Source organism: Scyliorhinus torazame, chromosome 16 (assembly GCF_047496885.1).
Source record: "Scyliorhinus torazame isolate Kashiwa2021f chromosome 16, sScyTor2.1, whole genome shotgun sequence".
Classification (NCBI taxonomy): domain Eukaryota; kingdom Metazoa; phylum Chordata; class Chondrichthyes; order Carcharhiniformes; family Scyliorhinidae; genus Scyliorhinus; species Scyliorhinus torazame.
This window is the reverse complement of record NC_092722.1, coordinates 72,929,277-73,000,841: the sequence shown is the minus strand read 5'-3', so window position 1 is coordinate 73,000,841 and position 71,565 is coordinate 72,929,277. Positions and strand designations below refer to the sequence as shown.

At 51.5% G+C, this 71,565-nt stretch overlaps 1 protein-coding gene across 4 annotated transcripts; it reads right to left on the bottom strand.

Moving 5' to 3' along the window:
* Positions 1-22,114: 22,114 nt before the first annotated feature.
* On the bottom strand, positions 22,115-38,282 carry LOC140392875 (transmembrane protein 52B-like). 4 transcript variants are annotated; one of them, XM_072478620.1, is made up of 5 exons: positions 37,990-38,281; positions 29,852-29,898; positions 28,469-28,513; positions 23,408-23,586; positions 22,115-22,460 (listed from the first exon to the last, which is right to left on the bottom strand). In XM_072478620.1, the coding sequence occupies exons 1-5, from the start codon at positions 38,044-38,046 to the stop codon at positions 22,282-22,284; spliced, it is 507 nt and encodes a 168-aa protein (XP_072334721.1). In that variant the 5' UTR covers positions 38,047-38,281; the 3' UTR covers positions 22,115-22,281. The 4 variants fall into 4 exon arrangements, with proteins under 4 accessions (XP_072334721.1, XP_072334720.1, XP_072334723.1 ...); XM_072478619.1 differs by lacking the exon at positions 37,990-38,281 and adding an exon at positions 36,475-36,569; XM_072478622.1 differs by lacking the exon at positions 28,469-28,513 and having other exon boundaries at positions 37,990-38,282.
* Between the last annotated feature and the right edge of the window lie 33,283 nt (positions 38,283-71,565).

The window sequence follows — 71,565 nt, the reverse complement described above, 5'->3', positions numbered from 1 at the left end:
ACACACACGGACTGTACAGGCGCTGACACTGAGACACACATAGACAGACCGTACAGGAGCTGACACTGAGACACACGCAGACAGACCGTACAGGAGCTGACACTGAGACACACATAGACAGACCGTACAGGAGCTGACACTGAGACACACACACACGGACTGTACAGGAGCTGACACTGAGACACACACTGACCTTGCAGGAGCTGACACTGAGACACACACAGACGGACTGTACAGGTGCTGACACTGAGACACACACACACGGACTGTACAGGAGCTGACACTGAGACACACACACACGGACTGTGCAGGAGCTGACACTGAGACACACACTGACCTTGCAGGAGCTGACACTAAGACACACACACAGACCGTACAGATCCAGACATTAGTAAATCTGTTTTTCCCTATTATCAAAGTCATGTCCTTGAGGGACAGGCTCCCTCACCTGGAACGACGTAACATTCAGTAGGTCATGAAATAATCTCTGCAACCTGCTGTTTAACCCCAGAGGGCATGTTGCTCCACCTGTCTGGTCGACGTGAGGGGTAATGACTTTCTGCAAACTCATTCATGATCCCTCACCCATTCCCGAGAACGCATTTAGTTTAATTCCTCAGCAGGACGTGTTAAGTGTTGTTTTACGAGTGGTGTTTTATGCCTGACCCTGCGTTCCATACATGTTCAAGGCTGTGCTAATGGAGTTAATGATCCTAAGACCTGATTTCCTCTCACTGTTAACCCCTCCCTACCCATCCAGCTGACCACTTTGCTCCTGTTGGCTCATGGTGATAAGGAAGAATACCAACAAGCAGGAAGCCCCTCCGGCCCACCCCACCATTAAATAAAATTGTGTCTGACTCAGCTGTTCCCTCAATCGCACGCTCCCACCTCACCCCGAGATACTTTCACCCCCTCGTTAACGACGAACCTCATCAGCTCTGCCTGGAAAATATTCAAAAATTATTCTTTGTTACCCCATCCTGGGCGAATGCGCGGTCAATTCCATCCCCACAGGCCACGGAGTCACAGCGCTAGTGAATTGACCCGTAATTCTCATGAAAAGTCCCGAACTCCTTGGCCCTTGGCTGTCTCCTGGTTTGTCACCGTGTTTATAAATGTAAACACAATTACTGTTTATTGATGACAAGAATACTGATGAAATATGCAGTAAATGCAGTTGGTTACATGTCCTTTAACACCTGACCCCCCCCCCCCCCACTTAACTGCCCCACCTTCTACCCACACACAAAGGCAGACAAACAAAGAGGGGAAGGAAAAGGGTGAAAAATAATAAGGATAAAAGTCAAAAGATAAAGGTTTTTGCCTCAAATGGTAGGTTCTTTAGTTTGCTTCAATCCCGGCCTTCATTTCAAGGCTTTTCACGTGAATTCATTCAGGTACCTGTGGTGTCAGAGATAAACACTCAGTCTGTCAGGAGCTGACACTGGAAAAAGTAAAACGTTGTTTTTGCCTACGGCCGGTGACGACATTCTTATAAATCAATTTAGTCAGATTACCTCCTGTTGCAGGAGAGCGGTAATCACTGCTCTTCGTGGCCTTCTGGAGGAAATCTGAGTGGGGAAAGGACAGAAATGCTTTGTCAGGGATGCCAGTTCAACTGAAACCAAAATCAAGCCTGGTGGCTCTGACAAACATCTTGGTGGGATCGGATCCAATCACCACCAGCCCCGGGCAGATGACAGCCTTCTGGGCCAATTCATTGGCCTTCAATCTCATCAATCAAACCAAGAATCAGCCAATCCCTGTCATTAGTGCCAGTCAATCCAAACCAGCACAGGCTTCTGCTCGAATAAAAGACACAGGCCACTTTCCTTAAAGCCACATGTTCATGAATCATTCATGATTCCAAAATGTAACGGCAAAATAAAAGAAAGAGGAAATAAGAGGATAAACAGGAACAAACAGGACATAAGATGAGAACATAATATTATCTTAGTGGGCAGCACGGTAGCACATGTGGATAGCACTGTGGCTTCACAGCGTCAGGGTCCCAGGTTTGATTCCCTGCTGGGTCACTGTCTGTGCGGAGTCTGCACGTTCGCCCCGTATCTGCGTGGGTTTCATCCGGGTGCTCCAGTTTCCTCCCACAGTCCAAAGACGTGCAGGTTAGGTGGATTGGCCATGCTAAATTGCCCTGAGTGACCATAAATGGTTAGGGGGGGTTATTGGGTTACGGGGATAGGGTGGAAGTGAGGGCTTAAGTGGGTCGGTGCAGACTCGATGGGCCGAATGGCCTCCTTCTGCACTGTATGTTCTATGTCTATGTATAAGAACTAGGAGCAGGATTAGGCCATCTGGCCGCTGGAGCCTGCTCCACCATTCAACAAGATCATCGCTGATCTTTTTGTGGACTGAGCTCCACTTACCCATCTGTTCACCTTTAACCCTTAATTCTTTTACTGTTCAATAACCAACTATCTTTGCCTAAATAACATTTAACAAGGTAGCCTCAACTGCTTCACTGGGCAGGGAATTCCACAGACTCACAACCCTTTGGTGAAGAAGTTCCTCCTCAACTCCGTCTTAAATCTGCTCCTACTTATTTCTAGTTTCATCCGCCAGTGGAAACAACCTCCCTGCTTCTATCCCATCTTGTCCCTTTCGTCATGTGAGAGTACCTTTAAGAAATGGGTGTTTGTAAATGGGTGTGTATATAAATATCTGTAGTGAGAGTACCTTTAAGAAATGGGTGTTTATCACTGCAGTGATGTCAGAGAGTGGGTGGAGCTGGGCTGTCTTTCAGCTTTTAACTTTCGTTTTAGGCTGTTTGCTGCAGGGTGTTTTTAGTTTCGTTTTCAGAGCTGGATAGCTGCAGTCACAGCTAGAAGGTGTACGAATCTCTCTCTATAACCTAAAGACTGTAAATCGATCCTGGTGATTTAAAACTGATAACAGTAGTGACTTTAACCTGATGTGCTTCTGGTAAAAGGTGTTTTAAGTCTTATGGATGTTAAAAGGAAAGCTTAAAGGATTACTTAGTGTTGTATTCTTTGAGGGTTGTATTTGAATTAATGGTTGCTAAGATGTTCACTGTATGTTTTAAAAAGGTTAACTTGAGTTCATAGAATAAACATTGTGTTGCTTTAAAAAATACTTTTCCATTTCTGCTGTACCGCACCTGTAGAGTGGGCCGTGTGCTCCCCATACCACAATCTAGTAAAAGTTGTGGGTCAGGTGAACTCCATGATACACTTTGGGGTTCTCTAAACCCTGGCCCATAACACTTCATAATTTTATATGTTTCTATAAGATCCCCCCTCATTCTTCTAAATTTCAATGAGTATAGTCCCAGTCTACTCAGTATCTCCTCATAGGCCAATCCTCTCAACTCTGGAATCAACCTAGTAAATCTCCTCTGCACCCTCTCCAGTGCCAGCACATCCTTTCTCAAGTAAGGAGACCAAAACTGTACACAGTACTCCAGGTGTGGCCTCACCAGCACCCTATGCAGCTGCAACATAACCTCCCTGCTTTTAAATTCCATCCCTCTAGCAATGAAGGACAAAATTCCATTTCCTTCTTAATTACCTGCTGCACCTGCAAACCAATTTTTTGCGATTCATGCACAAGGACACCCAGGTCCCTCTACACAGCAGGATGCTGCAATTTTTTACCATTTAAATAATAATCCATTTTGCTGTTATTCCTACCAAAATGGATGACCTCACATTTACCAACATTGTACTCCATCTGCCAGACCCTTGCCCACTCACTTAAATTATCTATATCTCTCTGCAGACTTTCAGTGTCCTCTGCACACTTTACTCCACCACTCATCTGGGTATTATCTGTGAACTTTGACATATTACACTTGATCCCCAACTCCAAACCATTTGTGTAACTTATGAACAATTGTGGAACCAACACTGATCCCTGAGGCACACCGCTAGCCACTGATCGCCAACTAGACCATTTATCTCCACTCTTTACTTTCTGTTGGTTAACCAATTCCCTATTCATGCTAATACATTACCCCTGATGCCGTGCATCCTTATCTTATGCAACAGCCTTTTCTGTGGCACCTTGTCAAATGCCTCATGGAAATCCAAATATACCATGTCCACCATTTCCCCATTGTCCACTATGCTCGTAATGTCCTCAAAGAATTCGAGCAAATTAGTTAAACATGACCTGCCTTTCATGAATCCATGCTGCATCTGCCCAATGAGACAATTTCTATCCAGGTGGTTCTTTATTTCTTACTTGATGATAGAATCAAGCATTTTCGGCACAACAGAAGTTAAGCTAACCGGCCTATAGTTACCTGTCTTTTCTCTACCTCCTTTTGTAAACAGTGGCATCACATTTGCTGTTTTCCAATCTGCCGGGAGCGCCCCATAGTCCAGTGAATTTTGATAAATTACCACAAGTGCATTTGCTTTTTCAGCTGCCTTTTGGGATGCATTCCATCAGGGCCAGGAGACTTGTCTACCTTTAGCCCCATTAGCTTGCCCAACGCTACCTCCTTCTAGGTCCTCACCTGCAATAGCTTCCTTGCCATCAATTATTGGCATGTAATTTGTGTCTTCCATTGTGAAGACCGACACAAATATTTGTTCACTGCTTCGACCATTTCCTCATTTGCCATTATTAAATCCCCATTCTCATCCTCAAAAGAACCAATGTTTGCCTTAGCCACTCTTTTATGTTAATGTATTTGTAGAAACTTTTGCCATCTGTTTTTATATTCCATCTTACTTTTCTTCACAGCTTTTTTCGTGGCTTTTTGATGACCTTTCAAGATTTTCCAATCCTCTAGTTCCCATTAATTTTTGCCACTGTGTATGCATTTGCACAGAAAGAGTCTTATATCTTCCATCGCCTCTTCAAGAATAGAGTTCCTGAGACTCACGACACTCTGAGTGAAATAATATCTGCTCACCTCTGTCTTAAATGAACGACCCCTTAGTTTAAAATTGTGACCCTCCAGTTCAAGATTCTCCCACAAGAGGAATCGTCTTCTTCACATCCACCCCGCTAACACCTCTCAGGATTCCACATCCACTCTGTCAACATCCCTCAGGATTCCACATCCACTCTGTCAACATCCCTCAGGATTCCACATCCACTCTGTCAACATCCCTCAGGATTCCACATCCACCCTGTCAACATCCCTCAGGATTCCACATCCACTCTGTCAACATCCCTCAGGATTCCACATCCACTTTGTCAATATCCCTCAGGATTCCACATCCACTCTGTCAACATCCCTCAGGATTCCACATCCACTCTGTCAATATACCTCAGGATTCCACATCCACCCTGTCAATACCCCTCAGGATTCCACATCCACTCTGTCAATATCCCTCAGGATTCCACATCCAGTCTGTCAATACCCCTCAGGATTCCACATCCACCCTGTCAATACCCCTCAGGATTCCACATCCACACTGTCAATATCCCTCGGGATTCCACATCCACCCTGTCAATATCCCTCAGGATTCCACATCCACCCTGTCAATACCCCTCAGGATTTTACATCCACTCTGTCAATATCCCTCAGGATTCCACATCCACCCTGTCAATATCCCTCAGGGTTCCACATCCACTCTGTCAATATCCCTCAGGATTCCACATCCACCCTGTCAATATCCCTCAGGGTTCCACATCCACTCTGTCAACATCCCTCAGGATTCCACATCCACCCTGTCAATATCCCTCAGGATTCCACATCCACCCTGTCAATATCCCTCAGGATTCCACATCCACTCTGTCAATATCCCTCAGGATTCCACATCCACTCTGTCAATACCCCTCAGGATTCCACATCCACCCTGTCAATATCCCTCAGGATTCCACATCCACCCTGTCAACATCCCTCAGGATTCCACATCCACCCTGTCAACACCCCTCAGGATTCCACATCCACTCTTGTCAATGTCCCTCAGGATTCCACATCCACTCTGTCAATACCCCTCAGGATTCCTCATCCACCCTGTGAATATCCCTCAGGATTCCACATCCACTCTGTCAATACCCCTCAGGATTCCACATCCACCCTGTCAATATCCCTCAGGATTCCACATCCACTCTGTCAATATCCCTCAGGATTCCACATCCACCCTGTCAATATCCCACAGGATTCCACATCCCCTCTGTCAATATCCCTCAGGATTCCACATCCACCGTGTCAATATCCTTCAGGATTCCACATCCACCCTGTCAATATCCCTCAGGATTCCACAACCACTCTGTCAATATCCCTCAGGATTCCACATCCAGTCTGTCAATATCCCTCAGGATTCCACATCCACCCTGTCAATATCCCTCAGGATTCCACATCCATCTGTCAATATCCCTCAGGATTCCACATCCACCCTGTCAATATCCCTCAGGATTCCACATCCATCCTGTCAATATCCCTCAGGATTCCACATCCACCCTGTCAATATCCCTCAGGATTCCACATCCACCCTGTCAATATCCCTCAGGATTCCACATCCACCCTGTCAATACCCCTCAGGATTCCACATCCACCCTGTCAATACCCCTCAGGATTCCACATCCACCCTGTCAATATCCCTCAGGATTCCACATCCACCCTGTCAATAACCCTCATGATTCCACATCCACTCTGTCAATATCCCTCAGGATTCCACATCCTCTCTATCAATATCCCTCAGGATTCCACATCCACCCTGTCAATATCCCTCAGGAGTCCACATCCACCCTGTCAATATCCCTCAGGATTCCACATCCACCCTGTCAATGCCCCTCAGGATTCCACATCCACCCTGTCAATACCCCTCAGGATTCCACATCCACTCTGTCAATATCCCTCAGGATTCCACATCCACCCTGTCAATAACCCTCAGGATTCCACATCCACCGTGTCAATATCCCTCAGGATTCCACATCCACTCTGTCAATATCCCTCAGGATTCCACATCCACTCTGTCAATACCCCTCAGGATTCCACATCCACCCTGTCAATATCCCTCAGGATTCCACATCCACACAGTCAATATCCCTCATGATTCCACATCCACTCTATCAATATCCCTCAGGATTCCACATCCACCCTGTCAATATCCTTCAGGATTCCACATCCACCCTGTCAATATCCCTCAGCATTCCACATCCACTCTGTCAATATCCCTCAGGATTCCACATCCACTCTGTCAATATCCCTCAGGATTCCACATCAACTCTGTCAATATCCCTCAGGATTCCAGATCCACTCTGTCAATATCCCTCAGGTTTTGATCGAGTTGCCTCTCACTCTTCTAAACTCCACTGGATACAAACCCAACCTTTCCTCATAAAACAACCTGTCCATTCCTGATATTAGTCCAGTGTACCTGCTCTGATCTGATTCTAACATGTTGATATATTTCCTTCAATAAGGAGACCAATGCTGTACACAGTACTGTAGATGTGGTCTCACCAATGCCCTGTGGAACTTGAACATAAGCTCCCTACTTTTGCAATCAATTCCCCTCACAATAAACAATAAACAAGGACTCGCTGTACTTGCAGGCTAACCTTTTGCGACTCCTGCACTTGGACATACAGTTCCCTCTTCACCTGGGAGCATTGCAATCTCTCACCATTTACACAATAAGCTTCTTTTTCTATTCTTACTGCCAAAATGAACAATTCCACATTTGCCAACATGGTGATCCATTTTCCAGACCTTTGCCCCCTCACTTCACATGCTCCCTCTTCCCCCCTCCTCCCCCTGTTGATAGGCAGTCTCCATTCTGGTCCCTCTTCCACCTGCGGGTTGTACTATATTCGTTCCTTCATGTTGTGATTTTTGCTGTTCCCCAATGGCTTCTCTGTGGGGCGGGGGTTCTCTTTTCCCATGTCCCTTCCTGATACTTCCCTGCGTTCCTTCTTTGCCTCCCCACACCCTGTTCCTATCTTGTTCTGTGCGATCCTGCCTTCCCTCATTGATCCCCGCTCCCCCTCTCTTCCTAATGACTATTGGCTTTGAACAGCTCTTGGAACAGGCTGACGAATGGCCCCCACACTTTGTGAAAGCCCTCATCGACCCCTCAGATGGTGGATTGAACTTCTCCAGGTGCAGAAATTCCAAGAGGTCTGCCAGCCAGTCTGCTGATCAGCAGCTGAGCAGGATTCTCCGGCGGGCAATTAAGGACGCAAAAGCAATGGCATCTACCCTGTATGTAGTTCTGGCTGGTCCGACACTCCGAAGACTGCCACTCTCAAGCACAGCTCCACCCTCACCCCCACACCTTGTACATCGACTCGAAGAAGGCTGTCCAGAACCCGACAAGTCTGGGGCAGGCCCAGAACATGTGGGTGTAGTTGGCCGGGCCAACCTGGCATCGTTCACGTTCACCTCCAGGAAGAACCTATTAATTTTGGTTAGGTGCGCTCTGTGCACCACTTTCAACTGCATGAGGCTTAGCCTTGTGCATGTGGAGGTGAAGCTGGCCCGACCGAGTGCTTCGCTCCAGAGTCCCCACCCTACTTCCGTCCCAAGTTCGTCCTTGCATTTCTGTCTTGCTCTGTCTGGTGATGTTCTTGCCCTTTCTAAAAGTTGTCCATACATGTTCCCAGAGCTTCCCTTCTCCCTACTGTCCGTGTCCAGTGGTTCCTCCAGTAATGTGTCTCTCGGGGCGCTAGGATATCTCATTGCCTCCTTGCAGAGAAGTGCCAGAGCTCCTGTTGGTTCGGTAGTCCCATCCTTCCATTAGCTCGCCGAGGGTTGCGGGTCTGTCCCCCATGTAGAGGTCCCTGAACCCCAAGCATCTCCCTATCCTGACTCCACTTCTTAAAAGTGGCGTCTAGCATGGCTGGCGGGAATTTGTGGTTACCACAGATGGGGACATGGTGGACATCTTGGTTAAGCCGAAGTGTTGTCTCATCTGGCTCCATGTTTTCAATGTGACTACCACCGCTGGGCTAGATGTGTATTTTTCCGTGGGGGGAGGGAGTGGAAGCGCTGCCATGGCAAATGCTCGGAGGGTCGTTCCCCAACAGCAGGACTCCTCCAGCCTCACCCATTCCGTATTTGGTTCCCTTACCCGTTCCCTCAATCTCCCAGCTGTGGCTGCCCAGTGATAATATTGCAAGTTTGGAAGGGCCAGGCTGCCCATGTTTCTTCTCCTCTGCAGTGTAGTCTTGGGATTTTTGGAATCTTTCCTCCACCACACAAATCCCATAATCATTTTGTCGATTCCTTGGGAGAAGGCCTTAGGGATGAAAATCAGTATGGACCTAAATAGGAAGCGGAACCTTGGCAGCATGTTCATCTTGATCGTCTGCGCTCTCCCCGCCATGGAGAGTGGGAGTACGTCCCACCTCTGTAGGTCTTTTTAAACTTCTTCCACCAGACTGGTCAGGTTCCACTTTAGGAACAGATGCCCTGTTAGGCCTCCCTGAAACTAAGGCCTTGCCAACCAAGAAAGAGACTGTTCTTTGTCTCATAGAACATAGAACATAGAACAATACAGCGCAGTACAGGCCCTTCGGCCCACGATGTTGCACCGAAACAAAAGCCATCTCGAAATAACTGTGGGGAGTTAACTTGTTTTTCAGAAGCAGGGGCTGTGCTAAAACTCCCCTCCAACTCCCTAGCTCTCCCTGAGTGTAAAAACAATATAAATATTCAAACAAAAGCTGCGAAGGTTAGAGTTTCGCGTGGAGAGCTGTTGAGGAGATTACTGGGTGTTTATTGGAGTAAGCTGCTATCTCGACTCATAGAATTCTGCTCTTGATTGAGTATCGAATTCCGAGACTACTAGCTGTTGTAAGTATAAAATGTTTGTGGCTTAAGCAATTATGTAGTTAAGGAGTTCACAGGCTAACTCATCACATATCCTGTATCTGTCAAACTGTATCATTTATCGAAACACTTGTAATTACCCTTTTGTCTTTAAATAAATTGCGTATATAATTTACCATACCGATCCATGTCTATTTTAATAAATAAGAGTGACATTTATCTAAGACTCATCATATTCTCACTCTTTGAGGCTATCTGGAGGGTCACTTGCCCATGCCCAAGCTCTCAAGAATTAGAAATATTTAGTTGAAGTTAAGGAAAAGATAGTCAAATAAGTCATAGTCTAACCTGTACACTGAAGGTAGTGAACTCAAGGCACATTGTGTGTACTATAATTAGAACTCCCATACAGCGGGTCTTACTTTAGATATTGACAAGACCTTGTCTGGTAGCTTGCAACCTCGACTAATCAGGAAGATCTTAGATAACTTCTCCTCAACTGTCACAGTACACAGTTAAAGTTCCCCCGCCCCATGATCAGCCGGTGTGTGTTGATGTCGAGGATTTCTGCCATGGTCTTCCTTATGAAATCCATGTCATCCCAGTTGGGCGCGTACACGTTTACCAGAACTACTGGTGCCCCATCTAGGACACCGCTGACCATGACGTACAATCCCCTGGGTCCAAAACCATCTTTGGCACCGTAAACACTGTTCTCTTGCTAATCCAGATAGCTACCCCTAGTCCTCGGCCCATAACGTAAGAAGTACGTCTGTCCCACCGAGACCTTCATTAGCCGCAGTCGGTCCTTCTCCCTCAGGTGCGTCTCTTGGAGGAAGACTATGTCAGCTTTCAAACTTCTCAAATGGGCGAAGATTCTGGATCTTGTCATTGGTCCAGTAAGTCCCCTGATGTTCCAGGTGATAATCCTTGTCGGGAGTTTCTGTCCCCCCTGATCAACCATATTGAACTGGTGGACACGCCCCTGCATTCCGGGGTTTCCCTTTGTCAGGGGGCCATTCAACATGGCCATGGCATTGTTCTCACCTCGAGTTTGTGTCCCTGAGCTCCGGAGTTTCCCTTTGTCCAGGGGCACCCAACATGGCCACCAACTGCATGCACTCTACGTGGGATGCACCCCTGCACTCCAGGGTTTCCCTTTGTTTAGCGATCCTCCAAAGTAGCTGTCTGGGGTGCCATCTTGTTCCCTCAACCTGCACCTTGCCTGCCGGTGCCAATCTGAAAACTAACCCTTTTTTATCCTTGTATTTCCCTTGTGTTCCCCCTTCCTCCCTCTGTCTCCCCTGCTGCCTACTCCCCACTTCCCTGTGTCCTCCCCTTCCCTATCTCCCCCATTGCACTCCCCATCCTTTTCCTGTGGTTCCCCGCCTCCCTCCCCCCGCCAGATGCTCCCTCCCTACCGGGAGGTGCACTGCGGCCCCCCCTTGTTCTCATACTTCCTGCGCTAGCTTTTCCCGCTAGTGTGGTGGCCCCACCTCCCGGGGCTGATCTTTCCCCTTTCCTTAGCCCACTAGTTTGCTGTTCCCTCTCCTGCACTCCGCTGCCGTCGCCGTTTCCTGTGTTTAACATTTCTGCTCAGAGCGAGGCAGTACTGTCCCGTGGTAAAGGTCCGCCATCGTCCTTCTTCTTTCTCTCTTTCTCCTTCCTCTGGTTCGCCCTCAGCGCAGTTTCACCTGCCCCTTGTCCAGGCTGTTCATTCGCACAAACTCAGCCGCATCCGCTGGGGTGTTGAAATAATGTTTTTTATTTTGGAATGTGGCCCAGAGCACGGCTGGGAACAGCATTCCAAACTTCTCCTGGCTCTTGTTCACGACCGATTTCGCTTGGTTGAATTCGGCCCAGCGCTTTGTAAGGTGTGCCCCAATGTCCTGGTAGAGCCCGATTCTGTGCCTTCCCAGTTGCTCGCCTTTGTCTGCCTTGGCCACCGCAGGATCTTCTCCCGGTCCTGATACCAATGCAGTTTGACAATTATTGTCCTCAGCTGCTCCCCCACTTTGGTTTTCGGTCGGATCGATCTGTGTGCCCTGTCGATCTCCGGGGGAGTGGTTTTCGGTCGGGTCGATCTGTGTGCCCTGTCGGTCTCCGGGGGATTGGTTTTCGGTCGGATCGCTCTGTGTGCCCTGTCGATCTCCGGGGGAGTGGTTTTCGGTCGGGTCGATCTGTGTGCCCTGTCGATCTCTGGGGGAGTGGTTTTCGGTCGGATCGATCTGTGTGCCCTGTCGATCTCCGGGCGGTTGGTTTTCGGTGGGATCGATCTGTGTGCCCTGTCGATCTCCGGGGGAGTGGTTTTCGGTCGGATCGATCTGTCTGCCCTGTCGATCTCCGGGGGATTGGTTTTCGGTCGGATCGATCTGTGTGTCCTGTCGATCTCTGGGGGAGTGGTTTTCGGTCGGATCGATCTGTGTGCCCTGTCGATCTCCGGGGGAGTGGTTTTCGGTCGGATCGATCTGTGTGCCCTGTCGATCTCCGGGGGAGTGGTTTTCGGTCGGATCGATCTGTGTGCCCTGTCGATCTCCGGGGGATTGGTTTTCGGTCGGATCGATCTGGGAGCCCTGTCGATCTCTGGGGGAGTGGTTTTCGGTCGGATCGATCTGTGTGCCCTGTCGATCTCCGGGGGAGTGGTTTTCGGTCGGATCGATCTGTGTGCCCTGTCGATCTCCGGGGGAGTGGTTTTCGGTCGGATCGATCTGTGTGTCCTGTCGATCTCCGGGGGATTGGTTTTCGGTCGGATCGATCTGTGTGCCCTGTCGATCTCCGGGGGATTGGTTTTCGGTCGGATCGATCTGTGTGCCCTGTCGATCTCCGGGGGGTTGGTTTTCGGTCGGATCGATCTGTGTGCCCTGTCGATCTCCGGGGGGTTGGTTTTCGGTCGGATCGATCTGTGTGCCCTGTCGATCTCCGGGGGATTGGTTTTCGGTCGGATCGATCTGTGTGCCCTGTCGATCTCCGGGGGAGTGGTTTTCGGTCGGATCGATCTGTGTGCCCTGTCGATCTCCGGGGGGTTGGTTTTCGGTCGGATCGATCTGTGTGCCCTGTCGATCTCCGGGGGTTTGGTTTTCGGTCGGATCGATCTGTGTGCCCTGTCGATCTCCGGGGGTTTGGTTTTCGGTCGGATCGATCTGTGTGTCCTGTCGATCTCCGGGGGATTGGTTTTCGGTCGGATCGATCTGTGTACCCTGTCGATCTCCGGGCGAGTGGTTTTCGGTCGGATCGATCTGTGTGCCCTGTCGATCTCCGGGGGATTGGTTTTCGGTCGGATCGATCTGTGTGCCCTGTCGATCTCCGGGGGAGTGGTTTTCGGTCGGATCGATCTGTGTGCCCTGTCGATCTCCGGGGGAGTGGTTTTCGGTCGGATCGATCTGTGTGCCCTGTCGATCTCCGGGGGAGTGGTTTTCGGTCGGATCGATCTGTGTGCCCTGTCGATCTCCGGGGGGTTGGTTTTCGGTCGGATCGATCTGGGTGCCCTGTCGATCTCCGGGGGAGTGGTTTTCGGTCGGATCGATCTGTGTGTCCTGTCGATCTCCGGGGGATTGGTTTTCGGTCGGATCGATCTGTGTGCCCTGTCGATCTCCGGGGGATTGGTTTTCGGTCGGATCGATCTGTGTGCCCTGTCGATCTCCGGGGGGTTGGTTTTCGGTCGGATCGATCTGTGTGCCCTGTCGATCTCCGGGGGAGTGGTTTTCGGTCGGATCGATCTGTGTGCCCTGTCGATCTCCGGGGGAGTGGTTTTCGGTCGGATCGATCTGTGTGCCCTGTTGATCTCCGGGGGATTGGTTTTCGGTCGGATCGATCTGTGTGCCCTGTCGATCTCCGGGGGAGTGGTTTTCGGTCGGATCGATCAGTCTGCCCTGTCGATCTCTGGGGGAGTGGTTTTCGGTCGGATCGATCTGTGTGCCCTGTCGATCTCCGGGGGATTGGTTTTCGGTCGGATCGATCTGTGTGCCCTGTCGATCTCCGGGGGGTTGGTTTTCGGTCGGATCGATCAGTCTGCCCTGTCGATCTCCGGGGGAGTGGTTTTCGGTCGGATCGATCAGTCTGCCCTGTCGATCTCCGGGGGAGTGGTTTTCGGTCGGATCGATCTGCGTGCCCTGTCGATCTCCGGGGGATTGGTTTTCGGTCGGATCGATCAGTCTGCCCTGTCGATCTCCGGGGGAGTGGTTTTCGGTCGGATCGATCTGTGTGCCCTGTCGATCTCTGGGGGAGTGGTTTTCGGTCGGATCGATCTGTGTGCCCTGTCGATCTCCGGGGGATTGGTTTTCGGTCGGATCGATCTGTGTGCCCTGTCGATCTCCGGGGGATTGGTTTTCGGTCGGATCGATCTGTGTGCCCTGTCGATCTCCGGGGGGGGGTTGGTTTTCGGTCGGATCGATCTGTGTGCCCTGTCGGTCTCCGGGGGAGTGGTTTTCGGTCGGATCGATCTGTGTGTCCTGTCGGTCTCCGGGGGATTGGTTTTCGGTCGGATCGATCTGTGTGTCCTGTCGATCTCCGGGGGAGTGGTTTTCGGTCGGATCGATCTGTGTGCCCTGTCGATCTCCGGGGGGTTGGTTTTCGGTCGGATCGATCTGTGTGCCCTGTCGATCTCCGGGGGAGTGGTTTTCGGTCGGATCGATCTGTGTGCCCTGTCGATCTCCGGGCGGTTGGTTTTCGGTCGGATCGATCTGTGTGCCCTGTCGATCTCCGGGGGTGTGGTTTTCGGTCGGATCGATCTGTGTGCCCTGTCGATCTCCGGGGGATTGGTTTTCGGTCGGATCGATCTGTGTGCCCTGTCGATCTCCGGGGGATTGGTTTTCGGTCGGATCGATCTGTGTGCCCTGTCGATCTCCGGGGGGTTGGTTTTCGGTCGGATCGATCTGTGTGCCCTGTCGATCTCCGGGGGAGTGGTTTTCGGTCGGATCGATCTGTGTGCCCTGTCGATCTCCGGGGGGGGTTGGTTTTCAGTCGGATCGATCTGTGTGCCCTGTCGATCTCTGGGGGAGTGGTTTTCGGTCGGATCGATCTGTGTGCCCTGTCGATCTCCGGGGGATTGGTTTTCGGTCGGATCGATCTGTGTGCCCTGTCGATCTCCGGGGGGGGTTGGTTTTCGGTCGGATCGATCTGTGTGCCCTGTCGATCTCTGGGGGAGTGGTTTTCGGTCGGATCGATCTGTGTGCCCTGTCGATCTCCGGGGGATTGGTTTTCGGTCGGATCGATCAGTCTGCCCTGTCGATCTCCGGGGGATTGGTTTTCGGTCGGATCGATCTGTGTGCCCTGTCGATCTCCGGGGGGGGTTGGTTTTCGGTCGGATCGATCTGTGTGCCCTGTCGATCTCCGGGGGATTGGTTTTCGGTCGGATCGATCTGTGTGCCCTGTCGATCTCCGGGGGATTGGTTTTCGGTCGGATCGATCTGTGTGCCCTGTCGATCTCCGGGGGGGGTTGGTTTTCGGTCGGATCGATCTGTGTGCCCTGTCGATCTCCGGGGGATTGGTTTTCGGTCGGATCGATCTGTCTGCCCTGTCGATCTCCGGGGGATTGGTTTTCGGTCGGATCGATCTGTGTGCCCTGTCGATCTCCGGGGGATTGGTTTTCGGTCGGATCGATCTGTGTGCCCTGTCGATCTCCGGGGGATTGGTTTTCGGTCGGATCGATCTGTGTGCCCTGTCGATCTCCGGGGGGTTGGTTTTCGGTCGGATCGATCTGTGTGCCCTGTCGATCTCCGGGGGATTGGTTTTCGGTCGGATCGATCTGTGTGCCCTGTCGATCTCCGGGGGAGTGGTTTTCGGTCGGATCGATCTGGGAGCCCTGTCGATCTCCGGGGGAGTGGTTTTCGGTCGGATCGATCTGTGTGCCCTGTCGATCTCCGGGGGAGTGGTTTTCGGTCGGATCGATCTGTGTGCCCTGTCGATCTCCGGGGGATTGGTTTTCGGTCGGATCGATCTGTGTGCCCTGTCGATCTCCGGGGGAGTGGTTTTCGGTCGGATCGATCTGTGTGCCCTGTCGATCTCCGGGGGATTGGTTTTCGGTCGGATCGATCTGTGTGCCCTGTCGATCTCCGGGGGATTGGTTTTCGGTGGGATCGATCTGTGTGCCCTGTCGATCTCCGGGGGAGTGGTTTTCGGTCGGATCGATCTGTGTGTCCTGTCGATCTCCGGGGGATTGGTTTTCGGTCGGATCGATCTGTGTGCCCTGTCGATCTCCGGGGGATTGGTTTTCGGTCGGATCGATCTGTGTGCCCTGTCGGTCTCCGGGGGGTTGGTTTTCGGTCGGATCGATCTGTGTGCCCTGTCGATCTCCGGGGGAGTGGTTTTCGGTCGGATCGATCTGTCTGCCCTGTCGATCTCCGGGGGAGTGGTTTTCGGTCGGATCGATCTGTGTGCCCTGTCGATCTCCGGGGGAGTGGTTTTCGGTCGGATCGATCTGTGAGCCCTGTCGATCTCCGGGGGATTGGTTTTCGGTCGGATCGATCTGTGTGCCCTGTCGATCTCCGGGGGAGTGGTTTTCGGTCGGATCGATCTGTGTGCCCTGTCGATCTCCGGGGGGTTGGTTTTCGGTCGGATCGATCTGTGTGCCCTGTCGATCTCTGGGGGAGTGGTTTTCGGTCGGATCGATCTGTGTGCCCTGTCGATCTCCGGGGGAGTGGTTTTCGGTCGGATCGATCAGTCTGCCCTGTCGATCTCCGGGGGAGTGGTTTTCGGTCGGATCAATCTGTGTGCCCTGTTGATCTCCGGGGGATTGGTTTTCGGTCGGATCGATCAGTCTGCCCTGTCGATCTCCGGGGGAGTGGTTTTCGGTCGGATCGATCTGTGTGCCCTGTCGATCTCCGGGGGAGTGGTTTTCGGTCGGATCGATCTGTGTGCCCTGTCGATCTCCGGGGGAGTGGTTTTCGGTCGGATCGATCTGGGAGCCCTGTCGGTCTCCGGGGGATTGGTTTTCGGTCGGATCGATCTGTGTGCCCTGTCGATCTCCGGGGGATTGGTTTTCGGTCGGATCGATCTGTGTGCCCTGTCGATCTCCGGGGGGTTGGTTTTCGGTCGGATCGATCTGTGTGCCCTGTCGGTCTCCGGGGGGTTGGTTTTCGGTCGGATCGATCTGTGTGTCCTGTCGATCTCCGGGGGATTGGTTTTCGGTCGGGTTGATCTGGGAGCCCTGTCGATCTCCAGAGGTTTGAGGAAGCTGCCTCTCCCACCAGGTTGCCCAATATCTGGGCCACATAGTCCATCGGGTCCCTGCCCTCGATCCTTTCTGACAGGCCCACGACCCTTATATTCTGGCGCCAGGACCGGTTCTCCTGGCTCTTGACCTTCCCCTTGCGGCTCCCCTCGGTTGTCACCAACCCTTTAATTTCAGCCTTCTGAGCAACAAGCCTGTCGCTCTGGTCCATCGACACCTTCTCAAGTTCCTAGATCGTCTTGCCTTGAGCATCCACCTTCTTCCCCAGACCGTCGATCCCCGACTGCACGGCGACCAACGCCTCCATCACAGCCACCTTGACTGCCACCTGGATCTCCACCTTTATCGCCTCTTTCCTCGCCAACTGCTCCTTGGTCAGGAACGTCTCCAGCCGAGGGGAGGGAGGCCGTTGTTTGAATCGTTGGTGTCCCTCTCTCTGAAGTGGCCGGGACCCCTCACCTTGTGGGTCCGGCGTCTCATCCACCCGCTGCTCTTGACATTTCCCTCCATTCCTGCCATCTCTGCAGCTTCTCGAGCTCCTGTTTGCTGGCATATTGTTGTTTTATTTCTCTCCCTTTCTTATTGATGGGTGAAATGAATATTTGGGCTAAATTTGACTAAAATTGCCTGTGGTAGTGTTCTGGTGCAGAGCCACCTGAGGTCCGACTGCTTAGCTTCTGGATCTTAACTGACATTCAATGCTGATTGGTGCTGGCCATTTCCGAATGTTCTGCAAAGGCAGACTTGTTTTCAGGAGTGTTAGTTGAATTTTGAACCCAGAGCTGAATAAAGCTCTTTTGGAATCTCTCTGTCAGAGGTTAAAACTCTCTCAAACACCACAGTTTGAGGCTGTTTGCTCTTCAGCGAGATGGTAGACGTCCTAGAGAAACTGGACACCAAGTAAGAAAATCCTTCTTGCAATCTCGTGTGGAGAACTCTAGCCTTATCTCAGTGAGGCTGCTAGTTATCCTGGGGGAGATGGAAGCAAGTCAGAATTAAACCGACCTGAGGCAGATCTTCCGAGTGGAGGCCCATGTTAATACAAGTTCAAGAGGCTCCCCAGTGGGGATCCCACAGCCTGAGATTTCTGCCTGAAGGTCCCAGCCAGAAGGCCCTCGTCAGGCATCCAACCAACGGTTCTCAATCACTCCGCACCCTGGAAGGGCAGTTAGCTGGAAAACTATTTCAACATCTGAAGCAGGAGCACTCATCTTCCATGTCACTTTAATCCTCAATTATTTCCCCCTCCACTCCCTCTGTGTGTGTCTGTCCCGTGTGTGTTTGGGTAGAGGGTGGGGCGGTAAAAAGGTCGAGTAGTTGATTAGCTGATCGTTATTCTATTATAATTATTGCATGCCTTCTCTCTATTGTTGTTAGAAATAAACAGTTGTTGCGTTTTACTTAAAAATCTGGGGCAAAATTCTGGCGCCCAAAACGGCGCAAATCAGACGGGCATCGCGCCGCCCCAATGGAACGGAATGATCCGCATCTTTGGGGGCCGAGCCCCAATCTTGAGGGGCTAGGTCGGCGCCGGACGAATTTCCGCCCCGCCAGCTGGCGGAAAAGGCCTTTGGTGCCCCGCCAGCTGGCGCGGAAATGACATCTCCGGGCGGCGAATGCGCGGGAGCGTTAGCAGCCGCTGACGGCATTCCCGCGCATGCGCAGTGGAGGGAGTCTCTTCCGCCTCCGCCATGGTGGAGACCGTGGCGGAGACGGAAGGGAAAGAGTGCCCCCACGGCACAGGCCCGCCCGCGGATCGGTGGGCCCCGATCGCGGGCCAGGCCACCGTGGGGGCACCCCCCCCCCCCCCGGTGCCAGATCGCCCCGCGCCCCCCCCAGGACCCTGGAGCCCGCCCACGCTGCCTTGTCCCGCCGGTAAGGTAGGTGGTTTAATTTACGCAGGCGGTACAGGCATTTTAGCGGCGGGACTTCGGCCCATCCGGGCCGGAGAATCGCGCGGGGGGACCCGCCAACCGGCGCGGCGCAATTTCGGCAACCGGCGGGGGCGGGATTCACGCCAGCCCCCGGCGATTCTCCGACCCGGCGGGGGGTCGGAGAATCTCGCCCCTGGTGTCTGTAATTCTTTGGAGCAGTCAAGGGTCAAAGAACTTCGAAACTTTATACAGATTATTGGCTAATTCACTTGTGTTGGAACTCCGGGGCCTTTGGGTCTGGAACTGACTGCGCATTCGCCCAAGGTGTCGTAACACATGTTTATTCCCTTGTTTACCCCTTTTTTTTGTTTCTGCTGTTGCATTTTTGATTCACAGATGTTTAATGGACCTGTGACTTTAAGGCAGAGCAGCAGCCTGCACCATTGATTCGAGCATGATGATTCGGGAGGCTGTGCTGTTTTAGATTGATGTCAGTGATGACTCAGATTTATTGGTGTGGCTGGTGGCCAAAGAATGGGCCTAAAAGACAGTGCTATGTCTGGTAATGGGCAGTGATTGGTTCTGTTCCCACCTAAACGGTTCAAAGATCTAAGGAGCTTATAGTTTCATTTTGGGCAGCTGAGGGAGAAAAGCTCTCTTTTTCCCACTCTCCTTTCTCCAGAAATAACCAGCCAATGGTCATCAAAAGGCCACTCTGGGAACCAACTCTCCCTCTGCACAAATGGATGCAAGTAGAGACCAGAATAGGATAATTCTCTCTGCAGAGCAGGTTGGTCTGAAGCTCTCCTGGAAAAGCTGTGAGTAAGATATTGGTAACTGGAAGGAAGATCATTATGGGCCGTAGGCCCAAGAGCTTAAACCACAATCATGCTGAAAAAAGTGTACCGAATAACTCATCCTCCAAAAGAATTCTTATATTTTGACCTAAATCTTTATTATTTTTACCCCTTTTGTCTGTCTTATGTGTGTGGACAGAGGGTGGGGCATGCAAAGGGGGAGTCAGGTATTGTCTTATCATTAAACAGCTGTAGTTACTGCATATTTCATATCTGTTCTTGCATAACTAATCAGTAATTGTGTTTAAACTTACAAACCTGATGATTGCAATTATTGGACAGCCAAGTGCCCAAGATTTCAGGTATTTTTATTTGAATTATTGGTTAATTCACTTGTGTTGTTACTCCCGGGCCTGAGGGGTTGGAATTGACTGTGTACTGGCCCAGGGAGTCATCTCACTTCTCTAACCACCACAGAGAGGGAGGTGGTGCATCACCTTCTCGAATACAGTGTCGCTCAGGACATTGTTGTCTTAAGTGATTTCTGAAGAGTTCTTTGAATAAGGCAGGATGGATAAAGGGGAACCAGTGGGATTTTCAGATGGCATTCAATAAGGTGCCACATGAAAGGCTGCTTCGCAAGGTATGAGGTGTTGCAGGTGATTTATTGGCGAGGATGGAAGATTGTCGAGCTTGCAGGAAACAGAGAGTCAGGATAACTGGTCATGTTCAGGTTAGCAAACTGCAACTGAAGGAGCATGGCAGGAATCAATGCTGTGGCCCTCAACTAATCCCAATTTAAATCAATGACGTGGATTAAGGGATGGAGAGAATTGTCGCCAGGTTTGCTGATAATGTAAAGTTCAGGAGAAAGGTAATCTGCGGGGAGGATACAGAGATATATAGATGGGTGAAGGGACTGGGCAGAAAATTGGCAGTCAGGAAAATATTAGTGTCATGAAAATATCAGGGAAATTTGGTAGCAAAAGCAGGAAGGCAGACTGTAATCTAGATTGAGAGAGGGGAATGTGTAATGAAAACCTGGGCACCCTTGTACATCAGTCGCTGAAGATATGCATGCAGGTGCAGCAGGTGGTGAATAAGGCAAAATGATATGTTGGTGTTCATAGAAAGAGTATTCAAGTGCAGGAGCAAAGATATGGTTAGCACTGCTGCCTCACAGTGCTAGGGACCCGGACTTGATCCTAGCCTCGGGTGATTGTCTGTGTTGAGTTTGCATTTTCTACCTGTATCTGTGTGGGTTTCCTCCCACGGTCCAAAGATGTGCAGGTCAGGTGGATTGGCCAAGCTGAAATGTCACCTTAGTGTCCAAAGATGTGGAGGTTAGGTGGATTGGCTATGTTGAAATTGCCCCTGAGTGTCGAAAGATGTGCAGGTTAGGTAGGGTAACGAAGATAGGGCTGTCGGCCTCGACAGCGTGCTCTTCCAGAGGGTCAGTGCAGACTCACTGAGCCAAAAGACCTACTTTTGCACTGCATTCTATGGTATGCAGGCCAGACCAGGTAAGGGTGCAAATTTCCTTCCCTGACGGAGATTACTGAACCAGGTGGGTTTTAATGATAATTGGCAGTGGGTTCGTGGTCATCGGTAGATTTTTCATTCCAGATTTTTATTGAATTAAAGTTTCACCCTCTGCCATGGTGGGATTCCAACTCGTGTGACAAGCGCATTACCCTTGGCCTCTTGATCACTACTCCAGCGATAATCCCACGATGCCACTGCCTTCCCTTGGGAATCTACCACAGAAACAGCCCCGAGAGCTGTAACTATCTCATGTGGTAACAGCTATTGGATTTTTAAAAAAATAATAGATCTTACAATCCATGATGTATTGTGGAACATTCTGGGAGAAGTTAGTTCCGACGGTAGTTAAGATTGTTTGAGATTGTTGAAATTAGTGATTCTGTGCATATCCGTTGTCTCAGATCACTGTATTATTGTTTATTCTATTTTTTTAAGAAACATTTATTTTACCCAAATCATCACCAAACGTTGGGGACATCATTCTCTGGATTTCAAACCTCTCCTCATACTAAGTATAAACTGCAAGCGCAGTGGAGGGCATTTGTTGCAAGTTTTCCTGCTGTGATTTCAACAACTCGATACTTGCCATCGGGCGTGTCCCTAACAGCAGATGGAGCGTAATGTGGGAAAGCGTGAGGCTGCCCACCTTTCTGCGGCACAGAGGGATCTGGGCGTCCTCGTACATTAATCTCAGAAAGTTAGAACGCCGATGTACAAGTGATCAGGAAGTCAAATGGAGGGTTGGTGTTCACTGCGAGGGGAAGTGGGATATAAAATTCAGGAAGTTTTCTTGGGGCTTTACAGGGCCTCAGCGATAGTGCCCCTACTGCAAAGAGTGCTGGTATCCTTATTTGTGATAGGAGAGAACTGCTCTGGAAGCAGTTCAGAGACGGTTTGCTCGGCCCATTCCGGATGAAGTTGGCGGGGGGATTTGTCCCATGGCGAAACGTTGAGCAAGTTGGTCTGTACACTTGGCGTGCTTGATCAGTAGAGTAGGGCACAAAACAGGTTCCAATTTGAAAGCTTTATTTTTATTGGACTAATCACAGTTGACAGGCGGTGATTGGCAGCACAAATTAGAGACTTAATCCAGAGAGAAGGGAACGAAATGCTGAGTAGCTTCAGGCCAGGCTGCAGGGAGGGGTATGCAGGCATCCAAAGTACATCAGCAGAAACTTATCTCGCTGCCTCCATCATCCCCCTCAGTCCGGCTCCCCCCTCGGGCAGTTTGGGAACTTCGACTCTCTCCAGGGCCTCCTCATAACCCGGAGGGTTCTCGTGGGCAGGGGCTGCATTGTGGCAACGGGTCACCGTGAAAATGCGTCGAGCACTAGGTGCAAACAGGGACTGGATCGCTGTAGCAGGGGAAAGAGGGGAGGAACATAGCACAGGGTTAGACACAGAGTAAAGCTCCCTCTACACCGTCCCCATCAAACACACCCAGGACAGGTACAACACAGGGTTAGACTCAGAGAAAAGCTCCCTCTACATTGTCCCCATCAAACACTCCCAGGACAGGTACAGCACGGGGTTAGATACAGAGTAAAGCTCCCTCTACACTGTCCCCATCAAACACTCCCAGGACAGGTACAGCACGGGGTTAGATACAGAGTAAAGCTCCCTCTACGCTGTCCCCATCAAACACTCCCAGGACAGGTACAGCATGGGGTTAGATACAGAGTAAAGCTCCCTCTACACTGTCCCCATCAAACACTCCCAGGACAGGTACAGCACAGGGTTAGATACAGAGTAAAGCTCCCCCTACACTATCTCCATCAAACACTCCCAGCACAGGTACAGCACGGGGTTGGATACAGAGTAAAGCTCCCTCTACACTGTCTCCATCAAACACTCCCAGGACGGGTACAGCACGGGGTTGGATACAGAGTAAAGCTCCCTCTACACTGTCTCCATCAAACACTCCCAGGACAGGTACAGCACGGGGTTGGATACAGAGTAAAGCTCCCTCTGCACTGTCCCCAAACACTCCCAGGACAGGTACAGCACAGGGTTAGACACAGAATAAAGCTCCCTCTACACTATCCCCATCAAACACTCCCAGGACAGGTACAGCACGGGGTTAGATACAGAGTAAAGCTCCCTCTACACTGTCCCCATCAAACACTCCCAGGACAGGTACAGCACGGGGTTAGATACAGAGTAAACCTCCCCCTACACTGTCCCCATCAAACATTCCCAGGACAGCCAAGGCATAGGGTTAGACGCAGAATAAAGCTCCCTCTCGCAGTCAGACACTCAGTTAGATACAGAGTGATTCTCTGTCTCGGGGTCAGGCACTCACAGGTGATGGTGTTCTGGATGGTGCTGTGAATAGTGTTGTCCTGATCCAGGGTGATGACAGTGACTTCATACGGCCGTGGGCTCAATACTCCGGCCTCCTGCTGTCTTCTTCCGCAGCAACGCAGACAGCTTGTGAGGATGCCGCACAGGACCAATAGCAGAGAGAGGACCAGCAGTAACCTGAGAGCAAGGAGGAATGAGGGAGTTAAGAACGTCAGGGTTAGCAGCAGCATCCTCCACTCATCCCCTCGAGTCTTGCTGTCCCCTTCGATATGAACCTGGCTGTCCCAATTGTCCCTCTCTGTCCCTACGCTGTGCTGAATGTAACAATTTCAGATGTATTGTATTATCGGTTTTTGATGCAGGCAGGTTTAAATGCCTGGGTTAGCTTGTGTGTGTCCTCGTTTGAAAGACAAGATAGATTTTGGGAGCCAGGGGTTGCTATTTAACCATTGTAAAAAGCTTGGGCTAATGCACTTTTGTTTGGATCAAGGGGGATTCCCTGTGGAGTTAATTAGATTTTAGCTTGGTAAGATGCTGTCGTTGCTGCATGGAGCTAAGGTATCGGGCATTTTGCAGGGAATGCAGTACAGTTCTAGCCGGAGCTGTGTCTCGAAGTCAAGCAGTTTGCTCTCTACAGCTCAGTTAAAAGGTATGTCTGCAGACAATACAGTGGTGTGGTTGGAAATGTGAACAAACCAGCTGGAACAGCTTCTGAAGAAACACAGGCATAGTTTCTGCATGGGTCTGACAGGAGTGAGTTCTTGTCTTTAAAAAGCAGTGTTGAAAAATCTTTCTTTCTCAGAGAAGATCGCTGTAAAGCAAGTTTTCCTGAGTGCCAATGATATTCAATCGTTGATTGCGGGCTTAGGTGTTTCTTTCCCTTGTTGATTAAGTGTGAATAAAGATAGCAGTTAAGGGTATTGTGTTCACTGTATTGAGCAGCATTCTTTAAGGGGTGAATTTCTTGTGTGATGTTAAAGATAGTTTAATACTGTCTTTGTAATATATTCATTTTAAATACTATGTTGCTATTTCTTGTATAATCACTCCTGGTATTCTTTCCTCGCAGTCTGATGAAATTAAACTAAAATATTGGGTTTCTGTCCAGTATCCTTGCCACTGTTGGAGTCTGGTCTGGTATTGGAAGAACCCTCGCCCAACCATCACCCTCCGCCCCCTGTTGCTCAGATATCTGTCTCACTCAGCATCATGTGTGGTCAATGAGCCATAGCCCCTACTGTACTCTGGATCAGGGAAGAGAATCCCAGAGACTAACCACCCTCGGAGAGACAGACATTTTCTTTCTGACTGTTCCCTTCTCCACACAGTGTTGGGGAGAGAGGGAGAGAGAGAGGGCTAGTGAAGGAGAGGGAGGGAAAGAGGACTGTGGAGATTGGAATTGGGAGAACAGGAGGATAAGCGAGGGAATGAAGGAGGGGTAGTGGGGGCGTATTAGATCTGTACTGTGGTTAGTATATCTTATGTGTCGCCGCACTTTATACACTACTTGCCAGATTATGAAACTGAGCTTCATGCATGAAGTAAATTGTCTTTATTCATTTTGCTTTGCAGATGTCTCTTATCAAAGGTCAGTTTTCTTGCAGATACAGAGTCTTTTTAAAGTTTGTTTTGTCCAAGCAAATACCGAGTACTGAGTTGAATTCAATACAAATTACAGCTCTCCACATTTCTTCTCATTGAATACACGATACAGAAAAGTTGGAAATAAAACAAAATGGCTGTTCAAAGCGGTAGCGCAGAAAAGTAGCTTCAGATGTTTAAGGTAGTTGATTCCGGAATGAATTGTTCAAACCGGCACATATTTTTTAAAGATTATTGCTGTCATTAATGGTACCCCCCTTTCTGGCTGTGATTGGGTTAAAGTTATTACACAGTTGATTCAATTCGATTAAAATCTGTCCATCAAATGTTAATATGAGGTGATGAAATGCGTCTTTCTTATGAATCTTATCCGTTGTCATGAAAACAGTTTCTGGGAACACTGTCCAGACACTTTAAATTAACCAAATGTGTCCTTGGTAAGTCTAGCTTCCTTATCTTGATAGTTCTCATGGGAAACAGCATGTTTTACTGTCTTGTTTGAAATGTAGGTATTTTAACAATCCATTTCAAGAAGCCATTTTAAATCTTGGGCCATTTATTCCTTTAACTTTTTATATACTAAAAAGGTAGATTCTATACTAAAAAGGTAGATTCTATCAGGGAGGATAGAGGGGCCAGTAGGGATGATGGCTGGGAGGCACTTGGGCAAAGGGGAGGAAGTGGCAGAGAGGGGTCAAGGGTAGGTAGGAAGGGAGGGATGGGGAGACAAGGGGAGGTAAAGACAGATAAGGTATGGGGCAGGATAGAGGGAGCAAGAGGAGGAAGGAGGAGATGGGGCCCAGAAGAGGGAGGCAGGGAGGGATGGCGGAGACAAGGGGAGGGAGGGACAGAGAAGGAAAGGGGCAGGATGTAGGGATAGAGGGGGAAAGAGAAGGGATGATTTTGCAAAAAAGCCAATTGTAAAATCTGTGTGTTTTTGAGGAATAGTTTTTAACTTCAGGATGGTAGTGACTGAGCTGGAGATAGGAGTGTAAGATGTAAACAGGAAGCTGATGAATATCATGATGAACAGCTCCACGTTGTCTCAATGAAAGTGTGAAGGAATGAACAGAGGTTACAGGCAGTTTGTAAACATTAGTTTCTTGATGGAGCAAGCAACTCTGGAGAGAGGGTAATCATAGCCTACAGTTATGTACATTATTCATGTGGTTGCAAAATCAAACAGTTGTGTTGAGGGTAAAACACAATTAGTTTTTGCAATTCTGTTTAGGACAGCCCAAAGTATGCCACATTGCCATGGAGAAGGCTTGCGGCTGTTAAGGGTTCTTGAATCCATCTGAGATTTTCTCATAATAATAATAGCTTATTGTCACAAGTAGGCTTCAATGAAGTTACTGTGAAAAGATCCTAGTCGCCACATTCTGGTGCCTGTTCAGGGAGGCTGGTATGGGAATTGAACCCGCACTGCTGGCATTGTTCTGGATTACAAGGTAGCTGTTTAGCCCACTGTACGAAACTAGCCCCAGTAATAATCGCTTATTGTTACACGTAGGCTTCAAGAAGTTGAAGCTTAAGGTGGGAGCATTTGTTATAAAACTGCCAGAGTCTTGTACCAGGATCAGGCCAATAAAAACTGCTAATTCCAGGGTCAAAGTTATATTAATCTACAGGGTGGCGAAAGCTCCATCTGGTGGTAAAAAAGCAAGAGTACACCAATCTGAGCATCCTGTGTACAGCACCATCTGGTGACTGATAGTGAGAATTGCACTGACCTGAACCCCTGTTCCGAGCTCCATCTGGTGGCCGAAGGGCGGAATTGCTCCGACCTGGAACTCTTGGGTAAATCTATTTTCCAGTGAAGACTCATCTCAAACCTACTCTTTAATCCCTTTGTTTTAATTCCTCACCAACCTTTAGCTTGTGTCTGTCTTGTATGTGTCTATGTGGAGGGTGGGACAGGGTCTTGGGATTTGGTAGTCTGGTAGACCATTATCCTGTTATTTCTTTTATATTCATCTTTTCCTTTTATTATTAACAAACAATTTGTTAATGTTTTATTTATAAATCTGATGTCTGAGAGCAGCATGGTGGCACGGTGGTTAGCATTGCTGCCTACGGCGCTGAGGACTCGGGTTCGAATCCCGGCCCTGGGTCACCGTCCATGTGGAGTTTGCACGTTCTTCCCGTGTCTGCGTGGGTTTCACCCCCACAACCAAAAAGATGTGCAGGGTAGGTGGATTGGCCATGCTAAATTGCCCCTTAATTGGACAAAATAATTGGGTACTCTAAATTTAAAAAAATAATCTGGTGTCTGTAAGTCATTGGAGCAGTTAAGGGTTAAAGATGTTCAGAAAACTCAAATTAATAGTTAATTCACGTATGTAAGGCCTCCTGAGTCTGTGGGGCTGGAATTGATTGCATGTTTGCCCAAGGTGTCGTAACATACATGATTATGTGCATGTGTGAGTGTGTGAATGTGTGATTATGTGTATATGTGAGTGTGTGAGAGAGTCCATGTGAGTGACTGAGTGAGTGCATGCATGAGTGTGTGGGCATGAGTGTGTGGGCATGAGTGTGTGGGTAAGTGAGTGTGTGGGTATGAGTGTGTGGGCATGAGTGTGTGGGTATGAGTGTGTGGGTATGAGTGTGTGGGTAAGTGAGTGTGTGGGTATGAGTGTGTGGGTATGAGTGTGTGGGTATGAGTGTGTGGGTAAGTGAGTGTGTGGGTATGAGTGTGTGGGTATGAGTGTGTGGGTATGAGTGTGTGGGCATGAGTGTGTGGGCATGAGTGTGTGGGCATGAGTGTGTGGGTATGAGTGTGTGGGCATGAGTGTGTGGGTATGAGTGTGGGTAAGTGAGAGTGTGTGTAGATGACTGTGTGTAGGTGAAATGAAATGAAAATGAAATGAAATGAATATTGCTGATTGTCACAAGTAGGCTTCAAATTAAGTTACTGTGAAAAGCCCCTAGTTGCCACATTCCGGCACCTGTTCGGGGAGGCTGGTACGTGAATTGAACTGTGCTGCTGGCCTGCCTCGGCCTGCTTAAAAGCCAGCTCTTTAGCCCTGTGCTAAACCAGCCCCTGGCATGTGTGTGTATATGAGTATGTGAGGGTATGTGTGTGATTGTGAATGTGTGTGTATGTGAGTGAGTGCAGAAGTGTGCATGCATCAGTGTGTGTTAGTGTGTGTGTGTGTGTGTTAGTGTGTGTGTGTGAAAGTGTATGTGTGTGAATGTGTGAGGGAATGTGTGTGTGTGTGTGAATGAGTGAGGGAGTGTGTGTGTGACTGTGTGTGTGAGTGTATGAGTGTGTGTGTGAGTGTCTGTGTGGGAGTGAGAGTGTGTGTGTGTGTGAATGTGTGAGGGAGTGTGAGTGTGAGGGAATGTGTGAGTGTCTGTGTGTGGGAATGTCTGTGTGTAGGAGTGTCTGTGTGTGGGAGTGAGAGTGTGTTACTTTGTGAAGGCCCACTTGGTCGACCAACCCATCGGTACTCACCAGACATACCACAGACTTGTCAGGTGGGACTCCAGGTTGGAGCAGCTGGGAACAGAATGAGAGAGAAGGGTTATTTCGGAGAGACTGTTGAGGAATGGGCAGCACGGTAGCATAGTGGTTCGTACAATTGCTTCACAGCTCCAGCGTCCCAGGTTCGATTCCCGGCTTGGGTCACTGTCTGTGCGGAGTCTGCATGTTCTCCCCGTGTCTGCGTGGGTTTCCTCCGGGTGCTCCGGTTTCCTCCCACAGTCCAAAGATGTGCGGGTTAGGTGGATTGGCCATGATAAATTACCCTTAGTGTCCAAAACTGCCCTTAGTGTTGGGTGGGGTTACTGTGTTATGGGGATAGGATGGGGGTGTGGGCTTGGGTAGGGTGCTCTTTCCAAGAGCTGGTGCAGTCTCGATGGGCCGAATGGCCTCATTCTGCACTGTAAATTCTATGATTCTATGAACGGGGCAGATCAGAGTCACCAACAGTGCAGCATTCCCTCAGTATTGACCCTCTGACAGTGGAGCACACCCTCAGTATTGACTCTTTGACGGTGTGGCACAGCTTAAATACTGACTCCCTGACAGTGTGGCACTCCCTCAGTACTGACCCTCTAACAGTGCGGCACTCCCTCAGTACTGACCCCCTGACATTGCAGCACTCCCTCAGTACTGACCCTCTGACAGTGTGACCCTCCCTTAGTCCCTCAGTACTGACCCTCTGATAGTGTGGCGCTCCCTCAGTACTGATCCTCTGACAGTGTGGCTCTCCCTCAGTACTGATCCTCTGACAGTGCAGCGCTCCCTCAGTACTGATCCTCTGACAGTGTGGCTCTCCCTCAGTACTGATCCTCTGACAGTGCAGCACTCCCTCAGTACTGACCCTCTGACAGTGCGGCTCTCCCTCAGTATTGACTCTTTGACAGTGCAGCACTCCCTCAGTACTGAACCTCTGACAGTGCGGCACTCCCTCAGTACTGACCCTCTGACAGTGTAACACTCCCTCAGTACTGACCCTACAACAGTGTGGCACTCCCTCAGTACTGACCCTACAACAGTGTGGCACTCCCTCAGTACTGACCCTCTGACAGTGCGGCGCTGCCTCAGTACTGACCCCCTGACAGTGCGACCCTCCCTCAGCACTGATTCTCTGACAGTGCGGCGCTTCCTCAGTACTGACCCCCTGACACTGCAGCACTCCCTCAGTACTGACCCTCTGACACTGCAGCAGTCCCTCAGTACTGACCCTCTGACAGTGCAGCACTCCCTCCGTACTGACCCTCTGACAGTGCAGCACTCCCTCAGTACTGACCCTCTGACAGTGTGGCACTCCCCCAGTACTGACCATTCAAGGTGAACTTTCATCTTTGATGAAAATATGTGGAATATACTCACTGTTCACTGGAGACACACTCATCATCATCACTGCGAACCCCCACCAGCTTCATCAGGAGAGAGAGTTCAACAGTTATCCACGAGATACATTAATGCAGAGAGAAACAGATGGAGAAAGAGGGACAGTGCAAGAGAGAGAAAGAGAGGGAAAAATAGGGAGGGAGAGACAGATAGGGAGCGATCGAGAGGGTGAGACAGAGAGGGAGAGAGAGAGAGAGAGACAGACAGATAGAGACGCAGAGATAGAAAGGCAAAGGCCGCGATTTCTAAGCACGGTTCGAGCAGGAATTGCCACAAGCATCCCTCCGCTCCGTCCAGCGAGGCCAGTAACACAATTCAACATTAATTGGTCCACATTACGAGGCCTCATGGGCGTCTCACCGCAAACAACGGCTCACCAGCTGATTTGCCGGGACCGCGCTCACCAGCCCCCTGCTAACAAGTCGAGCAGCACTTAGGCTGCACTTGCTCGGCCAACCCCAGTCAGCTCGCAACAATGACACCGACGAGACCAGCCCTAAGATCGGGGATGCTGACCTGGGGAGGCTCCTGGACGAGGTGGAGACTCGAAGGAGTGCCCTGTTCCCCCGAGGGTCCCGAAGGGTGAGCCACAAGGCAGCCAGTGCTGCCTGGGACAAGGTGGAGGCAGCCATTAGTTCGAACAGTGTGACCCAAGGGGACTGGCCAACAGCGCAGGAAGAAGGTCAACGAACTACACTGGGCAACACGAGTGAGTGAACACCATCACTCCAAACCCCCGAGACCGTTCCACCCCCATGAGAGCATCCATCCCAAACTCCACATGCGCCCCTGTAGCGCGCAAAGACTCCATGAGACGAATAGAGTGAAGTCGATGAGGCTTTATTCAGCGTGTCTGTTCCCCAGCAGCTCGATAGTAAACTGGCCTGCGGGGGAAGACTCCGGCTTCTTATACTCCGCCTTCAGGGCGGAGCTTGAGGTCAACGGCCAACCAGGACCCAGGATCTGTCAGCCAATGACATTAGGTCTTCCAGTCCCACATGACCCCCAATACATACTACCACATTCACCCCTTGTCAAAAATGAACCCGGCGGGGTGATGCTTCGTATGGTGGTAAGGGTTTACAGGGCTGGTCCTGGGAGGATAAAACATTCACATGGCAATACAGTATTGGACAATTTCGTCCTGTTGCAACTATTTACAGAGGGTATAGGAAGAAAAGCAAAATGTTCTTGTGAACAGTCCATATTTGTGTTACATCGACGCCACGAGTCGGTCGGGCGGTCTGGTCGTCCGTGTCGATCGCCTCGGCCCCGGCGGTGGTGGTGGTGCTTGTACCAGTGTTGTCGCCTCCAGGAGCCGTACGGTTTCAGCTGTCGGTGCAAAAGGGAGGGGGACCGATCCTCCTGGGAAGGGGGCGGTCGCGGGGTGCGGCGGTGGCAGGAAGGGGGGGGTTTGGGTTGATGGTGTCGGGAGGGTGTGCGTGTTGCCGGCGGGCGCCAGATCCCGCAGGGAGACCGTGTCCTGTCGGCCGTCGGGGTACTCCACGTAGGCGTACTGGGGGTTTGCGTGGAGGAGGTGAACCCTTTCGACCAACGGGTCCGCCTTATGTGCCCGCACATGCTTTCGGAGCAGGATGGGTCCTGGGGCCGCCAGCCAGGTCGGCAGCGACGTTCCAGAGGAGGACCTCCTAGGGAAGACAAGGAGATGCTCGTGGGGCGTTTGATTAGTGCTCGTACATAATATCGACCGGATGGAATGGAGAGCGTCCGGGAGGACCTCCTGCCACCGTGAAACTGGGAGATCCCTGGACCGTAGGGCCAGTAGGACGGCCTTCCAGACCGTGCCGTTCTCCCTTTCTACTTGCCCGTTCCCCCGGGGGTTGTAGCTGGTCGTCCTGCTTGAGGCTATGCCCTTGCTGAGCAGGAACTGGCGCAGTTCGTCACTCATGAAAGAGGACCCCCTGTCGCTGTGGACGTATGCGGGGTAACCGAACAGTGTGAAGGTGCTGTTCAGGGCTTTAATGACTGTGGCCGCGGTCATGTCAGAGCAGGGAATGGCGAAAGGGAAGCGGGAGTATTCGTCCACTACATTAAGAAAATATGCGTTGCGGTCGGTGGAGGGGAGGGGCCCTTTGAAATCGAGACTGAGGCGTTCAAAGGGGCGGGAAGCCTTAATCAGGTGCGCTCCATCTGGCCTGAAAAAATGCGGCTTGCATTCCGCGCAGATGTGGCAGTCCCTTGTGACTGTACGGACCTCCTCTAAAGGGTATGGGAGATTGCGGCACTTGATGAAGTGGTAAAACCGAGTGACCCCCGGGTGGCAGAGGTCCTCGTGGAGGGTTTGGAGGCGGTTAATTTGTGCGTTGGCACATGTGCCGCGGGATAGGGCATCGGACGGCTCGTTCAGCTTTCCGGGACGGTACAAGATCTCATAGTTGAAGGTGGAGAGCTCGATCCTCCACCTTAAGATCTTGTCATTTTTAATTTTGCCCCGCTGTGCATTATCGAACATGAAAGCTACCGACCGTTGGTCAATGAGGAGAGTGAATCTCCTGCCGGCCAGGTAATGCCTCCAATGTCACACAGCTTCCACTATGGCTTGGGCTTCCTTTTCTACTGAAGAGTGGCGGATTTCTGAGGCGTGGAGGGTCCGGGAGAAAAAGGCCACGGGTCTGCCCGCTTGGTTAAGGGTGGCCGCTAGAGCTACGTCGGAGGCGTCGCTCTCGACCTGGAAGGGGAGGGACTCGTCGATGGCGCGCATCGTGGCCTTTGCGATATCCGCTTTGATGCGGCTGAAGGCCTGGCAAGCCTCTGTCGACAGAGGGAAGGTCGTGGTCTGTATTAGGGGGCGGGCCTTGTCTGCGTACTGGGGGACCCACTGGGCGTAGTACGAAAAGAACCCAAGCAGCGTTTCAGGGCTTTTGGGCAGTGCGGGAGGGGAAATTCCATGAGGGCGCACATACGTTCGGGGTCGGGGCCTATTATCCCATTGCGTACTATGTAGCCCAGAATGGCTAGCCGGTCGGTGCTAAAAACGCACTTGTCCTCGTTGTACGTGAGGTTCAAGGCTTTGGCGGTCTGGAGGAATTTCTGGAGGTTGGCGTCGTGGTCCTGCTTATCGTGGCCGCAGATGGTTACATTGTCGAGATACGGGAACGTGGCCCGCAACCCATGTTGATCAACCATTCGGTCCATCTCCCGTTGGAAGACCGAGACCCCGTTTGTGACGCCAAAAGGGACCCGTAGGAAATGGTATAATCACCCGTCTGCCTCGAAGGCTGTGTACTTGCGGTCACTTGGGCGGATGGGGAGCTGATGGTAGGCGGACTTGAGGTCCACGGTGGAGAAGACTTTATATTGGGCAATCCGATTGACCATGTCGGATATGCGGGGGAGAGGGTACGCGTCTAGTTGTGTGTACCTGTTGATGGTCTGGCTATAGTCAATGACCATCCTTTGTTTCTCCCCTGTCTTCACTACTACCACCTGCGCTCTCCAGGGACTATTGCTGGCCTGGATTATGCCCTCCTTTAGTAGCCGCTGGACTTCGGACCGAATGAAGGTCCGGTCCTGGGCGCTGTACCGTCTGCTCCTAGTGGCGACGGGTTTGCAATCCGGGGTGAGGTTCGCAAACAAGGACGGGGGTTGCGAGGCCGCAGATAGTGAGTGGGGGTATGGGGCTGCCGAATTTGAACGTAAGGCTCTGTAGATTACATTGGAAATCTAATCCCAGCAAGGTGGGGGCACAGAGTTGGGGAAGGACGTTAAGTTTGTAGTTTTTGAACTCCCTCCCCTGCACCGTAAGGGTAACTTTGCAGAATCCCTGGATCTGTACGGAGTGGGATCCTGCAGCTAGGCGAATCTTTTGTGCGCTGGGATAGGTGGTCAAGGAACAGCGTCTTACCGTGGCGGGGTGTATAAAGCTTTCCGTGCTCCCGGAGGCGACTAGGCATGGCGTCTCGTGGCCGTTTATTAGGACCGTTGTCGTCGTCGTCTGGAGTGTTGGGGGCCGAGCCTGATCGAGCGTAATCGAAGCGAGCCGTGGTTGTAGTAGTGGAGTGGGGTCCGTTGTTGCCGTCCAAGATGGCGTCGGGGATGAACAAAATGGCCGCCCCCATACATCGCACGTGGCTGGGGGGTCACAAGATGGCGGCGGGGGTGGACAAAATGGCCGCCCCCATGCGTCGTACAGGTCTGGGGCGGTCCAAGATGGCGGCGCCCCTCCTCCCCTCGTGGTGGTCGGGACCCAAAATGGCGGCGTCTGCGGGTCGCACATCGGCGCCCCTCCTCCCCTCGTGGTGGTCGGGACCCAAAATGGCGGCGTCTGCGGGTCGCACATGGTGTGCTGGGGGGGCTGGGGAGCGCTAGGACCGCGAGCGCTAGGACCGCGCGGAGCTCCCTCACCGCGAGCGCTAGGACCGCGATCGCTAGGACCGCGCGGAGCTCCCTCACCGGGGACAGCGGTGGTCGGGGCCCAAGTCGGCGGCGCCGGCGGGTCAGGCGTGGGGCTGCGAGCGCAAGGACCGCGCGGAGCTCCCTCACCGGGGACAGCGGTGGTCGGGGTCCAAGTAGGTGGCGCCGGCGGATCAGGCGTGGGGCTGCGAGCGCAAGGACCGCGAGGAGCTCCCTCGCCGGGGACAGCGGTGGTCGGGGTCCAAGTAGGTGGCGCCGGCGGGTCAGGCGTGGGGCGCGGGACGGGGGTTAGGGTGGCGTTAGGGACGCGAAAAACTCCCTCCTCTCCGTGGGGAGTGTTGGCCGGGACCCAAAGCAGTAGCGCCGGCGGCGGGTCATACGTGGGCTGCGGGGAGGGGGGTTGGGGAGCGTAGGCGGCGTGCAGGGCTCCCAGTTCTCCCGGGACCGCGGTGGTCGGGACCCAGAGCGGCTGCGCCTGCGGGTCGTACATGGCGTGCTGGGGGGGTTGGGGCACGTAAACTGCTTGCAGGGCTCCCTGTGCTCCCGGGACGGCGGCGACCATGCGGGACCAGCACACAACTGCATAATGGCCCTTTTTCCCGCAGCTTTTGCAGATAGCTGCGCGGGCCGGGCAGTGCTGTCGGGGGTGTTTCGCCTGGCCGCAGAAATAACAGCGGGCGCCCCCGGTGCGACTCGGCGTTTGGACCGCGCAAGCCTGTGGGGTGTCCGGGGGGGGGGGTAGGGGGTTTGCCGCGACGGGTACGTACGGGGCCCAATGGCCTGCCGCGCGGTCGGGGCCGTAGGCGCAGGTATTACGCGCGGCCACGTCTAGGGAGGCTGCTAGGGCCCGTGCCTCTGAGAGTCCTAGCGACTCTTTTTCTAGAAGTCTTTGGCGGATTTGGGAGGAGTGCATACCTGCCACAAAAGCATCACGCATTAACATGTCCGTGTGTTCGTTTGCGTTCACCGACGGGCAGCTGCAGGCTCGTCCCAAAATCAGCAGCGCGGCGTAGAACTCGTCCATCGATTCTCCGGGAGCTTGCTGTCTCGTCGCGAGCTGGTAGCGAGCGTAGATTTGGTTAACTGGGTGAACGTAGAGACTTCTCAGTGCTGTGAACGCAGTCTGGAAATCGTCGGTGTCTTCAATGAGGGTGAAAATCTCCGTGCTCACCCTCGAGTGCAGGACCTGCAGTTTTTGTTCTTCTGAGACTCGGCCGGTGGTCGTTCTGAGGTAGGCCTCGAAGCAAGTCTGCCAGTGCTTGAAGGCTGCTGCCGCGTTCACTGCGTGGGGGCTGATCCTCAGGCATTCTGGAATGATCCTGAGCTCCATAGTCCTTTTTAGGCACGCTTAATAAATTGTAGCGCACAAAGACTCCATGAGACGAATAGAGTGAAGTCGATGAGGCTTTATTAAGCGTGTCTGTTCCCCAGCAGCTCGATAGTAAACTGGCCTGCGGGGGAAGACTTCGGCTTCTTATACTCCGCCTTCAGGGCGGAGCTTGAGGTCAACGGCCAACCAGGACCCGGGATCTGTCAGCCAATGACATTAGGGCTTCCAGTCCCACATGACCCCCAATACATACTACCACAGCCCCCAACCTTACCCCCCTCCCCCTCCTCCCAAACCCCACCTTCACAACCCCTCTCCCACCAATGGGAACCACGCGTGTGCCTAACGAAGCCCTCTGTGTCTCCTCAGGAAAACCGCTCCCACAATTGGCAGGAGAGAACTCATGGTGACGTGGTGCCATGGGGATGGCAAATGGCACAGTGGTTAGCATTGCGGGGCAGCACGGTGGCACAGTGGGTTAGCCCTGCTGCCTCACGGCGCCGAGGTCTCAGGTTCGATCCCGGCTCTGGGTCACTGTCCGTGTGGAATTTGCACATTCTCCCCGTGTTCGCGTGGGTTTCACCCCCACAACCCAAAGATGTGCAAGGTAGGTGGATTGAATATGCTAAATTGCCCCTTAATTGGAAAAAAATTGAATTGGCTACTCTAAATTTATTTTTTAAAAAGCATTGCTGCCTCACGCCGCTGAGGACCCGGGTTTGAATCCCGGCCCTGGGTCACTGTCCGTGTGGAGTTTGCACATTCTCCCCGTGTCTGCGTGGGTTTCGCCCCCACAACCCAAAGATGTGTAGGTTCGGTGGATTGGACACACTAAATTGCCCCTTACTTGGAAAAAATATAATTGGGTACTCTAAATTTATAAAAAAATATTTCTTACCTTCTTCGATGTAGTGGTCGAGCTAGGAGGGCCAGGCACATTGAGGATCATTGAGGGCGTAGGTGGGTGGTGGTGGGAGTGGATGGGGGGCATTGTGGGCTGGGGCGGGTGGGGGGGGGGGGGGCACCATCGTTAGTGGGATATTGTACAACACATTAAAATCCATTTTGCATATCCATTATGATACCTCTGTCACTTTCTTTCATAATGCATGCAGACCTCCGGCCCTTTTACCCACCTCTCCAGCCATCCCCCTCTCCCCGTGGCACTCACCCACCCTCAGGCCATGAACATTGTTCCGGAGCTGTGTCCCATTCCCTGGGTGTTCGGATATTGGCTGTTGCGTGTGTGATGATGCCTCACACAGTGTACAGGCACAGTGTCCAGGCATCATGGTGTGATTGGGATGCTCGGCAATGACTCGTACTTGCTACATGGCCCACCCCCCCCCCCCCCCGGGAATCCACTTGGCATGTGTGAAGTGCTCACTTAACCACGATTGCCAATATCGCAATAACCTTCAGCCGCACAGCCAGAGGCCTCAGCAGTCGCTGGGGGTAATGGATGATCGGTGGGGCAGACAGGCAGGGACAAGGGTTGCCCCGGAATGGGTAGATACGATCCAGGGGTTTGCATGGTGGTTCCGCGATCGATTGTCCCCCAGTAGCCACCCCAACACGTGATCCACGACCCCCATGGCGACGTACCCCTGCGGAGGGTCCCCTACCCGCCCCCCCCCCCCCCCCCCCGACTGAGCACTGGGGTGGCAAGCCCAGCACCCCCGGGCTCTTTGCCTATGAGCTACTCACCTCCTCGGCGCACCACAGAAGCCCTTCCGCTAGGTTAACATTTTTAAAAAGGAGTACTTGCTGGGGAGGCCGATGAATGACAGGAGGCTGTTGGATATTGGGTCGCTCTCGTTGACTGTATAAAAATGGGGCTTAATGATGATAATTGGTTTCTTGCCACGCTACGGTGAGATCACGATTGCGCCTCAGGGGACGGGCCGTTTGCATTGCAAACTGTTTGGTGCCCTTCGTGGATCTCGTTTTTGGTCTTTCCCCCTATTTACTGGCCTCGTTACACTGGAGTGAGAGCGCAACAAGGCTGGAGAATCGCTCCCAGAGAGAGAGACAGATTGAGATAGAGAGGGGGACAGAGAGAAAGAGTGACAGAGAGTAAGCCAGAGAGACAGAGAGAATGTTTATTTATAGAGAGGGAGGGAGACTATTCAGTTAGTGAGAGAATGAGACAAAGGGAATGTTCAGTTAGTGAGGGAGAGAGAGAGAGAGAGAGTGTTCAGTCAGCGAGAAAAGGAATGTTCAGCAAGTGAGAGAGATAGAGAGAGCGAGGGAATGTTCAGTTAGTGAGAGAGAACGAGAGAGAGAGAAGGAATGTTGAGTGAGGGAGAGGGAGAGGGGTTAATGTTCAGTTCAAGAGCGAGCGAGAGAGAGAGAGAGAGGGGAAGGAAAGCTCAGTTAGAGAGAGCGAAGGAGAGATTGAGTATTGACTGACCTGACAAAGGATGGAGAGAGAGTAAATGAGAATTGCTGCTCGGGGTAGTAGTTCCATCCTGTCAAGCCAGACAGTCCCAGTCTGAGGGTCCGCCACTTGTTTCAATCTCTCCCTCTGTCTCTGTTTTTCCCTCTCTGTCTCTCACCCTCCCTTTCTCTCGCTGTCTCCGTCTTTTTGTTTCTCTCTGTCTCTGTCTGCCTCTCTGTCCCTCGCTATCTTTCTCCCTCCTTCTCTCCCTCTTTCTGCCTCTCCCTGTCTCACACTGCCTCTCTGCCTCACTGTCTCTCTCTGGTTGGATGGTGTGAAGCCTTTAATAGCCCCCTCCCTTACCCATGTGATCACTGTCCCCAGTTTCAGAGGACCTTGCCCGAGGCAGTCTGTTCCAGTCTAACACCCTGACCTTGGGGAATTAGGACTCAGACCTGATCCTGTGAGTGTTCGTTCAAGACTCGGTGAGCCCCATCCAGCTCCAGGGGCCTCGGGAAAGCTCCCGTGCCCATCAGCGTGTTAAGCATCGTATGCCCCGGCATCTGACCCCTCCACTCCCTCCGGGAGACCCAGAATCTGAAGATTCTTCCTCCTTGACCGATTCCCCATGTCCTCAAACTTTTCCTGCCATTTCTTGTGCAGCGCCTCATGCGCCTCCACCTTCACCGCCAGGCCCAAGAACTCATCCTCGTTCTCCGAGGCCTTTTGCCGCACCTCCCGGATCGCCGCCCCTTGGGCCTTCTGGGTCTCGACCAGCTTATCGATCGATGCCTTCATCGGCTCCAGCAGCTCTGCCTTCAGGTCCACAAAGCAGTGCTTGAGGAACTCCTGCTGCTCCTGCGACCATAGCGTCCAAGCTGCTTGGTCTCCACCCGTCGCCATCTTGGTTTTCCTCTCTCGCACTTGTCGCTGCACCAAAATCACTTTTTTGACCGCTCCACTCCTGGTGCAATCTATACAGTGCCGGGGGAACCATACTGTCACCTTCCCACACTGGGAACCGTCGAGCAAATGCCGTTGGGGCCCCTCAAAAGAGCCCAAAAGTCCGTTTCTGACGGGAGCTGCCAAATGTGCGACTTAGCTCCGCATAGCCGCAACCGGAAGTCCGGGGGCCGCCATCTTGGCCGCTATCTTCAACCCAGCCCGCCATGTGCGACTCATGGGGGCCGCCGTCTTAGCCGCCATCTTCTACGCCGCACGACACGTGCGACCGACGGGGGCCTCCATCTTGGCCGCCATCTTCAACGCAGCCTGACACGTGCGACCTATGAGGGCCACCATCTTGGGACCAGCCCGCTACCTCCGACCACGGCAGCTACCCGCAGCTCGGTGCTGTCACCCTCGACCAGTCACGGCCCAAGCACTTCAGGAAGATGATGACCGTCCGGGTCAATGGGCACGAAACGCCCTGTCTGTTTGACTCTGGGAGCACAGAGAGTTTCATACACCCAGACATGGTAAGGCGCTGTTCCCTCCAGATTTCCCCCGCATCCCAAACAATCTCCTTCGCTTCCGGATCACATTCAGTGCAGATCCGAGGGTACCGTGTCGTGAACCTCGCAATACAGGGCGCCGAGTACGCCGATTTTAAACTCTATGTCCTCCCCCATCTCTGCACTCCCCTCTTGTTAGGACTGGATTTCCAGTGCAACCTCAGAAGCCTGACCCTGAAGTTCGGCGGACCCCTACCCCCTCTCACCGTATGTAGCCTCGCAACCCTTAAGGTTGCCCCTCCCTCGCTCTTTGTGAACCTCACCTGTGACTGTAAACCCGTCGTCACCAGGAGCAGGCGGTACAGTGCCCAGGACAGGACTTTTATCAAGTCGGAGGTCCAGCGGTTCTTGAGGGAGGGGATCATCGAGGCCAGTAATAGCCCCTGGAGAGCCCAAGTGGTGATTGTCAGGTCCGGGAAAAAGAACCAGATGGTTGTAGACTACAGCCAGACCATAAATTGTTACATGCAACTCGATGCGTACCCACTTCCCGGATAGCGGACATGGTGAATCAGATTGCACACTACCGGGTTTTCTCCATGGTAGATCTGAAGTCCGCATACCACCAGCTCCCGATCCGCCCGGAAGACCGCCACTACACTGCCTTTGAGGCAGACGGCCGCCTCTTCCACTTCCTCAGGGTCCCCTTCGGCATCACCAATGGGGTCTCGGTGTTCCAAAGAACGATGGACCGAATGATTGACCAGTACGGGCTGTGGGCCATGTTCCCGTACTTGGATAACATCACCATCTGCGGCCATGATCAGCAGGACCACAACGCGAACCTTCAGAAGTTTCTCGAAACCGCCCAAACCCTCAATCTCACCTACAACAAGGAGAAATGCGTTTTCCGCACAACGCGACTAGCCATCCTCAGCTATGTCGTGGAAAACGGGGTCCTAGGGCCCGACCCTGACCGTATGCGCCCACTTCTGCAACTCCCCCATCCCCACTGCCCCAAGGCCCTGAAGAGATGCCTCGGGTTCTTTTCATATTATGCACAGAGCCCGCCCACTTATCAAAGCCACTGATGTGTTGGATGTTCTGGATCACATACAGGTCACCAACACTTGAAGTAGTGCAACACTATTTTATTAAAAGGTTAACTATTTAAACATACTTGAACTGTGGATAAATACAATACTAGCTTTAACTAAAGACCTTTGCCTTGTCCTAACCAGTTGATGCACTCAGCACATGGTGAATGTCTGTGTTGCAGGCTGTGAGCTCTGTGCTCCTAGCTAGCTGCTACTCGAATGAGCGGGAACTCTGATGCTCCCTGTCTTTATAGTGCGTGTGCTCTCGCTGGTTATTGGCTGCGGTGTTGTGTATGTTGATTGGTCCCACTGTGTGTCCATCAGTGTGTATCTGCACCATGATATACTGGTGTATATTATGACAGCCACCATCTTCCCCCTAATGACTGAGGCCCGCCAGGCCTTCAGCCGCATCAAGGCAGACATCACCAAAGCTGCGATGCACGCGGTGGACGAGTCCATTCCCTTCCAGGTGGAGAGCAACGCGTCGGATGTCGCCCTGGCCGCTGCCCTTAACCAGGCAGGCAGGCCTGTGGCCTTTTCTTCCCGTACCCTCAACGCCTCCGAGATTCAACACTCCTCAGTCGAAAAAGAAGCTCAAGCCATTGTGGAAGCTGTGTGGCATTGGAGGCATTACCTGGCTGGTAGGAGGTTCACCCTCGTCACCTACCAACGGTCGGTAGCCTTTATGTTCAACAACACACAGCGGTGGAGAATCGAACTCTCCACCGAGAATTACAATATTGTGTATCATCCAGGGAAGATCAACGAGCCCCCAGATGCCCTGTCCCGCGGCACATGCATCAGCGCGCAAGGTGACCGTCTCCGGGCCATCCACAATGACCTCTGTCACCCGGGGGTCACCCGGCTTCTCCACTTCATCAAGGCCCGCAACCTGCCCTACTCCACCGAGGAGGTCAGGGCTGTGACCAGGGACTGCCAAATCTGCGCGGAGTGCAAGTCGCACTTCTATCGACCGGATAAGGCCCACCCGGTGAAGGCATCCCAGCCCTTCGAACGCCACAGCATCGACTTCAAAGGGCCCCTCCCCAGCGACGAACTGTGTCAGTACCTGCTCGGTAAGGGCAACGCCTCGAGCAGGACTACCAGCTACAACCCCCGGGGAAACGCACAGGTGGAGTGGGAGAACGCGATGGTATGGAAGGTCGTCCTCCTGGCCCTACATTCTAGGAGTCTCCCAGTTTCCCGCTGACAGGAGGTCCTCCCCGACGCGCTCCAATCAATTAGGTCGCTCCTCTGCACAGCCACGAACGAGACATCTCATGACCGCCTATTTGTCTTCCCCAGGAAATCCACCTCCAGGGTCTCGCTTCCGTCCTGGCGACAACACCGGGGCCTGTTCTCCTCTGAAAGCACATGAGGAGCCATAAGTCCGACCCCCTGGTCGAGAGGGTCCAGCTCCTTCACGCCAACCCTCAGTATGCCTACGTGGCGCACCACGACGGCCGACAAGATACAGTCTCCCTCTGGGATCTGGCACCCGCCGGTTCCCCTGCGACCATCACCTACCCCCTCCCCCCACTACACCGAACACCGCCCCCACTCCTGCATGGCCTACACCCCCCCCTCCCCCCATCACCAAACTACAGTGATGAAGCTTCAGACGACACGCTCCCGGAGTCAACGAGCCCAACACCCGTGCCCGCAGCGAAGCCAGAGCTCAGACGATCGCAGCGAACAATCAAGGCGCCGTCAGCCTCGATCTGTGAGCCCACTTCACCCCTGCTGGACAATTTTTTAACAGGGGGTGAATGTGATGAACGTATTACTGCTACCATTCACCATTGTATTGCATTACATTGTATCGTATTATGTGGGTGCCCTTGTGGGCTCCGCCTATGGTTCCGCCCCCTCGGGGAGGTATATAGATCTGCAGCCTGTAGGCAGCACTCAGTACAGAACAGTCGCAGGCAGGCACAGATCTAGCTGATCAAAACCACTGTTCACTTCTACTCATCGTCTCGTGTGAATTGATGGTTGCATCAGTACTACAAAGACATGTAAGCTGACCTCGAAGGTGAGGCGGAAAGCAAAGGCGTCGAATGTGAGCCCGATGAAGATGGGTATGAACTGTTTGCACGTTGATTTTGCAGGAACAGTGATAGACTTGATGAAGAGGCCCAAGATGTGCTGCTCCTATGGTTTGGTGGGAGGGACAAGGTGGTCATGGGGGATGCCCAGACCGGGACACTGAGAAGGGCGGGAGCTCTGAGGTGACGCATTCCAAAATAAAAACTGAGATCGCAGTTGCTGATACCTCGGAGGACCAGCTACTGAACAAGCTAGAAACAGACAACATCATACCAGTCTTAGAGAAGCTTGCTCCAGAGGCACTTGGTGAGTCGTCTCAGGCCTTTGAAATGTTTCTGGTAATCAACTCCCTGCTGCTCGAGGTCGTTGCCACTTTTATTATCAGACCACAAGCAGCGAGTCCGTTTCTTGTATTGACCAAATGACCACACAACCGGTATGTTAGTTCAAAAGGCAGTTTATTATTAAACACAAGACTTATTTCTATGTGCAATGGTACACGTGGCTACATATTAAACTACACCTATCAACGAACATGACCTTTACTTAACTTCTGGATGACCGGCTCTGTGTAGGTAGATTGTGGTAAACCACTGTTGCACCTCTATTAGGTGATGTATGGTAGGACCTGTACTACAGGTACGTTGGTAGTCCCTGCCTGCTGGCTCCGCCCAGTAGGCGGAGTATAAATATGTGTGTCCTCCATGCTGCAGCCATTTCGCCAGCTGCTGTGGGAGGCCACACATCTTGGAGCAATAAAGCCTCAGTTGTACCCAACACTGGGCTAAACAGCTGGCTTTTAAAGCAGACCAAGGCAGGCCAGCAGCACGGTTCAATTCCCGTACCAGCCTCCCCGAACAGGCGCCGGAATGTGGCGACTAGGGGCTTTTCACAGTAACTTCATTGAAGCCTACTTGTGACAATAAGCGATTTTCGTTTCATTTCATAGCAGAAATGGTCAATCGGATCGCCCAATACCGAGTATTTTCCACAGTCGACTTCAAATCCGCCTACCACCAGTTCCCCATCCGACCAAAGGACAGCCCCTCTACTGCCTTTGAAGCAGCCGGCCGGCTCTTCCACTTCCTCAGGGTTCCCTTCGGCGTCACAAATGGGGTCTCCGTCTTTCAAAGGGCGATGGATCAAATGGTGGACCAGTACGGTTTGCGGGCTACATACCCGTACTTGGACGATGTCACCATCTGCGGCCATGACCAGCAGGACCATGACGCTAACCTCAAAAAGTTCCTCCAGACCGCCCGAGCCCTTAACCTGACCTATAATGAGTAAAAATGCGTTTTCCACACCACCCGGCTGGCCATCCTCAGCTATGTCGTGGAAAACGGGGTCCTAGGTCCCGACCCCGACCGCATGCGCCCCCTAAAGGAACTTCCCCTCCCCCGCACCCTCAAGGCCCTCAAACGGTGCTTGGGGTTCTTCTCCTACTACGCCCAGTGGGTCCTCAAATATGCGGACAAAGCCCGCCCACTCATAAAGACCACCATATTTCCCCCCTCGGCTGAGGCTCGATTGGCCTTCAATCGCATCAAGGCCGATATCATCAAGGCCGCTATGCACGCGGTGGACGAAACTATCCCCTTCCAGGTAGAGAGCGATGCATCAGACATCGCCCTGGCTGTTACCCTCAATCAAGGAGGCAGACCAGTAACGTTCTTCTCCCGAACCCTCACCGCCTCCGAGGTTCGACACTCTGCAGTCGAGAAGGAGGCACAAGCCATGGTGGAGGCTGTGCGGCGCTGGAGACACTACCTCGCCGGTAGGAGGTTTAGCCTCGTCACCGACCAACGGTCAGTCGCCTATATGTTTGATAACACGCAACGGGGCAAAATAAAAAACGATAAAATTTTGAGGTGGAGGATCGAACTCTCCACCGACACGTACGATATCAAGTATCGTCCAGGGGAGCTCAACGAGACCCCAGATGCCCAGTCCCGCGGCTCGTGCGCCAACGCGCAGGAGGACCGCCTGCAAGCCATCCACAATGACCTCTGCCACCCGGGGGTTACCCGGCTCGTCCACTTTATCAAGTCCCGCAACCTACCTTACTCCACCAAGGAGGTCAAGGCCATGACCAGGGCTTGCCAGATCTGTGCCGAGTGCAAACCGCACTCCTACCGGCCAGACAGGGCTCGGCTCGTGAAGGCCTCAGGGTCCTTTGAGCGACTGAGCGTGGACTTTAAGGGCCCCCCCGCCCCGTCCACCAATCGTAATGCCTATTTCCTCACTGTTATCGATGAGTTCTCCCATTTCCCATTCGCCATTCCCTGCACCGACATGACCTCAGCCACCATGATTAAGGCACTCCACAGCATCTTCACCCTGTTTGGTTTCCCCGCTTATATCCACAGCGACCGGGGTACATCGTTCACGAGCAATGAACTGCGTCAGTATCTGCTCAGCAAAGGCATCGCCTCGAGCAGAACGACCAGTTATATGCTGTGGGGAAACGGGCAGGTGGAGAGGGAGAACGCGACAGTGCGGAAGGCTGTCCTTCTGGCCCTACGGTCGAGACTTCTCCCAACTACCCGCTGGCAGGAGGTCCCGTCCAATGCTCTACACTCCATTAGGTCGCTCCTCTGCACGGCCACGAATGAGACCCCTCACAACCGATTGTTTGTCTTCCCCAGGACGTCTAACTCCGGGATCTCGCTTCCACCTTGGCTGACGGCTCCGGGACCTGTTCTTCTCCGGAGGCACACGAGGAGCCTGGTCTAGCAGGTCCGATTACTCCACGCCAACCCCAGTTACACCTAAGTCGAGTACCCCGACGGCAGGCAAGATACGGTTTCCCTCCGGGACCTGGCACCCACTGGATCCCCCACTACAGATGCCCCTTCCCGCGCCGCTCCCCTGCAGGACCCGGCACCCCCTACAACATACCCCCTCCCGGTTCCACTCCCCGTTGTTGAGCACCTACCGACCGCGCCCCCTAGCGCACCCCCTCTACACACCCCGCCGGCACCGCTACCCCCAGCCCCACCTGTTCCCCTGCACCCCGTTCCCCTACCCCGACCCGGACCAAGGCTCTGACCACCGTGCTCCCGGACGTACCCTCAACCAAGACGTCCGTGTCCGCCGCACCACCGCCCGAGCTGAGGAGGTCAATAAGGACGATCCGGCCACCGAGATGAATGGACTTATGATGGCACTTCACCCCCGCCGGACTCTTTTTAAACAGGGGGTGAATGTGATGAACGGTTACTGTAACATTGTACCCTTGTCATCATGTAAGGTGATGTCCCCTTTAAGACCGGGCTTGGAACCCTGGGGTATTTGGGAGCCGTATATAAGGGGCCGCCTTGTGGGCGGCACCACTGTTAGCACACGTCTCGGCACCAGGCTAGTTCTTAGCTCATTAAAGCCTTTTTTACCGTTTACACTCTAAGCGTCGTTATTGTGTGTACCACATACGCATTGTGGACCCCACAGATGGCCGCCCCACCTGGGATCTTACCCAGCCAATACGCCAATACCACGCGCCAACCAGCGAACCCCGGGGTCCCCGATGTTACTTTTGCGGCCAGCAGAAACACCCTCCGCCAACGCTGCCCTGCCCGCGCTGTCCTTTGTAAGGCTTGCGACAAGAAGGGACACTTCGCCACAGTGTGCCAGGCCCGCGCAGTTGCCGCTATCGCCCCCATTCTCCTCGTTTACGGACAATGGGCGCCGCCATCTTCACCTCCCCGGACTACGCGCGGCCAGTGGGCGCCGCCATCTTCTCCCCCTCAGAACACGCGCGGCCAGTGGGCGCTGCCAGCTTCTCCCCCTCAGACCAAGCGCAGCCAGTGGGCGCCGCCATCTTCCCCTCCGAGCAACACGTGCGGCCCATGGGCGCCACCATCTTGTTCAACCCCCGCCACGTGCGGCACATGGGCGCAGCCATTTACTCCTCCTCATGGTCTTCAGGCGCCGCCATTTTGTCTCCCCCACGGCACATGGGCACCGTCAGTGTTCCAGGACCTGTGTCCCCCGGGCTCCCCATCATCTGACACCAGTGACGGCCGACCACGACTCGCCTCAGTGACCATCGACCAGTCTCGTCCACACAATCTGGCCACCGCATCGACCAGCGTTAAAATCAACGGACACGTGACATCTTGCCTGCTGGACTCCAGGAGCACCGAAAGTTTCATCCACCCAGATATAGTAAGGTGCTACTCCCTCGCGGTACATTCCGCCAACCAAAAAATCTCCCTGGCCTCCGGATCGTATTGCGTAGCGATCTGGGCGTACTGTACGGTCACACTCACGGTCCAGGGCGTAGAATTCAGCGGCTTCTGCCTCTACGTCCTCCCTAACCTCTGCGCTGCCCGACGACTCGGCCTGGACTTCCAGTGAAACCTCCAGAGCCTAACCCTGAAATTCGGCGGGCCCCTACCACCCATCACTGTGTGTGGCCTCGTGACCCCAAAGGTCGATCCGCCTTCCCTCTTCGCAAATCTAACCTCAGATTGCAAACCCGTCGCCACCAGGAGCAGACGGTACAGCACCCAGGACAGGACCTTCATCAGGTCCGAAGTCCAGCGGCTGCTTCGGGAAGGCATCATCGAGGCCAGCAACAGCCCCTGGAGAGCCCAAGTGGTAGTTGGTAAAACTGGGGAGAAACACAGAATGGTCGTGGACTACAGCCAGACCATCAATCGGTACACGCAGCTCGACGCGTACCCCCTCCCACGCATATCTGATATGGTCAATCAGATTGTACAGTACCGGGTCTTCTCAATGGTAGACCTCAAATACGCCTACCACCAGCTCTCCTTTCGTAAATCGGACCGTCCATACACTGACTTCGAGGCAGACGGCCGCCTCTATCACTTCCTCAGCGTTCCCTTCGGCGTCACCAACGGGGTCTCGGTCTTCCAAAGGGAGATGGACCGAATGGTCGACCGATACGGTTTGCGGGCCACCTTCCCGTACCTAGACAACGTCACCATCTGCGGCCATGATCAGCAGGACCACGACGCCAACCTTGCCAAATTTCTCCACACCACCACTCTCCTAAACCTCACCTACAACAAGGAGAAGTGCGTGTTTAGCACGACCCGCTTAGCCATACTCGGCTATGTGGTCCAGAACGGACAGTCAACCCATTTTCCCCTGACGGCCGAGGGACAACAGGCCTTCACCCGCATCAGAGCTGTGTTGCTCTTTTTAGCCTTAGTTTATTAGCTCTGATTACGTCACCTTTGCTCACGAGTCGCCAGGTATCTTTCTGATACCGCCACGTGGTTCAAGTTCAAGTCATGATTAATAAGTCAGCACACCGCTTCGTAAGATTGAAATCAACGGTCATTTATTATATACAACAAGTAATGTTTATACACTAATCCTACTATCTATATAATAAACTTATCACTGCTGGCCAATACTTAACTTTAGGAAGAGCCCACCAGGTCAGGGAAACGAATGGCTTATCCAATCGGATCTGGCCCGCGGGATTCAAAAGGCTGCTACAGGTCGATGGCTAGGAGTCTTAATCAGATAGCGATCACTGGATTCAAACTTACAGTTGCCGGTTGCTGTTCTTGCGAAGGTCTCGAGCAGGCGAAGAAGGGCGAGAGAGAGATCTGAACTTGGCCCCTCACTTTATAGGGCCCAGGGGCTTCCCGCCTCCCGGGGCGGCTCTTGACCCTGAGTCCCAAGTGATTGGACCTGTTCCCAATCACTGGGGTCGATACGTCCAATTGCGAGGCGATTCCTCGATCGGGGGGTGGTCGTTCACCTGCTTTTGTTTCGGCCACTGCAGGCGCCGACAGGTCTGGCCCGGTATTCAATTGCTAATATGTTGCAATTGTTCCCGGGGATAGCCGATTAAACTGCAGATGTCTGGGTTGATGGGCTGTTAATAGCCCTGAGTATCGATCTGGGCCAACTTCCCCAGAGCCGAATATGCTATTCTGTCTGCAGCTGTCCGTTTCTGTCTAGTTACCTGCTTTTCCCAGCAGCCTTTCCGGTTAGCCATTTCAAATCGGGTTTTGGCCAAATTAATCGGGACGCAGCCATTTTACGTGGCTACAGCTGATATCGCCAAGGCCGGGATGCACGCAGTAGACGAGACGCTGCCCTTTCAAGTAGAGAGCGACACATCAGACGTCGCCCTAGCCGCCACCCTCAATCAGGCAGGCAGACCCGTGGCATTCTTTTCCCGCACCCTTCATACCTCAGTAATTCGGCACTCATCTGTCGAAAAAGAGGCCCAAGCTATCGTTGAAGCTGTGCGGCATTGGAGGTATTACCTGGCTGGCAGGAGATTTACTCTCCTCACCGACCAACGGTCGGTAGCCTTCATGTTCAATAACACACAGCGGGGCAAGATCAAGAATGATAAGATCTTGAGGTGGAGGATCGAGCTCTCCACCTACAGTTACTAGATTTTGTATCGCCCCGGTAAGCTCAACGAGCCCCCAGACGCCCTATCCCGAGGTACATGTGCCAGCGCACAAGTAGACCGACTCTGGGCCCTGCACGGCAGCCTTTGTCACCTGGGAGTCACATGGTTGTACCATTTCATAAAGGCCTGCAATCTGCCCTACTCCGTTGAGGAAGTACGGACAATCACCAGGAACTACCAGATCTGTGCGGAGTGCAAGCCGCACTTCTACCGGCCAGACCGTGCGTGCCTGGTGAAGGCCTCCCGCCCCTTTGAACGCCTCAGCGTGGATTTCAAAGGGCCCCTCCCCTCCACCGACCGTAACACGTATTTTCTCAGTGTGGTCGATGAGTACCCCAGATTCCCCTTCGCCATCCCATGCCCCGATATGACGTCTGCCACCGTCATCAAAGCCCTCAACGCAATCTTCGCTCTGTTCAGTTTCCCCGCCTACATCCACAGCGACAGGGGATCCTCATTCATGAGTGATGAGCTGTGTCAGTTCCTGCTCAGCAGGGGTATCGCCTCCAGCAGAACGACGAGCTACAACCCCCGGGGAAACGGGCAGGTAGAGAGGGAGAATGGGACGGTCTGGAGGGCCGTCCAACTGGCCCTACGGTCCAGGAATCTCCCAGCCTCCCGCTGGCAGGAGATCCTCCCTGATGCACTACACTCCATTCGGTCACTACCGTGCACCGCCACTAACAACACACCCCATGAACGCCTTTTTGCTTTCCCCAGGAAGTCCACATCCAGGGTGTCGCTCCCGACTTGGCTCGCAGCTCCAGGACCAGTCCTGCTCCATAGGCAGACCCGTTGGTGGAAAGGGTGCAATTGCTCCATGCAAACCCCCAGTATGACTACGTGGCGTACCCCGACGGCCGCCAGGATACTGTCTCCCTCAGGGACCTGACACCAGCAGGTCACACGCGCATACACACGCGGCCCGCTCCCCTCCCCCGGCGCTCCCAACAGCAACCCCCCCGGATCCATCCGTCCTCCCCCTGCCCACGCCCGAGGAAGAAGAGGATTTCGGCACGCTCCCGGAGGCACCGGACATCAGACCAGCATCGGCATCGCCGCCACCACTACGTCGCTCCCAGCGGCACAGCAAGGCCCCGGACCGCTTAAACCTCTAACTGGTCCAATGGACTTCAAAAGACATTTCTTTTCTCTCTATCAAATGTCAATGTAAATGTAATTCTCCACCACCCCCGCCGGACTCAATTTTAACAGAGGGTGAATGTGGTAAACCACTTCTGCACCTCTATTAGGTGATGTATGGTGGGACCTGTACTACAGGTACGTTGGTAGTCCCTGCCTGTTGGCTCCGCCCAGTAGGCAGAGTATAAATATGTGAGTCCTCCATGCTGCAGCCATTTCGCCAGCTGCTGTGGGAGGCCACACATCTTAGAGCAATAAAGCCTCAGTTGTACCCAACTCAAGTCTTTGTGCAATTGACTGTGCATCATAGATAAGGCCTTTATCTGAGTCTGCACGTGTGTCAGCTGGAAATTGTTAGGTTCGTCTCGGCTGCGGCTCGTCTCTCTCAGGTAGCAATCGTGGGTCTTGAACTTGGCTGGTCGTTTGGTGCAGTTGGAGTGGGCACAGGCCGGTCCCAAAAGAGACCAATCGCTAGTGCGCAGGGCCTCGTGTCCTTCTTCTCTTTCGCGCCCTTTTGGGCGGGGTTAACTCAGGATCCAATGGATCGATAGAATCTCGATCACTCTGATCGATACCGGTCAATTAGGGGTGGGTACCTTGATGGCTGGGCATGTCCTAGTCGTCATTGTTCCAAGTGCGTAGGCCTTTCAAAATAAGGGGGGGTGGCGCCAGGGAGTCTGCTACTGTTGCTATTCCTTGATTTGAGTTTATTGTCCTGGGGAAATCAGTGATTGACCTTTAACAGGTGCAGGTTTCAGTTCAGTCTGGTTTTTCCTTTGCACAATACACAGGGGCTGTGCACTATCTGTGTCCCAGCTTGACTACGATTCCCATTACCCTTTGCAGGTGGCCATTTTAGATGGCCACAAGGTCACTCCATCGGAAGATGAGTGGGAAGAACTGATGACTATCTCACTGTGTAGCTTCACGGATCACACACATCTACTCGAACAAAACCATGATGCCCCAACGCCTGGATCGTCACGACCAGGGAGTGTCAGCATCGTCATTTCCAGTGATGAGGAGCCGTTGAGCATTGCTCCAGTGAGCCACGAAGGGGCAGCACTTGATGTCGTAGATCTAACCTCCACCCAGGCACCAGAAAGCGAGGCGCTCCGACATCCAGTTGAGGCCGCAGAAGTGGGCGTGGTCACAACCCCGTGATGACGCGTCTGCGCCTCAGGATCCATCTGAGACTCCGCAGACCTCCGAGCACAGGGTGCAGACCAGCACCGAGCCAGGGGTTGCCAATCCCAAAGAGAAAAAGAAAAGAATTTGCAAAGTAATTGTTAAAACAAGGAGGAGGAAGAGGATAAGGCTGGGAGAGCTAGCTGACAAAAACAAAAGGGAAGAAAGTAATATGACGACTAACAAGCCAGAGACAGAAAAGATTTTAAAAAACACACAACAAAGCAATAAACACCATCACTGGAAGACACAAACAAAGAAGAAGCTGGTGACACACGCGTGACCATCTTGGATGTATGTCTTCCAAAGACACAGAGTAAAGAGGATACGAAGCAAGAGACTGGCATGCAAACCAATCTTCAAAAAGGCTGGCAACAGCCCAAGTGATCAGAGGGGCGATCCCGTGAGGGAGACACAATGAGCTGTTAAAGAGACGGACACTGACCAGGCACATCATGTTCATGCACACCCTAGTTGAACATATTATAATGTTCATGCTTATTACTAGTGTAGAGTAATGATAGCAATCATGTTTGTAATCAAACTTCAATATCTCCTAAGAAAGGCGGATGTGGTGATATGCCGGTCGATAATACTGCCATGCCCAAAGGTGGCAGTCTTTGGGGTTTCAGATCAACCAGAACTCTTTATGAGGAGTGGAGCCAACTCCCTAGACTTTGACTCCCTTAACGCGCGCCGGAGAATCCGGCTCGGCTGGCGATCAGCAGCACCACCCAAAGCTGGAAACTGGGTGACAGACCTGTGTCATGTGAGAGTACCATTAAGAAATGGGTATTTAAGAAATGTACATTTACGAAATGGAGCTGCTCATGTTACTGGAGTGATGTCAGAGTGTGGGTGGAGCTGAGCTCCACTTCTGCTTTTTAGTTTCATAGAACATAGAACATAGAGAATACAGCACAGAACAGGCCCTTCGGCCCACAATGTTGTGCCGAACCTTTGTCTGTGGGTGTGTCTGTGTTTTTCAGTGAGCTGCACCTGAAGTTTAAACAAAGAGCTGTACTGTTGATCTCTGCCATCCAAAGACTATCTATGGATCATTTGGTGAACTCAGAATTGTAAAAGGTCTTAGTTTTGAATGTAAACCTAATGTGCTCCTGTTTGAAGGTTTGTTAAGTCTTTTGGATGTTAAAAGGACAGCTTACAAGGTTACTTAGTGTTGTAGCCTTTGGGGTTGTATTTGAATTAATGGTTGCTTAGATGCTCACTGTTTGTTTTCAAAAGTGCGTTCATAGAATAAACATTGTTTTGCTTTAAAAAAATACTTGTCCTTTTCTGCTGTACCACACCTGTAGAGTGGGCCGTGTGCTCCCCAATACGACTGCCAGTTTCCGAGAAGCTATAGCCATCAGCGGCATGGCCAGAGACCTCAGAAGTCTATGGGGTGTATGGGTGGTCGTTGGTGTTGTAGACCGAGGCAAAGACTCCACGACAGGCCAGGCTGACAGGGTACAACTCACTTTACTCCATACTAGTCACAATAATCACTTCACTTCTCACCCGTCTCCCCCTCCAAGTCCGGGGAAATGTCCACGCCCTCAAATGGAGGGTCCCATGGCAGCTTGGGTTGTGGGCGGAGTTTCAGGGGTGGTACAGCCAGCACGGGAGGTGTGTGGCATACCAGGGACTGCTCCTTCCGGGATGAACATCGCAGCTGGCATGGCCCAGCCAGTAAAGCTGCTGGTACAAGAGGTGCAGGTGTGTTGTTGCCGGTGTAATGATATGTAAAATATCATTTGTGTATAATTTAACAACCGAACTGTAAGTGAAGATAGTGCAGTATGCGTAGACTGAGATTCTAGCATCCAACCATTAGGTGGCGCGATGACAGGAGAACGTTACTGGAACACACGAGGTGTGCAGCAGAACTTGGATAGCAGTTGTAGAGTCCATTCGCATATCGAGTAGCTCCTTCGTCAATAGTAATTAATACTCGTTAATCATAATTATTTGTATTTAGCAAAAGTATCCAACTGCACTTATCGGTCACATCATAGAAACCTTTATAGTGTTTAGTTCGTTAATTAAGAGTTTTGTTCTTTAACAAAGCCATTTGTTCTCTAATTGATTCAACCACAAAGACATCACCATTTGTGAACATAGAGAACATTACAGCCGGGTGGACCGATGTCCATATCGGAATCTGACTCACTGTCTATGCCATTGCTGGCTGGGTCCATGGGCGCCACAGGTCACCCGGCGTCTCGGCGGCAACAGGAGGCAGAACGGGTGGGTGGCGTCTAGGTTCCTGACTGATCTCGGGGCTCCTCCTTTGCCGTACGGGAGATGGAGTCCGGGTCCTGCGTGGGGCCTCCGGGCCATGTACCGGTGGTTTCTGGGTGCATTGTCCAGTGGCGGTGTGTCTCGATGCCCTGTACCTGGATTGCTTAGGAGACTGGCCCGTCGAGTGGAGGACTACCCTTCCGTTCCCAAATCCCTTACATAAACCGCGTCATCCGTAGTGAATGTGCAGTCAAGTTCTGTAGACTGGCCAAAATGAATGATGGACTACAGAACATCCAGTTTAAATAATTTATTATGAACAACTGTGTGGTAACCAAAATAAATAAATAACAAACTACTAACACTAACTAACTATGATAGAGCTACTGCAAAATACGTCTACCACCAGCACGACGTACTCCCAACTCCCTCGAGGCACAGAGCTGCATGGTGGAGTAACACCGCCACACTGCCACCTGCTGGTTGGAGGTTGTGTATTATATTATGTACAGAATTGCTTTTTGCATATCATCACATCCCCGCTCCTTTGGAAAACGCAATTATTTACATTGATTAGATCATTTTCACAATTCAATATGATGTGCATAACTATTTACATCTTTAAAGTATTTACTATCTGTCACAAATTCAGTCTTTCGGGTTTGCGTCTTAGCCTTGTTGATCTTCGAAGTGGCTGCTGAAATTGTTAGGTTATTTCATCTTCCTTTGCAGTTGTTGATGCTGTTTGTTGTTCTTCGTGTATCGTGGTGTCTTTATCTTGTAGTTGTTCCGTATGTTGCACTGTATGTTCTTTATGGTTCTTCTGGTTGTCAGATTACAATGGTTGTGGACTTTTCAAGATTCATTGTCAGACCTCTTTGTGCATTTGGCCTGAAATCTCTCCTTTGCCTCCTTTTTATTTTGAAAGAGTGGTTTCCTCTCTACTTTTGGAGTACCGGACTCTTGCGACGATTGGAACTGAAGCATTTTACACGGTGTGCAGTTTGTTTACTTCCCGCACTGTGTGCAGACGCTCACTCTCCTGCACCATGTGCAGTTCCGTACCATTGCCTCAATACCTTGGATGATACCCAGCCAATAGACTGTATCTTCGACTCTTTTCTTACATTTCTTTCTTCCCATGTGCCCTTCGTGGATTTTATGCAGAACCACTGACCTTAATGGGTTTGGAATTCTTCTTCTCTTATTTCTCAGCAAAAGTCCATCTGCATCACTTAACTCTGTTCTTAAGAACATAAGAACTAGGAGCAGGAGTAGGCCATCTGGCCCCTTGAGCCTGCTCCACCATTCAATGAGATCATGGCTGATCTTTTGTGGACTCAGCTCCACATTCCGGCCCGAACACCATAACCCTTAATCCCTTTATTCTTCAAAAACTATCTATCTTTATCTTAAAAACATTTAATGAAGGAGCCTCTACTGCATCACTGGGCAAGGAATTCCATAGATTCACAACCCTTTGGGTGAAGAGGTTCCTCCTAAACTCAGTCCTAAATCTACTTCCCCTTATTTTGAGGCTATGCCCCCTAGTTCTGCTTTCAGCCGCCAGTGGAAACAACCTGCCCGCATCTATCCTATCTATTCCCTTCATAATTTTATATGTTTCTATAAGATCCACCCTCATCCTTCTAAATTCTAATGAGTACAGTCCCAGTCTACTCAACCTCTCCTCGTAAACCAAACCCTTCAGCTCTGGGGTTAACCTGGCAAATCTCCTTTGCACACCCTCCAGTGCCAGTACATCCTTTCTCAAGTAAGGAGACCAAAACTGAACACAATACTCCAGGTATGGCCTCACTAACACCTTATACAATTGCAGCATAACCTCCCTAGTCTTAAACTCCATCCCTCTAGCAATGATGGACAAAATTCCATTTGTCTTCTTAATCAACTGTTGCACCTGTAAACCAACTTTTTGCAACTCATGCACTAGCACACCCAGGTCTCTCTGCACAGCAGCATGTTTTAATATTTTATCATTTAAATAATAATCTATTTTGCTGTTATTCCGACCAAAATGGATAACGTCACATTTGTCAACATTGTATTCCATCTGCCAGACCCTAGCCCATTCATTTAGCCTATCCAAATCCCTCTGCAGACATCCAGTATCCTCTGCACTTTTTGCTTTACCACTCATCTTAGTGTCGTCTGCAAACTTGGACACATTGCCCTTGGTCCCCAACTCTAAATCATCTATGTAAATTGTGAACAATTGTGGGCCCAACACTGATCCCTGAGGGACACCACTAGCTACTGATTGCCAACCAGAGAAACATCCATTAATCCCCACTCTTTGCTTTCTATTAATTAACCAATTCTCTATCCATGCTATTACTTTCCCCTTAATGGCATGCACCTTTATCGTATGCAGAAACCTTTTGTGTGGCACCTTGTCAAAGGCTTTCTGGAAATCCAGATAATCCATTGGCTCCCATTATTACCGCACTGGTAATGTCCTCAAAAAATTCCACTAAATTAGTTAGGCACAACCTGCCCTTTATGAACCCATGCTGCGTCTGCCCAATGGGACAATTTCCATCCAGATGCCTCGCTATTTCTTCCTTGATGATAGATTCCAGCATCTTCCCTACTCCCGAAGTTAAGCTCACTGGCCTATAATTACCCGCTTTCTGCCTACCTCCTTTTTTAAACAGTGGTGTCACATTTGTTAATTTCCAATCCGCCGGGACCACCCCAGAGTCTAGTGAATTTTGGTAAATTATCACTAGTGCATCTGCAATTTCCCTAGCCATCTCTTTTAGCACTCTGGGATGCGTTCCATCTGGGCCAGGAGACTTGTCTACCGTTAGCCCCATTAGCTTGCCCATCACTACCTCCTTAGTGATAACAATCCTCTCAAGGTCCTCACCTGTCATAGCCCCATTTCTATCAGTCACTGGCATGTTATTTGTGTCTTCCACTGTGAAGACCGACCAAAAAAACCTGATCAGTTCCTCAGCCATTTCCTCATCTCCCATTATTAAATCTCCCTTCTCATCCTCTGAAGGACCAATATTTACCTTAGCCACTCTTTTTTGTTTTATATATTTGTAGAAACTTTTACTATCTGTTTTTATATTCTGAGCAAGTTTACTCTCATAATCTATCTTACTCTTCTTTATAGCTTTTTTAGTAGATTTCTGTTGCCCCCTAAAGATTTCCCAGTCCTCTAGTCTCCCACTAATCTTTGCTACTTTGTATGCTTTTTCCTTCAATTTGATACTCTCCCTTATTTCCTTAGATATCCACGGTCGATTTTCCCTCCTTCTACCGTCCTTCCTTTTTGTTGGTATAAACCTTTGCTGAGCATTGTGAAAAATCACTTGGAAGGTTCTCCACTGTTCCTCAACTGTTTCACCATAAAGTCTTTGCTCCCAGTCTACCTTAGGTAGTTCTTCTCTCATCCCATTGTAATCTCCTTTGTTTAAGCATGAAACACTAGTGTTTGATTTTACCTTCTCACCCTCCATCTGTATTTTAAATTCCACCATATTGTGATCGCTCCTTCCGAGAGGATCCCTAACTATGAGATCCTGAATCAATCCTGTCTCATTACACAGGACCAGATCTAGGACCGCTTGTTCCCTCGTCGGTTCCATTACATACTGTTCTCGGAAACTACCGCGGATACATTCTATAAACTCCTCCTCAAGGCTGCCTTGACCGACCTGGTTAAACCAATCGACATGTAGATTAAAATACCCCATGATAACTGCTGTACCATTTCTACATGCATCAGTTATTTCTTTGTTTATTGCCTGCCCCTGTAAAAACCTGAGCAGGGTTCTCTGGACCATCCGTCATGGAGATATTGTCTCACCATCTGCCAGACTGCGTCCTTGGTGGTTTCTTATCTTATTCTGACACAACCGTAACAGGTTAGGGCAGCACGGTAGCACAGTGGTTAGCACTATGCTTCACAGCGCCAGGGTCCCACGTTCAATTCCCGGCTTGGGTCACTGTGCGGAGTCTGTACGTTCTCCCCGTGTCTGCGTGAGTTTCCTCCAGGTGCTCCGGCTTCCTCCCACAATTCCCGAAAGATGTGCTATTAGGTAATTTGGACATTCTGCATACTCCCTCTGTGTACCAAAGAAGCGCTGAAATATGGCAACTTGGGGCTTTTCACAGTAATTTCATTGCAGTGTTAATGTAAGCCTACTTGTGACAATGATTATTATATTATTATCCAGTCTGCTAGTTCTTTTATGCGCTTACCCATGCCCAAAGCTGTCATCCTCTCCACCTCAACCTTCAATGAGTAAGTCGTGTTGAAAATTTAAATTGCTTGGGAACCTGCTACAGTGAGCAGCAACGTGATACACCTCTTGTCAGGCTGTGGCTGCAGACCAACGGCTGCAACATAGAGTTTGAACTGCTGCTTAAACACCCTCCAATTCTCATCTACGTTACCGGTAATCTGAAACTGTTGAGGTGCCTTGATACCTTCTATCCTCGGCTTAGAAGTTTTATCGCGCGTTGAGCATCTGTTGCCAGTAGCTTACAAAGTTAGTAAAAAAAATGCGTTTTCTTTTTTCTTCCTCTGAGTTATCTTTAATTGTTCGGTTCTTGGAGTGTTTCTTCTCAGTAGATCGTCAGCCCTGGTACCATGTCATGTTCTGTAGACTGATCGATATGAATGATGCACTACAGAACATCCAGTGTAAATAATTTATTATGAAACAACTGCATGGTAAAGATAACTGGAATAAATAAATAACAAACTACGAACATGAACAAACTGTTATATAGCTCCTTCAAAATATATCTATCCACCAACACAACTTACTCCCAACTCCCTGAAGGCACAGAGGTGCAAGGTGGACTTACAGTGCCACACTGCCACCTGCTGGTTGGAGGTTGCATATAATATGATATGCTGAATTGTTTAATGCATGTCATCACAGGTGAGTGCCCGTGGGCGGCGGTGAGAGCCCATCTCTGAACGGTTCTGCCACTGACGGACCCATGCCCCAACATCGAGGAGGACAAGTCCGGAGTCGACGCCCCATGATTAACTCTGCTGGTGCGATGCTGGTTGTGGCGTGAGGTGTCGTACGATAACTGAAAAGGAACCTTGCCAACCGCATTTCCCACGACCCAGAAGTTATCTTTTTCATGGCTCTCTTGAACATTTGTACCATTTGGCTAGCCCATTTGAGGCTGGGTGGTACGGGGCCGTCCGTACCTTCCTGACGCCATTCGCAGCTATGAACAAAGCAAACTCGTGGCTCACGAATGGTGCTGCTTTGTCGGACACCAGGACATCAGGCAGTCTGTGCGTGCTGAAATAGCCCTCAGTCTACCCATTGTTGCTCAAGCGGTTGCCGTGGGGACCCGGTGTACTTCCAGCCACTTTGAGTGGGCGTCTACTACTATAAGAAATGTGACTCCCTGAAATGGGCCGGTAAAGTCGATGTGCACACGGGACCAAGACTTCCGGGGCCACACCCAGGGGTGCATCGGGGCCACTGGTGGGGCCTTTTGGTGTTCCTGGTGTGGGGTGCAATTTGGGGCCAGCCACTTGATCTTGGCATCCAGTCCGGGCCACAAATGTAGCTGTGTGCCAACATTTTCACCTTGGCCATCCTGCGGTGCCCGTTGAGGGCAGCACGGTCACCCAGTGGTTACCACTGTTGCTTCACAGCGCCATGGTCCAAGGTTTTATTCCTGCTTGGGTCACTGTCTGTGCAGAGTCTGCACGTTCTCCCCGTGTCTCCGTGGCTTCCTCCAAACAAAGAAATGGCAGAGGAACTGAACAGTTACTTTGCATCAGTCTTCACGGTGGAAGACACCAGTGGGATGCCAGAGCTCCAGGAGAATCAAGCGGCATGGGTAAGTGTAGTGATCATCATTAAGGAGAAGGTTCTGGGGGAAACTGAAAGGTCTGAAGGTGGATAAATCACTTGGACCAGATGGACTACACCCCAGGGTTCTAAAAGAGATAGCTGAGGAGATTGTGGAGGCATTGGTGGTGATCTTTCAGGAATCACTGGAGGCAGGAAGGGTCCCAGAGGACTGGAAGGTAGCTAATGTAACATCACTGTTTAAGAAGGGAGGGAGGCAGAAGACGGGAAATTGTAGGCCAGTTAGCCTGACTTCGGTCATTGGTAATATTTTAGAGTCCATTATTAAAGATGAGATTGTGGAGTGCTCGGAAGTGCATAATAAAATAGAACTGAGTCAGCACGGCTTCGTCAAAGGGAGGTCGTGTCTGACAAATCGTTAGAGTTATTTGAGGAGGTAACAAGGAAGTTGAACAACAAGAAAGGAGAACCAGTGGACATGATATATTTAGATTTACAGAAGGCCTTTGACAAGGCACCACATAAAGAGACTGTTAAATAAGTTAAAAGCCCATGGTTAAGGGTAAGATCTTGGCATGGATAGAGGATTGGCTGACTGGAAAAAGGCAGAGAGTGGGGATAAAGGTTTTTTTTTCAGGATGGCAAACAGTGACTAGTGGTGTGCCTCAGGGGTCTGTGCTGTGACCACAACTTTTCACAATATACATTAATGATCTGGAGGAAGGAACTGAAGGCACTGTTGCTAAATTTGCAGATGATACAAAGACCTCATAGATCATAGATCATAAAATTTACAGTGCAGAAGGAGGCCATTCAGCCCATCGAGTCTGCACCGGCTCTTGGAAAGAGCACCCTACCCAAGGTCAACACCTCCACCCTATCCCCATAACTCAGTAACCCCACCCAACACTAAGGGCAATTTTGGACACTAAGGGCAATTTATCATGGCCAATCCACCTAACCTGCACATCTTTTGGACTGTGGGAGGAAACCGGAGCACCCGGAGGAAACCCACGCACACACGGGGAGGATGTGCAGACTCCGCACAGACAGTGACCCAAGCTGGAATCGAACCTGGGACCCTGGAGCTGTGAAGCAATTGTGCTAACCACAATGCTACCATGCTGCCCTGTTGAGGGACAGGTAGTATTGAGGAAGCAGGGGGTCTGCAGAAGGACTTAGACAGACTAGGAGAATGGGCAATGAAGTGACAGATGGAATACAATGTGTTAAAGTGTGAGGTTATGAACTTTGGAAGGAGGAATGGAGACATAGACTATTTTTTAAATGGGGAAATGCTTAGGAAATCAGAAGCACAAAGGGACTTGGGAGTCCTCGTTCAAGATTCTCTTAAGGTTAACGTGCACGTTCAGTCAGCAGTTAAGAAGGCAAATGCAATGTTAGCATTATTGTCGAGAGGGCTAGATTACAAGAGCAGGGATGTACTCCTGAGGCTGTATAAGGCTCTGGTCAGACCCCATTTGGAGTATTATGAGCAGTTTTGGGCCCTGTATCTAAGGAAGGATGTGCTGGCCTTGGAAAGGGTCCAGAGGAAGTTCACAAAAATGATCTCTGGAATGAAAAGCTTGTCAAATGAGGAGCGGTTGAGGACTCGGTCTATACACGTTGGAGTTTGGACGAATGAGGGGAGATCATATTAAAACTTACAGGATGCTGCGAGGCCTGGATAGAGTGGCCGTGGAGAGGATGTTGTAGGAAAATCTAGATACAATTTCAGACTAAAGGAACAATCCTTTAAAACTGAGATGAGGATGAATTTCTTCAGCCAGAGGGTGGTGAATCTGTGGAACTCTTTGCCGCAGAAGGCTGTGGAGGCCAAATCACTGAGTGTCTTTAAGACAGAGATAGATAGGTTCTTGATTAATAAGGGGATCAGGGGTTATGGGGAGAAGGCAGGAGAATGGGGATGAGAAAAAATCAGCCATGATTGAATGGCGGAGAAGACTTGATGGGCCAAGTGGCCTGATTCTGCTCCTGTGTCTTATGATCTTATGGATGCTCCGGTTTCCCCTTACAAATCCCAAACGTCATGCTGTTAGGTGAATTGGACATTCTGAATTCTCCCTCTGTGCACCCGAACAGGCGCTGGAGTGTGGCGGCTAGGGGGTTTTCACAGTAACTTCATTACAGTGTTAATGTAAGCCTACTGTCATGATATGCAGACATGCACATAATGAGATACAGGCAGTTATGAACACAGAGAACAGGACATAACCAATCAGCAGCCAGAACACTTGGGGGTGGTTTCCCACTATAAAAGGCACGAGGCACTCACACTCCGCCTCTTTCCACTGGGGACATCTACAGAGTGAGTCAGGATATATATATCACATAACACCTCCAGCACGTGGCTAAGAGCTAGTCTGGTTCAGTCAGATAGAGTAATCACACTTGGGTTAGCAGAGAGTTGAACTCACAGAGAACTGTGCTAACTGTGTGACAGGTTCAATAAATCAGATTGAACTAACTTCAAGGTCTGGAGTATCTTTCAGTTAAAGCTGCATCCAGTTGCAGCCCATGTTATCTCAGTGTGCTTAACACGACACCTACCTGTGACAATTTTAAGGATTATTATTATTATTATTATGGACGTCTTTCAGCAGGGGCACGCGTCCCCGTTTGGGTACGATCACCTGCAACCCCCACAGGAGGACGCTGACTTTGATGCTCATCTCGCGCAGCTTGGCAGCGTAGGCCCTAAGCCCATCTGGTATCGCCCTATGTCGGACCCCTATTGGACCATATGTCGGACCCTCGACAACTCTGGGTCAGTCTGTGTCCATTCTCTGAAGTGAGCTGCCGTTACTGGTAAAGTGTCCATGAAATGGAGGGCAGTTATCACCTCCATGGCTGGGGCAGGAGCCGGCGGCTTTGTGGGTAGAGGCAGGCAGCTCAACGCGTCCACATGTGGGATTTTGTGCCCGGGCGATGCTCCATCATGTTCTTGCAGGCCGACAGCAGCAGGGCCCACCGCTTTTAAAAAATGTGTTTACCAGATGGTTAGGCCAGCATGCATTGCCCATCCCTAGTTGCCCTTCAGAAGGTGGTGGGTGGCGCATTGCCAACTTGAACTGCTGCTGTCCTTGAGGTGTAGGTACACCCACTGTGCTGTTAGGGAGTGACTTCCAGGATTTTGTCCCAGTGACAGTAAAGGAATGACAATATATTCCCAAATCAGGGTGCTGAGTGACTTGGAGGGGAACCTCCAGGTGGTGGGGTTCCCAGGTATCTGCTGCTCTTGTCCTTCTAGATGGCAGTGGTCATGAGATTGGAAGGTGCTGTCTAAGGAACCTTGGTGAGTTACTGCTGTGCATCTTGTGGATGGTACACACGGCTGTCAGTGTTTGTCAGTGATGGAAGGCTTGAATGTTTGTGGAAAGAGCAGCAATCGCAAACATTGGCCAATGGTCTTGGCGACGCCCAATGTTCAGGCCCCAGAGTTCCTGGAGCCCGTGGTCGGCATTTTCCTGAGCGAGCGCTATGTCGACGGCCCTGTCAGCGTCAGTGGGTCCCCATTAACAGTTGCCACTGCATCCCCAGGTCCCGAAGTCCGCAAATGAAACGGTCCCACAGCGATTCAGCCAGGGCAGCTCCGAATTCGCAGTGAGTCACTGGAAGAGCACCAAGTATTCCCCTGTGGACTCTGTCGGCATCAGCGATGTGGTATGGAAGGCCATAATCGATGGTAGTGGATTTAGGTGCCAGCCCACCTGGTCGATCAGCGTGGCGAATGGCAACCCATCCGGCCTATCCGAGTAAACCAAGTTCCTGAGTAGTGCATAAGTTGATCCACCAACGGCTGTCAGTAAGGTGACCGTCTGTCGATCGTCACTGTGATGGCATTCGAGCGAAAAAAAGTTGAAGTCTTTTGACGTTCTGGGCCCAATTGACCGAGTCGGCATTAAAAGGCTCGAGTCTACCCGTGTATGCCATACTTGCTGGTCGGAGAGCGGCCTCCCGAAGTAGTTGAAAAATGATCCGATGTCGCAGCATTTGCCACTTACGGCAGCTCCACTTGATCATCGTCTCCAGTGTTGTAGACAAAGGCAAAGACTCCACCAGAGGCCAGGCTGACAGGGTACGATCTTCTCCTCTCCTCTCCAAACCCCACACGGTCTCTCTCCTTCCCCAAACTGCATCCAGGTTGGGGTGTTTATTCTGTGCGGAGCTCCTCCAATTAGTAGGGAACTGCACCGCTAATTCACCTGAGCAGCTCATTCTCAGGTGTGTCGGAGGGGAAGCTCGCTGAGCGCGCAGCCATGTCCGTCCAGTTCGCAGCCGAAGCCAATCAAGGCCTAAAAACGGTTGTGCTTGGACCCGATGGCACACCCGCTCTCGAGACAGCGCAAGTGTGCGGTGGCATCCCATCTGAGTGAACCCCTGCTCGGACAGAATTCCACATTGGTCCCAAAACCCGGAACTTCCCCCGGGCGCCGGTGCCCTACAGTACCAGATGCCTCGCATTAATACCCTCCATGCCTTTTCGCACTGCACAGAGGGGTTTCCTGTACTGTCTGCTACTGCATCCTCCCCCTGAAACTTGGGGACCTGGGGTGGGGGGGTGATGCATGCAGTAGTACTGTGCAATCATCGGCTGCACCGGTTCATGGACTCCCAAGAAGTCTGCCTTTTTTACGGCCTTGTGGAATCCGTGAGCCACATATATGTTCAGTGTCCTAGGCTGCACTCCCTTTTCAGTTTCTTAACAACATTGTTGTTAAAGTTTTGTTTGCGCTTCAGCCCTGCGCTCCTTATCTACGGGCACCTGGCGTGGGGAGGGGCGGGGAAGGCAGAGGGCCTCCTCGGGAGCCTGCTCCTGGCCCTGGCGAAGCTTGCCATTAACAGGTCCAGGCAGCGGGCAATTGAGGAGGCGTCTGACCGGACTGTCTGCCTCTCTTCTGCGGCCTCATTCGCGGCCGGATGTCCCTGGAGATGGAGCATGCGGTGTCCACGGGCACACACGAGGACTTCCGTGCTTGGTGGGCACTGCAGGGGTTCGATTGTTTTATAGACCCTTCTTTGCAACACGTTGATTTGATGTTTTTAACCTTCCGTTTCTCTTTTGTTATTTTTGGGCAGTGTTCCTACTAGAAGCTGCCATGATATGCACTCATGCACATAATGAGATACAGACAGGCAGTGACAGACACCCAGTACAGCCAATCAACACACAGGACAGAACACAACCAAACACCAGGCAGAACACTAGAGGGGGGTCTCCCACTATAAAACACACGAGGCATCAGCACTCTGCCTCTTTCCACTGGTGACAACTGTAGTGACAGTCAGGGTGTATATATCAGTTAGCACCTTCTACACGTGGCTCAGAGTTGTCTGGTCTAGTTAGTTATAGTAAGCACGCTTAGATTAGTAGAGTGCCAAACCCACAGCGAACTGTGTGCACTGCTTAACAAGTTCAATAAAGCGAATTGAACCAACATCAAAGTTTGGAGTCTACTTTCAAGTACAACTGCATCCAGTTGGAGTCCGTGTAACCCCAGGGTGGTTAACACGACAGAAGCGGGACCCTTTTTAATTTGTCCCTTGGTTGATTTCTGTTAATCTATTCAGTTGTACTGCCCAATAACATTGTGTAGGAAGGAAAGAGTTCTCTCTCCCTCTCTCTTCTGCCATGCCCCGTTTCGGTGCGTCCTCTCCCGGTGGTCTGTGATGTTCGTTGGGAGCCTTTTCGCCGATGTGGGGCTACTGTTGGGACCGGGAGGTGGTGGTGGGTGTGTGCTGGCTTGAGAGCCGGTGGGGTTTCTTTTGGTGTCTTTTTAGCATATTACTGATTTTCGTGACTGTTCATAGCATGTTACTGATTCTTTTGTATTCTTTAGTTGTCAATAAACTTAAAATATTTGTTGGAGGGGAAGCAGATGTCACACAAGCTCTGTCCGTGTAGAGGGTCATAACAGTTGGGGCAGACAGGCAGGGACAAGGGTTGCCCCCGTAACGGGTACACATGATCCAGGGGTTGGCATGGTGGTGCCGCATGTGGTTGCCACGCAGTTGCCTTTCCAGCACCCCACCATCCTCCCATGGAGGCCCACCCCTGCGGAGGGTCCCTTACCCACAGCCGTGGCTCCCACCCCCCAACAAGCACAGGGGCAGCAAGCCCTGCGCCCCGGGCTCTTTGCCTGTGAGCCAAGATGGCCACTCACCTCCTCGGCTCCCCACAGAAACCCTTCTGCCAGGTTCACGTTGTGGTAAACCACTGTTGCACCTGTATTAGGTGATGTACGGTAGGACCTGTACTACAGATTCGCCGGTAGTCCCTGCCTGCTGGCTCCGCCCAGGAGGCGGGATATAATTATGCGTGTCTTCCAGCCAGCAGCCATTTCGCCAGCTGCTGTGGGAGGCCACGCATCTGATAGCAATAAAGCCTCAGTTGGATTCAACTATTGTCTTTGTCCAATTGATCGTTACTCAATTTATTGCTATCAGTTTCCAAGGATGGACCTCCGTATCAAACCGGATCGCCTGCAGCTGGATCCGCACTCAAGCGACGCCAGAAAGGACTTCCAACACTGGCTAGCTTGCTTCGAGGCGTATATCAACGCGGCACCAACCCCTGTTCCGGAGGCTCAGAAGATCCAGATCTTATATTCCAGGTTGAGCTCCAAAGTCTTTCCGTTAATCCAGGATGCGCCGAACTACGCAAAGCCATGACTCTACTCAAGGACAACTATGGACAGAAAACGAACACGCTCTTCGCCAGGCACACACTCGCCACTCGCTCTCAACTCCCTGGTGAGTCTATAGAAGACTTCTGGCGGGCCCTAATCCCACTAGTCCGGGACTGTGACTGTCAGGACCTTACGGCCACGGAATACTCAGACCTCCTTATGCGGGACGCTTTTGTGACTGGAATTGGGTCAGATCACATACGCCAGCGACTCCTCGAAGGGGCCACGCCGCAGATGGTGACATTGTCTAGGTACGGAAAGGTGGCCCGCAAACCTGACCGGTCGACCATTCGGTCCATCTCCCTTGCGTGTTTAGCACCGACCACCTAGCCATCCTCGGCTACGTAGTGCGTAATGGAGTGAGAGGCCCCGACCCTGAACGCATGCGCCCCCTTATGGAATTCCCCCTCCCTCACTGCTCCAAGGCCCTGAAGCGCTGATTAGGCTTTTTTTTCTTACTATGCCCAGTGGGTCCTGTAGCCACCTAAAATGGCTGATTCCCGAGTAAAATGGTTAAACCCCGATCTAAAACGGCGAACGAAAGAGGCTGATGGGAAAATCAGCCAACAGGACTCAAACGGACAGCTGCAGGCAAAACAGTGTATTCGGCTCTGGGGAAGTCGGCCCAGACCGATACCTGCAAACATTAACAGCGCATCAACCCAGCCATCTGCATACTAAGCAGCCATCCCCGGGAACAATTGCTACACATTAGCAACATAAAGCCGATCCAGACTTTTCGGCGCCAGCAGTGGCTGAGACAAAGAAAGGTGGACGACCTCCCCCCGGTCAAGGAATCGCCCCATTATTGGAGCATATCGAACCCAGTGATTGGGACCAAGTCCAATCACTTGGAACCAGGGTCAAGGTCTGCCCCGAGAGGCGGGAAGCCCCTGGGAACTATAAAAATAAGGGGCCAAGTTCAGATCGACCCTTCTTCTCCTGCTCGCAACCTTCGAGACCCTTTGACGAAGAAACAAGTAAGTGTTACTCCAGCGATCGCTACCAGAGAGGTGTTCCAGACTATCGACCCATACCAGCCTTTTTGAATCCCGCAGGCCAGACCCAATTCGATAGACCATTCGTTTCCCTGACCTGGTGGCCCATCACCAAAGTTAAGTATTGGCCTTTAGTGGTAGGTAATAGTCTAGAAGTAGGATTATTGTATAAGTATTTATTGCTGTATATAATAAATGATCGTTGATTTAACTTTTACTAAGCGGTGTGCTGCATTATTAATCATTACTTGAACCACGTGGCGGTATCAGAAAGATACCTAGTGACTCGTGAGCAAAGGTGACAGAATTAGAGCTAATAAAACTAAGGCTAATAAGAGCAACATTTTGGCGACTCTGGTGGGACCTGATCTAGAAGTGGAAAACCACTCCGGGAGAACCCAAGAAATTTTGAATTAAAATCCAATTGGAAACAAAAAACCACAAGTGTTCAAGCAGTTTTGATTAATAAGTCATAATTCGGAAGTGTGTATATGCATGCGTAACTAACAGGGCTATAAGGTAAAACTGATAGATTTTGTTGCGTCAAAACTGTCGGAAGTCTGTATTTTCAGAAATTAGCGCAAGCCGTACCCGCATCTACGACACCACCTTAGCCCCCTGTTCCAAATTTAACCGAAGCAAGCGGATAGGAGAGATGGCCATGCAGGCAATGCAACGCCTCATGAACCCTGAGGAATTTGCGGTCGCAGCGACCAGCAGCAGTAGAGTGGGACCGTGCCCCACTTGGGAAGAGGAAATTCGGAAATACCTCAAGGGCAAAGGATGGCCCATGTGGAATGATTTCTGTAATAATGACGACTCAGGTCCCGGAAGTATCGGGCATACTTGGTGGGAGAACATGAGTGAGATCCATAAAAAGAACTTAACAAAAGCTCGCAAGCCGATGGCAATTGTGTCCTGTCTGGCACAATTGCGAGGCACAGAGGAGGTCGTCAGGGCGCTCCGCAAAGAAGTAGAGGGCATACATCGTATGAGTAAAGTCGATGTATGCGAGGTGGAGAAAGAGAATCTGGAATTAAGGCGGAAATTAGCAGCAAAGGACGAAGAGGTGGCTGACGCCAAACGGGGTCACCAGTCTTGTCTGGCGCATTTGAGTAGTTTCCAGTCCCAGTACGAAAAGGCTTATCAGGACACGCAGCGTGCAGTCTTGGTAAAGAAAGAAACAGAGAAGCAGGTGGAGACGCTACAGAAGCAATGCAGTGATCTCAAGGCAGCCTTGAGAGCGCTCCACGCTGCAACCACAGAACAAAGACAGAGCACCATAGACCATGCAAAGTGCCGGAAGCAAATTGCAGACCTGCAGTCACTGCTTTCTGTCCAAAAGGGATTCCAAGACACCTTTGGGGAAAAATTAGACTAGGATGACGGCCCTGATTGGGAAGAATTACAGGAAACAGCGCAGTGATATATTATGGGAACATGTGCGCAGGGAAAGCCCCAAAGGAGAAAAGCACCCTCACCCCCCACACAGCAGGTAGTTCAGGCTCCGATGAACCCTGTAACAACCCACCGCACAGCCACATCAGACGAGGTGGAATTCCTATATTCCACCCCCCTCACAGTGACCCAATTACGGGACGCGTGTGCAAAAATCACACCGTTCCTCCCTGCTTCAGACCCACACCATTTCTTCGTCAAACATCAGGCGACCATGTACGGCCTGGATGAGAGAGAGCATGTAAAGCTCATGGTTCTAAGTTTGGATCCATCGGTAGCAGCAGCCCTTCCCGACCCACAGAATGTAGGAGGAGGCACCCTTGCAGAAATGCATACCGCGATCCTGGATGCGATCGGGTATAACCGGTGTGACCCCGTAGATGGCCTAAATAAGTGTAGGCAGAAGAAGTCTGAGCACCCCACAGCGTTCGCAGGACGCCTGTGGATTCACTTCGAAGCCGTTTTTGGAGACGTAGACCGTGCCCATTTGTCCCCAGACAATATGGCCAAATGGACCCGCACCCTTATCTCCCATGCCACAGAGGCAGGACAGAATGCCTGCAGTAGTTATGATCCCTCGGAGGAGGCTCAAAACGAGAAGTGGGTGGTTAAAAGATTGTCCCGCGTTTGGGAGCAGTCTGTTCATAATAGACCCACCGCTAAAACCACCGAGAAGCCGCCGCAGACATGCAGGCAGTAAAAGCCACACCTCACAACCCCGCCTGGGTAAATGAGGAAAAGAACAGCCCCCCCAACAAAATCACAAGTATGTTACAATTGCGGACATTTGGGACATTTCGCAAAAGAATGCAATGGCCCTAAAAAGCCACAGAGAGCCCAACAGACAGGCACTCTGAGTAAGAAAAAGGCAGAGCCCATCCATAGCGTCAGCGCCCGTTCGGATCAGACGGACTTGACCGGAACGGACTGACGGTGTACGGGCTCCCCCAGTTGGGTCTGCGATACCCTTTGGGACAGGTCAGGATGACCCGTAGTCGCAGCGAAAATTCGGGGACAGCCGATCGAGTTTCTTTGGGACACAGGAGGGTCCCGCACCACCATAAATTCCTCCACCCTTTTTCAGGACACGTGGCCCACTACAGCCACTATCACCCTCAGTGGCTTTACAGGCCACTCACAGCAGGGACACATCACAGCCCCTGTACCCATTCAAATAGGAAACATAACCACAAAACACCCCGTAGTTTTAGTAGACCTACTCCACACAGCAGAACACATTCTGGGAATCGACTTTAGGAATTCCCACCACCTATCATTCGATCCAGTCAACCAGTGTGTCTGGAAGATGGCGAAATCTGCTAGAGCCCCCGCAACGCTCAACATAGGGGACTATATGAACAAAATTAGCGCAGTAGGCGAGTTTTGGTGCAACCCCACCACACTCGGCATGGACCGGCAGGTTAGGGCAGTCCTGCAAAAGAACAGGGCAGCATTCACGACCCACAAGCACGACTGTGGACGGATGACTGGCTCCGTACAAGTAACAGGACCGGACCCTAGACCCCCAAAACAGTACGGATTCCCCCTAGAAGCAGAGGGAGAAATCCTAAAAGTTATAGAGAGCTTATTGGAGCAGGGTGTACAAAGACCGGTAGCCTCTACTAATAATGCCCCGATTTAGCCAGTGAGAAAGCCCGATGGATCATGGCGCTTGACCATTGATTACCGGGAACTCAATAAAGTCACCACCGCAGCAGCCCCCACCAAAGCAACAAGTCCCGAGACCGTGCTCAAACTGGGACTCAATTCCCGATATTTCACGGTCTTGGATGTCAGTAATGGATTCTGGTCCATTCCATTGGCAAAGGCGTGCCAGTATAAATTTGCCTTCACTTTCAGAGCGCAGCAGTACACGTGGACATGCCTGCCACAAGGCTTCCACAACTCCCCCTCCATTTTCCACCGACAGCTGGCAAATGGACTTGCAAAATGTTCTCGCCCCGAATGTCTGGTACAGTATGTAGATGATCTACTACTGCAGACAGACACTAAGGAAGAGCACATTGAGCTTCTGTCCGAACTCCTGGAATTGTTACATTCCATTGGCTGTAAAGTAAACCCCCAAAAGGCCCAGATTTTGGAAGAAAAAGTGGTATATTTGGGTACAATTATCACACACGGCAAACGCGAGATCGAGCATAAAAGGATTGACTCAATCGCTAAATTGCCCCTTCCCCAGAACGTTTCAGCCCTCCGGTCGTTTTTAGGACTGGTTGGCTACTGCCGAAACCACATCGACGGTTTCCCCAGCAAGGCAGCGCCCCTCTCAGACCTCCTAAAGAAAGGAGCCCCCTGGGAATGGCTTCCGCAGCATACGGATGCTGTGGACTCTTTAAAACAGGCGCTCATAGCCGCCCCCGCACTACAAGTTCCCGACCCGCTTTCCCCTTACGCAGTAGAGGTAGCGACCACAGACCGCACACTTTCAGCCATGCTCCTGCAGGAACGGCACGACCAGCTAAGACCCGTGGCTTATGCCTCCCGAATTTTAGATGCTGTGGAGCAGGGATTCTCAGCCTGTGAGATGCACCTGCTCGCGGTTTTCTGGGCAGTCCAGTACTTTTCCTATATTACCGGACTAAACCCCATCACCGTTCTGACCGAGCACACCCCCACCCAACTTTTACTGGACGGACGACTTAAAGACGGTACCGTCAGCCAAAACCGCGCTGCTCGGTGGACCCTTCTCTTACAAGGACGGGACATCACAGTAAAACGGACAAAGACTCACACATACTTAGCGGACAATTTACAGTACCCCGGAACCCCCCATGAATGTGAAATCATCTCTCCACACCACAACACAGGCCCCTTTATAGCTAAAACACCCCCCAGAAAACTAGCCACTCCATCTCAGAACCCACCTCACCCGGACACGTGTGACCCCATTAAGATTTATGTGGATGGATCGTCCACAGTCTTAGATGGGCAACGCATAACAGGTTGCGGGATTTATGTTGAGGACGCACAGGGACGCGCCCTCGAGGAGATAGCACTAAAACTC

Excerpts from the sequence above, each read along its gene's own strand:
- LOC140392875 (XM_072478619.1), bottom strand. The coding sequence starts at position 36,567 with ATGCCCCCCATCCACTCCCACCACCACCCACCTACGCCCTCAATGATC. Across the intron at positions 29,899-36,474 it reads CGACCACTACATCGAAGAAG|CTGGTGGGGGTTCGCAGTGA; the intron begins GTAAGAAATATT and ends CTCCTGATGAAG. Across the intron at positions 28,514-29,851 it reads GAGTGTGTCTCCAGTGAACA|CTGCTCCAACCTGGAGTCCC; the intron begins GTGAGTATATTC and ends TTCTGTTCCCAG.